The sequence below is a fragment of the Lepisma saccharinum genome, chromosome 20 (assembly GCF_977018435.1).
Source record: "Lepisma saccharinum chromosome 20, izLepSacc3.1, whole genome shotgun sequence".
NCBI lineage: Eukaryota > Metazoa > Arthropoda > Insecta > Zygentoma > Lepismatidae > Lepisma > Lepisma saccharinum.
This window is the reverse complement of record NC_139248.1, coordinates 69416261-69488349: the sequence shown is the minus strand read 5'-3', so window position 1 is coordinate 69488349 and position 72089 is coordinate 69416261. Positions and strand designations below refer to the sequence as shown.

At 39.7% G+C, this 72089-nt stretch overlaps 1 protein-coding gene across 2 annotated transcripts; it reads right to left on the bottom strand.

The window, feature by feature from the left end:
• Nucleotides 1–23239: 23239 nt before the first annotated feature.
• Nucleotides 23240–57519, bottom strand: LOC146003321 (uncharacterized). 2 transcript variants are annotated; one of them, XM_083141586.1, is made up of 5 exons: nt 57388–57519; nt 50791–51016; nt 43269–48262; nt 41216–41359; nt 23240–24264 (listed from the first exon to the last, which is right to left on the bottom strand). In XM_083141586.1, the coding sequence occupies exons 1-5, from the start codon at nt 57427–57429 to the stop codon at nt 24025–24027; spliced, it is 5646 nt and encodes a 1881-aa protein (XP_082997712.1). In that variant the 5' UTR covers nt 57430–57519; the 3' UTR covers nt 23240–24024. The 2 variants fall into 2 exon arrangements, with proteins under 2 accessions (XP_082997712.1, XP_082997713.1); XM_083141587.1 differs by lacking the exon at nt 57388–57519 and adding an exon at nt 57193–57304.
• Nucleotides 57520–72089: the final 14570 nt, after the last annotated feature.

The window sequence follows — 72089 nt, the reverse complement described above, 5'->3', positions numbered from 1 at the left end:
TGATAGTTGTAGATGATGAGAAAACATCTGCAAAGGATATCCGCGGGATATTCGTAGAGATGCATGCGAGTTACATAACGAACGTAATTGTTGTTGTCCATGACACAGAGACGGGGTCAAATGATAGCAAGGGCGCTTCTGTGTACACTTATTTCCCATATTCCAATGACAACTGCAGATACGTGGTAGAGGAGAAGCTTGTTGATGTATGGAAAAACAGGCAGTTTATACCAGGGGAGAATCTATTCCAGAGCAAAGTAAAGAATTTACATGGCTGTACTCTCCGCTTCGCAACTCGTCCAATCCCTAACCTTTTTATCTACAAACCTGTTCCTGGAAGTAAACCAAAACTGACTGGAGCTTATGGAGAAATGCTTACGGCGTTCTCGGAGCGCCTGAATTTTACTCTGTGGACAAGCGGTATTTACTATAAATCAAATTTTGGAGTATTATACCCTAATGGCAGTGGCAGGGGAGATGCAAAAAAGATATATGATGGCACATACACTGGAACAATAAATGCTGTAGATACCTCCTTTTTCACACATTTTGTTTTCGATGAAATATTTTTGAGGCAGTTTACGCACGATATATTCGTACTTCCTCTGCCTTCTCCTTATCCTTCGTGGATGAATATATACTTTCCATATGAGCTAATGCCCTGGATACTTATTGTAATATCTTACTCTCTAATAGCTCTTTTTGTGTTTTCCATATTGCCTGTTTTCCACAAGAGCGAAGATTCAAAATACAATTCTGCACTCCTATATATTCTGTCCATTGTGCTAGGAATTTCATTGACGCAGACGCCTAAGACAGTACCCTTTAGATGTAGTTTTGCATTATGGGTACTTTCTTCCATTGTGCTCAACACAGGATATCAAAGTTCTTTGTTCTGTTTCACGACCAATCCTAAACTACACAAACTGATCGACACAGTAGAAGACCTCGTCGAATCGAATTTGCCGATATACGGCTTCAAAAGTGCGAAGGATGATGTGCTGTCCTTTTTTACAGATAAAAATTGGAAGATCTTGCTTGGAAGATGGGTTTCAATAAATCCCAGAAATTCTAACTTATTTCAGCAAGGGAAAACTGGTGCAATATTTTTCCTTGATACTTATCTAGAGACGGCGGTCCGACGCTTCAATCTTACAGATAGCTACGGCAGTCCACGGTACCACGTTTTGTCAGAGAATGTTAACACTTGGCCGTCGGTGTTTGTCACGAGGCGCGGTTCGCCTTTTACAGAACCGTTTCAACATGTTGTGGACACATGTGTGGAAACTGGTTTGTTCCAGTTCTGGAAACAAGAGCATCAGCATGCTTACGATGCCAAGTACAGGAAACGATTCAAGTTCAAGGAGAAGGAAGAGAATATTGTCTTTGGACTGGAAAACTTGCTTGGTGCCTTCGTGCTGTTCCCTATAGGGCTTGTCTGTAGTTGTGTTACATTTCTACTAGAGCTTCTAGTAACATATCTCAAACATGCAAAACAGGCAAGAAAGACGTGTTGTAAATAGGTGTTCATTTTGTAAGGCACCTGAACCCAAAATGGCCTATTTGCTGTCTCCAAGAAGTTACAAGGTTAATTCAACAGTTGACGTTAGTAGATCATTTAAACTGTCCGAATGACGTGATGGAACCTGATGGTTGTACTTATGGTGCTCTAACACGAGGACAAAGAAGCGAAATAGCTGAACCTCGCGATTGTGTTCTACGTCATCTAATATTGCATATGAAAGTTCTTACTTACTGCATCTTCCAAGTTATATGTGTATGTTTATATCTCTAGTCCAAATTATGATAGCTCATAGTTTGTACTTTACAACAATGTACTTCGTTTAGACTTTAATTTACAACAATGGAAAAAAGAACACTATGTAAGTAGACTCAATATGGCCTACATAGGAATATATCTTGAAGGGCATGCGCAAATGTAACATTTCTTACCGTTAAGGTCACGTAAAGATGATGAAGGACCTTTCATGTGCCCAGACTGTGATGTGTAATCCATGGTCTTCTGATAACAAATTATGGCATGTCACTTCCTCGTTTATTGGTTTGTAAACGATGTTATTTCTTTGTGTAATCTCATAATGTCGTTATAAATAAAACGTAAGCGTATCTATCTATAAAATTACACTGTGGTGCTTTCTTTACAATTTCTGTTACATATTTTGATATGAAAGAAAAATATATTACTAGGTCATATTGGGTACATATGTACCCAATATGTCCTAAATGTTACATTTTAACAAAATCTTCACTGCACCCATGTTAATATTTGGAACTGACTCTAATTTTCAGTAAACGTCGAGAAATGTTCTCTCTTTTGAATCTTGTGATTAGTTTTATCTTTCTGACTTTCTACACCACTAGAAACAATGACAAACCAGGTAGGTCATATTGGGTTCAGGTAGCTTTATTCAATACAGAAACTGTCATTAGGTAAACACAGTCTTGCTCAATGGTGGACCGAAAACTACTTTTCTGAGGGCACAACGGCATGTTGTTAATATCACGCCATGCGATGCATTGCAGCCTAGTCTTGCTTGTGCAAATGAATAGAATGTAAATATTGTAAATATAGGGAAGACCAGGGCAAAACGATCCCCCTAAGATACATCAAACCGTCTTTCGAATAAATATCGCAGTACCATGAAGACCAGTGCACATATGCTTTAGTGCATATCCTGTTATTTAGAATTCGTTTGATAATTTTAAATCCGAAATGTAACACAGAGTAAAGGCAAACATAAGATGATACAAATTATCATTTTGCCCCGGATGTACGGAATTGTGCGGAATTTAATATAGGTGGTTATCGATTATTTTTAAATGTCACCCCTTTCAACCCACCCCTAGGGGTTCCGGGGGTGTCTTACCCCTCACAGTAGCCTATTTATTTCCAGATTGCAAGTGATACGTGTACCAAGTTTGGTTGAAATTGCTCCAGTCGTTCGAGAGTTATGCCTGAACAAACATATACATCCCCCCCACACACATACATACATCCATATATATATATATATATATATATATATATATATATATATATATATATATATATAAGGTAGATAAATATTCAATTCTTTATCTATATCAATTTCCTTGCTAGGGCAGTTGATTTTTTTTTTTTAACTATAACACCATTAAGCCTTGTTTCCATGATATGAAAAACTCAATATGCTGACCAAGGCAGAAATTTATTTTATTATAAAACATAAACTAAACGTAACGTTTCAACCTTCTAGCAAGGTCTTCTTTAGACTCTGTACCAAGTACAAATGTAACAAGGTACACAACAGGACGATATATATACACAAAAATACTCCCCTCCAGACTATTAGAAAGCAGATCTGGAACAATCTAGCAGGTGGCTTTCCCATTGTCAACTGTACTTTCACATTTGTACTTGGTACAGAGACTGAAGAAGACCTTGCTAGAAGGTTGAAACGTTACGTTTAGTTTATGTTTTATAATAAAATAAATTTCTGCCTTAATTTTTTTTACAAATTTTGCCGACCTTAACTACGCATACGCTGGCTAGATAATGAATACGTAGCTACTGTTATATCACTATTCTTATATCGTCCTTTTACCTATTCATGAAATAGAAATATATTAATTAATTTGAATATTTTAATTAATAGTTATTTTAGTTTCAATATTATTATTATTATTTTGAGACAATACGTTCGGACGCCCCCCTCCCGAAACGTATTTCTACACACGCGCTTGGTTCCGGAGGATCATTTGGCACTGGTCTTCTCTAGTATGTAACTATATTCATCAACATATCAATTCCAGTATGATAGGTGCTGGTGGGGTGGTAATTGAAATCACTGATTCTCATACTTCCTGCTAATAGTTAGCATGTTACAGACGAGTGCTCCACTACTACATGTGAAAATAATTCTAAGCTAAAAACCTGGGTTGTGAACGGTCGGTATGACACGGCAAGGCCTAGCTCATCATATGTGCTACACAGATCAAATTGATTGTATTAAGGAAGTTTAAATTGAAAGTAACCCATTACGAATGCCTCACTCAATTTCGTCACGTTTCCGCCAGACCGTAATATAAGTGGAAAAATGGAATGCCTCCCAGAAAATTAAAACAGATCGAGGGCATTCGTCCCAAAAGGACAGCTTTTTATCTTGAACAGCCAGGACAACCTAGGCTACACGCTGGAACCACCACCATAAACTCCTCTTCTGATGGGCTTTTTACGTTGCAATTCTGATATTTTTTCTGTTGCCGATCATCGTTCGGACAAATTGTCATTTGTATTGTCTTGTTGCCATGTCAGTCTGCACATGCGCAGTGTGGGTGCGTGAGCCGAGTCGAGAACGGACCTGTAACGGGGTTGCACACGTAATAATTACACGTGTATTTGTGTGGAACTTTGCATTATTTTTAGTGTATTTTACATTCTTTGTGACATTAAAGTGTAAGTAATTCTCCATGTTTCATTTGAGCCAGAGAGTAATTGAAACACACGAAACCACGCACCCAGAAACTAGGAGCAGCAGGGATCACGTGCGGTACTCCGCCATGCTTCAAACGTTTACAAACACTGGCTGTTTCAGGATTCGTGAACAAGGGATACGATAATCAAAACAGCGCCCCCCCCCCCTTGTACTTATACAGAATGAGAATCGATTACACAGTTTCACACCGTCTTTTATATATTACTATACCTTTACCAATTGACGTTACTAATGTACGTACAATTTACTGCAAAAGCGAAGCAAGTGCAAAAGCAAACCTATTGCGTAAGTGCGTAACGTATTTTTGTTCACATTTAATTTCAATAAATTCCTGCTTTTCCGTTGATTCATTGATAATTTTGTACAAGAAAATTTGCTCGTGGATTTCTCTTCTAGTAGAATGTATTATACTATTTTTTTCTAGCAATTTTATATGTAGTATCTGTATGACGATTTTTTTATAAGTTTAATAATACAGTATGATTAACGTTAGAACTTTTTGGTTATACAGCACTAGTAAAAAGGATCCCATATTATACAGACATATTTCTACATGCTTCTAACGGAACTATTAACAATGAATTATTAATATTTAATAATTAAATAATATAATTAATGCCTTTGAATTGTAAGTGTCTTTTGTATTTGTTATAATAAAACCTAGTACATGATACGAGAATGGGCATTTCACTTACTCGCTTCAACAATAATATAAGAAAATCAGACATTTAAATGCTAAATTCCAAGTCAAGGTCGCGAGTCTCAATTTTTCTCACATAACACATACTATCACAGATCATTTGTGTCTGGTTAAACAAAATGCGCATATAATGTCATTTATTAAACCTTAAGTTATTGAGAGACAATCAAAACACGTAACCTGTTGCCCCCAAGAAGAAAAGTTCAACATAGAAAAAACAGAAGCCACAAAGAAGAAATCGGGAACTTCAGAGTTCCGAATAGTATAATTATATGTCTAATCCTAATATTTGATTTTCTTTTGGGGACGATAAAAGAGAATTTGTTTCTTGCTTTTAGAATCATTAAGACGACCGGATGTATGAGAAATGGGTGAAACTATAGAATTAGGTACGACTACTTCACTCAAATACTCGCCCAAAACGTATGATTTGGTTGACTTCTTTTTTTTTCTCAGGGGCGAAATGTTACGTGTTTTCATTGTCTCTCAATAACTTAACTTCACGGACGAAAGGTTGGTTAAATAACTCACGTTTCGTTTTGTTGTTGTTGTTAGCCGTACCTAATACTATACGTAGTTTTACCAAGAAATGTCCAATTCTTGCAGCAATATTTTATTGTGATTTCAAAAGAAAAACCCAGGAGAGAAGCGAAGACAAGAAAAAAACACTAAACCTGACATACCCGGAACTTTGGCAAAATGCCTCTTTTTATCTACTGCATATATTGATAAAATGTTTCCGGATATACGTTTTTTATGTTGTTTCGAATGTTTTAGAAGCCTTTTCATTTTGCGCATTTTGCCTATTTGGGACTCCACTGCCTATTTTTAATTATAATTCCTTTTTTCGCCTTTTTCAATTAAATTTGACCATTTTTTAAAATAAAATGCCTATATAAATGATTTTTTCCCCAAAACACGTTGTTGGCATTTATTTTTCTTCCGTTTATTATGTGAATAATTTTCCTCTTATTTAAGTAATATTGAACTCACGCATGTTTCAACATTGCTGAAGGAGAAAAGTGTGAGAAAGAAGAATTGCATGCTGAGTTAGGATATTAGCTTTTGGTTAACATTTCCTTGTGCATGATTGACTGCTGAAAACCTGTTGCAGTACACCTGCACAATTACGTCATTACGTCCAGCGTCCGTGTCAGGAGGTTATTGACAAGAAACAGCACTATACGACGCACGTTTTTAGAAGCGATATCGGGCGGAGCTACTGAGAGCGTGTCCTTGGCGACCAGCCAGTGGCAGGAGTGCAACGTTGTACAGTTAGGAGACTGCGGCGCGCAAGTTAAACGCCGTGTTCTGTATTTTTTCTTGCACGCAAGAAGTTTGCATAAAACTCGCCACTTTAAGGTTAATCATAAGATGGGAGACGACATTTTGAACATGACCGTCCAAGTCTCATGAATTTCCGTCGCCTACAGCCGGAGTTATAGCTTCTCGAAGAAATACGGGAACAACACGCCTCTACACACAAACACAATGACCCTTTCGTTTTCCATCCGTTTTCAGTCTGTTTCTTTTTTCGTTGCCACCTTGTTGACCCCGCTGAGTTGTTGTGTCTTGGTAAAGCTATGGGTGTCAAATTCGGCTGAATATACACAATAACCCTTCATTGTTGTGGGCGTTCACAAACATTGCGAGTCAGTTAAGTCAGTTTGAGTTCAGCGTTTTCGTACGCCACGAAGAACAGTTGTGAGAGGATTCAATACAGCCCTTCTTGATTGATTGATTCGATTTATTTTACTTCGCTTTTCTGCCACTTTTGGCTAATCGCGAAGATGAGGATGGTTGGTGATATGATGAAATTGATTAAGGGAAACTTACAAACACCTATACCCGAGCCGGGATTCGAACCCGAGAACCCTGGCGTCCAAGCGCGCTGTGTAATACAGACATTATGTTCGATAGTTGTGCAATAGTTTGTGTTCCGTGAGTGTTATTAAATAATGTCGCGCCGGCTCCTATGGTGCAGTAGTTAGCATATCGCGATACGACGCGATGGGTCCCGGGTTCGAATGTTTATGAATGTCCATTCATCTATTTCATTATATAATCACTCACTCCCATCTTCACAATTAGCCAAAAGTGACAGAAAAGCAAAGTAAAACAAATCAAATCAAATTAATAACGTTGCTCTCGAAACGTAGTACCAGTAGTACAGGCACCGAGGGTAAAATATTACGTTCACAAGACAGAAATCTTACTTCAATGAATTGGCGTCGGAAAAAGTGCGTGATGAAACAGTGTTTTCTCAGAGTCGAGAACTTACGGCTAAAGCGTGTGGTGTATTTGTTTTTACTGTGTTTCGTAATATAAAACAAGGTAAAGTATCTACCACAGAAATCGGTGATCCCCTATTCAAATCTCCTGGGAAACATGCCAGAAAACAGAAACGAGAGCGATGATGATGGCCTTGCAGTTCCTCTATCATAAATTCCTTCAAACTTTTTTCAGGTACGAGTTTCTCTTATATGCTGCAGTGATATGATATAATCCTGTGTACAATTCTTCACTATATATTTAATTGTACTCAAATATCACGTGCATGCATTATATATAAAAAGTTGAATATTGGACACAACGAATTCTCTGTGTTCCCCTTCCGCTAGCAGTTGGTTTGACAACAGCGCAAGAGCGCTGGCAGCGTATTGGCTAAACTCATGTTCCTTCTAAAAGCGTACGTCGTTTTCTTATAATGCTCAAGGGCCTTTGCATAGATTCCAAAATCAAGTTCTCTATCTTTAGTTTAGTTCTGCACTTCGGAGGGAAAGGATCGTGCAAATATCATCATGCCGAAATTTAGTGTGCTATTAAGTGGTAAGTTACATGGTTACGTGCGTGAATTTGGTGAAAGCACATTTTCGACAGACGGTACTATTCTTCTCTGCAAGATATGTGAAAAAACAATCAACCATGAGAAAAAATACTTTATATCTCAGCATGTGTCAACAGCAAAACATAAATCTGCAGCTGCTAAATGATCCGAGAGAAGAAGATATCCCTAATTTCAACAGTGGGCACTTCATCCAACAGGCAATCTCAGTTTTCTCTTTAACGGTGCAAAGCTTTCATGGAAGCAGGAATACCTTTCTGGAAAGTGGAAAACAACTCACTGAGGAAATTCCTGGAGAAATACACTAAAGAAACGGTGCCGTCGGAATCTACGCTGCGGAAAACATATTTAAGCGTCTGCTACGAAGAAGCTCTGCAAAGAATTCGTGCTGAAGTTGGTGGAAAGAAGATCTGGATTTCAATAGATGAAAGTACTGACGCTATGTGACGTTACATAGCCAACGTCATCATAGGAACTATGGAACCAACATGCGGAGAATCCTCGTCATTTCTTCTCACGTCAGAACAACTAGAGAGAGAGAGAGCCAATGGTTCGTCAATAGCTCAGTTATTCTCAAATTCCCTACTTCTGCTCTGGGCAGATGGTGTACATCATGATGACGTGTTACTTTTTATCAGTGATGCAGCTCCCTATATGAAGAAGGCTGCCACAGCATTAAAAATGCTCTTCCCGAACATGCTTCATATCACATGTGTAGCCCACGCAATGCACAGAATCGCCGAAGAAGTTAGAGTGTTGCACCCAGAAGTAGACAAGTTGATTTCGAACACAAAGAAGATATTTCTGAAATCTCTCTCTCGAACCCGAAAATTTCAGGAAGTTGCGCCTGAGCTTGGTTTACCTCCGCAACCAGTCTTGACGAGATGGGGAACCTGGATATCAGCAGCTATATAGCTAACAACCTTGAAAAAATCAGTGAGGTGATCGATGCTCTTCCAGAAAATGAAGCGGCTTCAATTCGTAAAGTGAAAAAACTTCTGTGCTATTCAGAACTGAAGAATGAACTGTCGTTTATTTTTGCACATTATGGTGCATTGCCAGAAACAATTACAAAACTAGAAAAAAGAGGTGAGACACTTATAGCACCCATGAAAATCTTCGAGGAAGCTATGCAGCAGATGATGGAAATGCCAGGAGAAAAGGGGTCAGCTGTTGCGGAAAAGTGCAAACGGGTAGTGAGTGCAAATGAGGACTTGAAACAACTGAAAACAATTTGTGATATTCTAAAAGGTGAAAATGCAGTTACCGAAATGAGTCCAGCTACATTAGCTTGTTTTATATGCTCCAATAACTACTGTCGAAGTAGAAAGATAATTTTCTATTATGAAAAACATTCTCTCTGACAGACGACTATCAATGAATGTTGAGAACTTAAAAAAACACCTTGTAGTTATGTGCAAGCAAGACGGAGAAAACTGAAATGCTCTTCCCAATGTAGATTTTTAACATTTTGCCAGAAATTATAGATAAAAGTAAGTTACTTCCAAATGTGCCTTTTTTCGCTTTATTTTGCCTTTTTTTCATTTTTAGTGCCTATTTTCCACATTATAAATGCCTTTTTGCCTGCCTATTTTCACGAAAATAAATGCCTGAACTTCCGGGCTCTATATGTCTAATGTTATCCAAAATTCAAGTGTCAATATCCCTGGTTTCGAAACTTGAATCGCAAAAATTTTTTCACTATGATCCTGTTCGGGAAAAGTGTACAAAAATGATTCGCTAGAAGTAGGCCGTTTTTCAATTATTTCAATAACTTACTAGTGGCGGCGATTGGGTTCCAAAACCAAGGGGGGGGGAAGGTGCCAAAACTAGGGGAGAGGCAAAGACAGTATATTTTTCTTTGTAGATAAGGTTTAGCATAGTGCCGGGCCAAAAGTGAAGAAAAGTAGGGGGGCGCCCTCGTCCCCGCCAATCGCCGCCACTGACCCCTGATTTCGAACGTTTCAGAAAATTATTCATGAAAGTAGACTGACCCAAGGTAGCCTTTTTCCGTTCTCTCTGCCTTTTCCTATTTTCTGCCCCTGACAGTTCTTTCTTTGCTGTACTCATTTTCATTGGATGCGAAAACGAAAAACCTGTTAAACCCGTACTCTTCTATTGCAAGCGATTCACTCACTACGAGACCACAACTGAGTATCCGAAGGGAAGCAATACTACGAACAATCTTTAAAAAATGTTGATCGTGCCGCTTATTCTTGCGGATTATTAAAATATTCAAAAACGTCCAATTCCAGTAGCCCTTCCGAACAGCCGCCTGCCGTGTTCTGAAGCAGTGAACGGAAAAAGAAACACCGACTATTTAATTCGTAAAAGTGAGAATGGATCTTATAAGGGATTGTTGACCTTAGAGGACAGGTTCCGCGCGAATCTTGATAGTTGATTGAAGCAGCAAACAAAAGGAACGATGTTTTGGCATTTTTTCCTCCTACATATCTCCAAAGTGTTTCAGTCGGAACTTCGCAACATGGAAGTTGCATAGCAACAAATATGCACAAGATCAAGTTTACCGAAAAGGATGCATTCGGTAAATAAAATCCGGCTACGTTCTGCCTTCATGTCGCCCTGGTGTCCGTGAAACAACAGGGGGTACGGCCTTGGACGTCCGCAGGATATTTTCCAGGGAGGGGCAAGGAAGGTATTTTTTTCCAGGTGGGGGCAAAGATGTCACATTTTCCTCCAAAAGAGTGTATTTCCCTAAAAAACATTGCTTAAATTTGAATTTATGGTATTAATGCAATAATTAACACATATTATTGTGGCTAAAATGAAATTATGTGTGTGAAGTACATAATTTTTGGTTGCCTTTCATTTTCCAGGGGAAGGGGGGGGGGGTCCGGCCCCCCTTGCCCTCAACTTCCGGACGCCCATGGGTACGGCCATACCATCGTACCCCCCTGGAGCCGCCGGTGGTTTATAATGATTATTTTCAATAACATCCCAGATTTACAGCACTAATTTTTCATCTATCGTGTTCCGACATAATATTTCAGGTTAAAATCAAATCAAACGTGCAATTTAACACTAGATTACCCGTGCGGGGGAGGGAGTCCCACTACGTGTTCTTTTTCGATTTTTCAACGTTAAAATGTTTATAAAAAATTGAAAATAATGTACATTGTTCCCTGTGGTGTTCCGAATGTTTCTGTATTACTTTGATTATAAAATCATAAAAGTAACGTACATAAGAGGGAAAATTCACATGGTGGGCCTATCAGGGTTTCTTACTTAGGATGCAGTGGCGTCTCGTGGCCTCAAATTTGGCCGGGGCTTATTTTTTAAAGAATTTAAAATAATGACAATTCACATGAATTACAAAAAATAGGTATTTTTTCTTCTAGACTACAAAACTGGACTTACTTTTTTGAAAGAATTTAAAATGTAATGATAAATTACATGAATTACAAAAAAAACGGGTATTTATCTTCTAAACTACAAAACTGGACTTATTTTTTTAAAGAATTTAAAATATAATGACAATTCACATGATTACAAAAGAAACAGGTATTGTTGTGAAACATACCTTTCTACGAACGTTGACTCCTGTTCTTCTGCTCAGCAAATTTTGTTATTACTTTTTTCGTTGAAGCCCTCTATGTTTGAAATGTATTCTATCTCTGTTGTAAGCAAGTGCCAAGGCATTTGGTCTGTCTTGTCCCATTGCATTTCTTAAGCAGGTTTTAATACGCTTCAATGTGCTGAAACATCGTTCAGATTCAGCTGTTGCCACTGGAGTTATTAAAACTATAAGTATGTTTGTTATTTTTACTGTTTTTGAAAAGGTACCCTCTAAATAATTTTAAATAAAAAATGAATGCAATCTACTGATAGAGTTTATGTTTTTCAACTCTTCACTACAATAAAGAACACGAAGTTACCTCTTCTATGAAGGGATAATAAATCTGGGAAGATGCTTCTGCTTAAAGATTGTTCTCTTTCATTATGTCCTCGTAGAGCAAGTTCATGTTGACCACAGAATTTTAAGCAATCGATAATTCTATCTAATATATGCCTTTTTTTCCCGGACAAATTCATTGTGCCTTGTAATTGACAGCCTATGTCCATTGTTACGGGCTAAAAATTAAAATTAACTAACTCAACAGAACTGAACTGAGCAACGCAACAACGCAGATTCTCTCCCGTGACACCTGTCACGCGGATTAAACATTACATGAATTATAATACGGTCAGGATAAGTGCCTACAGTCGGAGTTACCGAGAATAAACCTAGGAGGATTTGATTTTAAGTACCTGAAATGACGTTACATAATACTACGGTGGTTCTGAATATACACATATATTAAAGCACAGATAAATACACAGTACATCTCACATTCATACACTCATTCCATGGCATATTGCGACAATATGATAATTACAAAGGCTAGATTTATTAATACTTTGACTGTACTCATGCTATTTCTTGGCTACATTGCCGTTTACAATTTACCGTTTAGGATTTTAAGTATAAAGTGAATAATTGTTCCTTGTGTGAACCCCTTTTATCTTTTCTCAAGGTATAAATATATTTCAATGAACTTTTGTTTGCTGTTAACATAAACTCTGATCTACAACATTGATTGTCCGCCGGAATACCGATGCCTAGTTATGCCCCAGCACTGATTTAAGTTATGCAATGATTTGATTTACGCAGATTCGCGGTAGATTGGCGTCATCTCTCTCACACACGCACATGGTTGGATCTTACCTTCGCTGCATTCCCTCTGACCTGGGTAGGGTGAAAGTGGTCCTCCAGTATTGGAAGACGTCTGCACTCCATTGTTGCACTTCGCGGTCATCCTGGTTGGCGAAAATGGATCTCCCGGCAGTTCCGTATGGCATCATCGGATCCTGGCTTCACTCATTCACTTCTCGCGGTTTCCCATGGACACACGTGGATATTAAATGTTATTAACTTCTGCAAACTTAGGACGTTGTTTCGGACGATTGACACAGGTGGACGTGTCTGGCGTTATTCTCACATACCACACGTATGTGCACGAATGCGTTGACGGCGAGGGGGAAACGATCCCCCTGGGTCTACTCTGTTCTACTCCATGGCTCTAAAACACTCACGCGAGTCAAAAAACAAATCCAGACCACGGGTCTGATCGCGACTCTGAGCTAGGTGGCGCGTAGCTCACACTCCGGTGGCGATTGTAGGGAAACTGTTTTCTCGCTATTCCGAATCATCCCTTTTATTCCAGATTTGAACGAGGTAACGCTCTAGCCTCAGTGTTTAGGTATTTATTTATTGTTTCTGGTGCTTTGACCGTTGTCCTCCTATCCTGGTCAACGCTCACTCCGGTCCTTAACCTCTGGTAGCAGCCCCTCGTGCAGAGATTAGATTAAATCCTCGGCTATTGTATTCGACACGTTCTGTAAGGGCCAACTCAGTAGGGTAGCGTCTCCCATTGAATCCAGCGATGAATCTTTAATAATTCATAACTCCCTTATTTCTGTTCTGATTAGGCTCAAATCTTGGAATCAGTACTTTCATGATGTGATCTTCCGCTGGTTAAAATCTCATCCAATTCGGTCCATTGGTTTTGAAGTTGCTCTTTTCCTGCTATTCCCATAAGAATGCATGTAAATCCGAATTCGGCCGAAAAACGGTGGTTGAGCAAGCTAGTGCTGGCTAAGACAATCGCTAGACACCTGTATTCGCGACGGATTTTAATATTACTAATTGTAATTAATTCTTAATAACGGGCAATTAGGTTAATTACTTGTTACTCAATATTTGACCGTTATAACATCATCAATTTGTGTTCGAACATCAACCCTGCCAAACTCACTCAAACATAGCGAATGAAAGCCACCAAAACACTACAGAACAACAAGCGAGATCGAATGCGACGCAACGGAAGTAGCCCAGAATCAGCACTCAAATCCATTGCACTCTCCCCTCTTCTCTCTGCTAGCATGTGACCTTCACTGTAGCGTAGGTGGGTGTAGGCCACGCCTTCCTTTGCGACGTGCCCCGGAAAGCGATAATTGACATCAATGCCGCTAGGAGCGCTGTCGTATCCATTGCAACAGACGATGAATTTACGTGCGTAAAAATCGCCTTTTAAAAGACTGTGTGATAGTTACGCGTTATGGTGATTGATAATTACGTGAATACGTCCGTTTTTCTTTAGGGGCTAAGCCCCGGAAGCCCCAAGGGACGAGACGCCACTGTTAGGATGTGTGTTCAGACACTACACTCATGCCTGTAATAGTGTACAATTGGTAATTATGGTAATTTTTGTAATTACTATATACCTGCACGTATATAAACGAAAAATGCATTGATACTCTTTAAATACACAATTGCGATATTGTGTTGCAAGTTTAGTAAATGATAAAATATTCGTGTGATACTCGTGCAAAAATTGTTGTTAATTTTTTATTAATAATGGTAATTTTTGAAATTATACAACTGCACCTATATAAATGACAAATGAAACAGAAGTGGATTCTTGAAATTTGTGATAGAGAAAAAGGTGGGCCTCTCCCCCCACCCCCTTAGGTAAGTAAGTTTCTTCGGCACGGACGCCCAGCGTCGAATTCCTCATGCATTTAAATGGGAGAACAATTGCCTGTGGAACACAACTATCGTGCTGCCACCTACAATTATCTCAGCTTGACCAGAGAAACAAGCTGCTCAGGAAGGCACACAACTTAGCAAAGAGAATCTCTTTGCAACTTAGGGGGAGGGAGGTGCGTTGTTCAGTGGGGATAGTAGTGTTGGTGTTATCAGTGACGCGATAGTGAATTCGTTAGAGTGTGCAATCGGATTTTCGTGCAGATTATTCCTGTGAAGAAACATAACAGACGCGTCCTTCGGGCAAAGGTAAGTTCGAATGCCGTAGAATCTTATCAGTAGGTAGCGGATTTCTTTATGTTGCTTCGGAAGTTGGCTATACTTGGTAGAAATGCCCACCATACAGCTGCAATGTTATCTGCGAAATCTTATTTCACATAAAAATGCATAATTTTAACTTTATTACATAATACGCACATTTTTTAAAGGCAAGAACATAAAATGTACATATTTTAGACATTCCAGACAAAATAAAGTTTCAAAATTATTTGTGTAAATACATATTATGGAGTTAATGCATAAAAAGACAAAATACGCGGTAAATTATTATCATATTCGGAACTGTACAACACACCGGCCACTACTGCGTTCTGCCGGAGTGCTAGTGTAAGCTTTGTTCGGTTTCTGGATTGCATATTTTGGAGTGCATGCATAAATAAGACTAGGCTAAATGTGCGGTAAATTATAATCATATTCGGGACTTCACAACATACCAGTCACTATAGCCGGTGTTGTTTTGTCAATCATGTGGCAAGACAATTCACGGAGAACAGTGTTCTGAAGTCACCAAGCATATCTCAGGAAACAGACATTGCGATGCAGCTTTTTACAACTGCGTCACGACAAGTGCTAATAGGAGTCTTGATATGTTCAAATGAAGAATGTTCGAAATATTATTTAGATTTTAGTAGAACATTTGTTACAATGGCCATTCTACGGTTCTGAAAAACTTCCTGTCACAAAACTTCCTGCGCCAACCGTAAACACTACCTCTCGCAGTGTTACGAAGAAACTGCAAAAAATGACACCTCTGTGTAGCATGAGAAAGTGTGCGTCAGTCGGTCAATTTGAATGGAAATGTTCTTGACTTTTAGACGCATATTTCCACTGCTTTTAGAAAATGAAAAATATATATATTTTCAGTTTCTTAGCACCTAAAAATCTGCTCCCTACTTATCAGAATAAATTGTCTCGCTCAGAATAACGTAGCGCAGTTGAATGTTGAAACGATTTCTCACGAAGGACTGCACAATTTTCACCTACGTCACAAACAGTTGCATTGTGGCTTCGAGCAGCCACGATTGAGGCCAGTTATCGTAAGCTAAATAATTCAAGCGGGGGTGGAGATACTAACATAGCCATTCTGTTCAGTTGGTGCAGATGTAGCGAACGATACGTGGTGGATATTTCCTTGCAAGCGACAAATAAAATTTGCCTCAAACATGGCCCATCCTGACGTCACATGAAACCCACCTATTCATTAAGTATGGATAGTACCCCTTGCGACTTGCTATCTGTGCACAAAATGGGCAGTTGGAGAAGAAACAATACGTTGGGACTGTGTTTACGATAAGATAGTTCAGATCATTATCTTGGCAACGTTTACTCTTGTAGTGGTTAGCGTAACCTGCTAATTTCTAATCGTAGAAAGGCATGGTGTATTTCATACTCATCGTGGGATTAATTTAGTCAGGTAAAAACAAACACGTAAGTTTTAAAACAATATAAATAGGAAAGACAAGCTAATATTTGACGGGGTCTCTCACATAGCACAACGCGATACCAACTTCGTGTTCTGACGTCAGACGCGGAATGCGTACGTTGTTAGGTTTGGTTCTCTTAGCAAAAATACACTGCAAAGGTATCATTTATGCCAAGCTAAATCTAGCAAGCATAACCTAACAACTTAAGCATTTACCCTAACAATGAAACCGTTCCACGCTGATGTCAGAACGCAAGGTTGCTATCGCGTTGTGCGATAAAGGACACAGAATATAACGTTGCCTGCGTATGGTTTAAGTCCTGATTTGAACGCCAGTTCGGTATCTTTTACATAGCTCGAGAGGAAGCTGACCGGATGCGTACTCGTATCTGGTTTACCTGCAGTGTTTAGACATCCAACACGAACTGCAATGACGTTACACTCCCAAGGTCTCCACACCGTATAACACCAAAATATGACAACACAATAATACAAACTAGCAAAGATAACCGCAACCTCATGTTATTAAATCGGTAAATGTTTACTATCCTTCGGACACCTATAACTTCTGAGTTTCGTCAATTTTTGACATTTATACTTACCTATCTGCTTCGCGGATCATTTTTTAACGTGTATTCACGTTTTTTTGATCTTTTTTTTTTTTTTTAAAAAAAGTGTTTTTGTAACTGAAGAACGTACGTTTCCGCAAATGGTTTGTGGGGCTATGTGTCAATGGTTCGTGGGGCTATGCGAGAATGGTGTGTGGGGCTACGCAAATTTTTTTGGAAACAAATTTTTAACTATTGTAACCTATTGTGACTCTACCTAACCTAACCTTACCGGAAATGGTTCGTGGGGCTATGCGTCAATGGTTGAATTTCCGCTATGAAACATTCCCACATCACACAAAACACCTTCCAGATGTTAGACAATACTACAGGAACTTATTACGGTAAGTAGTTTCTTCTGTAGAAATGAAGACATCTGTCCGAAGGATAGTAAACTAGTACCATTAAAATCTCTAAAGAAACTGAATTGGCAACACCTCATTTACTCCATGTGGCCTTGACAAGATCTGTCACTTCCTAAAACGGACGCTATTGGTGGGAAAGGTTTAAGGGGAGGATATACAGGGAGGTTATTGCAGCATGCCACCGCAAAAGCGTCGGCCGCTTACCGGCCTTGTCATGCATCAGGTGCCGGCAAATTGCGTAACAGATAGCCCGTTACACAAACCGCTTGTTTTGTAATGTTTCCACTTTTCACAATTATAGTTACAATTACAACTTAAATAAGCACGTACCTTGTCGTAAGGATGCTGGAAAAGGTGTCCTCTAAAATACAAATATTTCTGGCACTTTATTTTTGACATGTAATCTTTCTTAGACACCGCGAGAGCTTCGGCCGCTTACCGGCCTTGTCATGCATCAGGTGCCGCCAAATTGCGTAACAGATAGTCCGTAACAGAAACCGCTTGTTTTGTAATGTTTCCACTTTTCACAATTACAGTTACAATTACAACCTTATTTCAGACATCTAATCTTTCTTAGACATCTCTACTTTATCCTCGGTTGACAGAAAGGGAAGACAGCATCGCGGCGCATAAAGCAAACCGAAAGTGTAAAATTATATTTAAAACTAATAATAATAATGATGATCACTAACCTTCTGTGTTATAAATGATGTTGAAAATGACCTCCTTCAACACCAATACATTTCCGGCATCTGCGTATGAAATTCCTCTGAACATCCATAAGCTCCTCAGGTGTGATTCTGGCAATTTCTCTTCTTATATTTTCTTTTAAATCCTCTATTGTACGCGGGTTATTCTGATACACTTTGTTTTTTAATGTTCCCCATAAATAATAATCACAAGGAGTAAGATCGGGGCTACGAGAGGGCCACAACTCAGTACTGATAATTCTGTCCTCAAAAATCTCGGCAATAAAATTAAGTGATTCATAAGCAGTGTGAGCAGTAGCAGAGTCCTGCTGAAAAAAATGACTGCTGGCATTCAATGTCCGTTAATTGTTCAAAAAAAGGTTGTAGTATGTCTCTTCGATACCTTTCACCATTGATAGTACCTTCATAAAAAATAGGCCCTATTATTCTGTGCGCATTCAAACCACACCACACACCAATTTTTGCAGGATGGAGCGGAACTTCATGCACAAGGTCAGGTTTTTCTGCGCTCCAATAGCGATTGTTTTGTGAAATAACTCGGCCATTCAATTCGAACCAAGCTTCGTCTGAAAATATGATTAATTCTGGATTTACTCTGCCAGCAACAATATTATCCAGCATCCAGTTACAGAATCGAACTCTAGTCGCGTGATCGCGCGGTTGCAATTCATGAACCACTGTAATTTTGTAGGGTTTTAATCTAAGTAATTTAGTGGCATTTCGTGCTGAGGATTTTGAAATGCCTGTTTCCTGAGCAAGCCGACGGAGGGATTTTTTTGGAGTATGTTCAAGTCGTTCACCAATTTCGTCTAGCTTTTCTTCCGTAAGAACACGTCGTCTGGAAACACGTTTCTTAGGTTCAAGAGATCCTGTCTCTCGTAATCTTTTAACGAGGTTGTAAACAGTATGTCTGTCCGGAACAGGATTGCCAGGAAATTTTCTTGCGAATCGCCTGACTACTTTTCTGCAAGAGTTCGTTTTCACGTAAGTATCGTACATAAAAACTCTTTGTTCAAGACTATATTTGTTTGGCGGCATAACTAATAACTCAATAACACAGTATAAACAACACGAGTACTGATAAACGCAAACCGAAGTGAACACGTCTAAACAACTGGTAGCCGACAGCTGTCGCATTCGCGTAGTATCGAGAGGCTTCTCGCGGCTTACCACTACTCCGATAAGCCGCTGACGCTCTTGCGACATCTGAGGAATTTCGCTTCTAGCGTCGGCTCTATAGACACTGGATGGACCAAATTTTGAGGGAAGCACAACAAAAGACTACTCTATGAGGATATGTAATGCTCCTGCCGCAACTTTGAAAAAAAAAAAAAATATGGAAATTACGACGTTCAGAAATTTTGCGTAATTACGGGGAAAATAGAACTTTGGGATTTGGCCCCCGTTTCCCCCTGGACTCACAATTGTCGGAATTTACATAAAATGTTGCTTTTTGTTCATTCTTACATTTAGAATTTAAATTTCTTAAAAAGATGCAGTTGTTGAGCAGTTATAGCCTTTTATATTCAGTTTATCCCATAGTAGCAAAAGGGGAAAAGTGCTTATTTCAAATGGCGCTCTCAGAAAGAAAAACGCACACAGTGTATGATCGCTACTTTACTTCAAAAATATTCACACGTTAAAATTAAGTGACACTGTTAAATAATTCGTTTATCTGCGCTTTCGTTTTGCATAATAATGTATACGTAACCTCCCCCCTCGAAAATCTTGGGCACGCCACTGACTCTAGTGTTCAAAAGGATTAATCTTGTGTTATCTGCAAAATAAGAGTCACGGTTTTGTTTATTCGAAGGCAAGACAAGAATGAAAAATTGAATCCTTTATGTTGGATGAGTCATTGCTGTCAGAAGCGATATGGGCAGAAATAAAGTGCCAGAAATATTTGTATTTTAGAGGACACCTTTTCCAGCATCCTTGCGGCAAGGTACGTGCTTATTTAAGTTGTAATTGTAACTATAATTGTGAAAAGTGGAAACATTACAAAACAAGCGGTTTGTGTAACGGGCTATCTGTTACGCAATTTGCCGGCACCTGATGCATGACAAGGCCGGTAAGCGGCCGACGCTTTTGCGGTGGCATGCTGCAATAACCTCCCTATGTACTGGCTGCACGTGGACTTGACATATGGTTGTGAAAGTGAAATCTTTCGGAACTTTCTTTGAAGTAAAGTGGCGTTCCAAAGAGGACTGGGACTTTACTAAAAGCTCAGGTCTTGTACTCTAAATGGCGGGACCTTTATGTAGTAGTCATATTGGATCCGGTTTCGGCTCGGCTCTTCCGCACTCTAATCTAATACGTACGCAAATTGTCAAGAACCTTGACCCCTCCCCCCGCTAAATATTTGCTGGTGAATACACTGTGCGTCTCCATAAAAAGTTAATTTTATACATCATTTGGTTTATGTTATGAATTTAATTGTAATGCAAAATAACACTATTTTGGGAAGGTGGCAAAACTGGGGGGCAAAGACAGTATATTTCCCTTTGTCGATAAGGTTTAGCATAGTGCGGGGGCAAAAATGGCAAAAAGTGGGGGGCAACTGCTGCAACTGGGTCTCAGGTTTGAACCCCGGCCTGAGCATGGGTGTTCTTTGTGAGTGTTCCAATTTCATCATATCATGATCATCACTTCATCCTCACCTTGGCGATTAGCAGAAGTGTCAGAAAAGTGAAGTAAAATAAAAAATATAAATTTTTACAGATAAAAAGATGTCATAGAGAGAGTATATCAGCACACATTCATTATCTACCTTACAGGTAGTTAAGATAGCCAAAATTTGTATAACAACAGCTGCCCTGGCTAGGAAATTAATGTCAAATAGATAAAGAATTAAAAATGTTATCGACTAACAAAATAACATGATAGATCCAGTTGACGAAAAGTAAAGTTCCTGATTAATATTTTATGCATAATTGTTCATAAATCTTCCTTCCTGTATGATCCAAATATATTCCTTGCCTTCCAATAAGTTCGGTAGTAATAAATAACTATTATACAACAAATTCTAAAGAAGAATATTTTCATTATTTAATTTTTGTACTTAAAGTCACTCTGGGAGTCCTGATCCCCTGGACACCCCCCCCCCCTAAATACGTCCTTGACAGTGTATGCTTTTCATCAGACTGGAAGCGACCTTGTCGCTCGTCGCGTGTCTGAAATCTGACTTATCCCAACAAGTACACTTCTGCTCACAAAAAGTGGCACACTCGTTTGAGTTGGTCCAGCTTCGTGGCCGGAAGTACAGTCGAAGTAAGTGTTCGGAAAGCAGCAGTGTTGCTTACTATCAATCATTTTAACCATATGGAGGGAATTTTGTGTCTCTCAGACTCAAAGAAAAGGGCTAACGGAAAGATTGAAGCGTAAATAATATCAAACTGGAATTTCCACGTCTACAATCAAAGTAATGTAAATGTGAAATATTCCTGAAATTTATTTTAAAAAGAAACGCGTTTTTGACGTTCGTGACGAAGTAGTTATCAAAATTCGTTAGAATGTGAGGGCCCCGGGTTCGAATTTGGCCTGAGCAAGGGTGTTCTTTTTGAGTCTCTCTTCATCGTCGCGAGTAGCTGCCGAAAATGGAAGAAAAGCAACACTAAATAACGAAAAGGGGAAAAAAACGCAATAAGAATAAGCGAGACAGAAATAGTGCTGTTGCAATTCCTGAAAATGATGCAAAAGAATATTTCGGAAATAGTGTTATCCTAGTCCAGGAGAAGGCTTGAAGAATAAATAAACTCCTTCACTATACAATTTGACAAACAGAATCGCAAAGTTGGCACTGAATATGCGATGGGAAAAATAATAGAAATCCTAAAGGAAGAAGACTTTATGTCACAGCCAGGGGGGAAGGGGGCACATGAGAGGAGGTTACCCCCCATATCAGTCATCCAGGTTATTAAAAATAAGTCAATCGTTGTCCTCTGATTTAACTTGAACAGTAAATGGAATTTTTGAAAAACGTGCACGTTGGTTTCGTAATGGAGCACAAAAATAGAATTGCGACTCTCGTAAAATTCTTGCCGAATGAATGAATGAATCTCCGTAGATTCCAGAATAATGACTCTTCACTTTGAAATAAATAGTTTAAAATAATATAATTTTGTGCCGTTGGTTAATGAGATTCGTCGTCACATAGCAGAATCCACTATATTGACGGGAACTAGAGAACTGTAATCATTTAGGTTTGGAAACACTAACCTTCCACAAAGCACGACTTGCCAACGTCTTCATTAATTTTCATGCACAAGCTTCACTTGTATTTTGTCAGCAATGTGTACAGCATATGAACCCTATCTGATAAAGCGTATTGCTTTCAAATTAATGTAATTAGCGAGAAGCGACGTCAAAAGTTTCGAGCTGGACAGGAAGAGATGTAATCTTATGGATAAATTACTCGAATAGCTTGGTTTCTTCACCGTGGCTTGTGGCCATGTCGGTTAAAGGCCAGCTTTAAGCTGAAATCCTAGGTTCGAATCCCCGTGCCTCTAAAATATTTTTTCTTACCAAGTGGGTGCTACATAATGTATTTTATTCTCGTCACACCAATTGCAGCCTGAAACTTTGTTATTGTTTGCGTGCCAATAAGAAAATATGTATTGAAACTATTACTCGTTCAGGGAATGTGACTGTTACTCGAGACTACTTGAAATTGAGATTTTTTAGTTGCTGCTAAGCCTCGATATTTACAACAAGTGCTAAAATTGAAAATTGTTGTGTGAACACACCGTTAATATTCTCAAGAAGAAATCCACTGAAATTAAATGAGTAAGTTGTGAGGAACATCAGCAGATGTATTTTAAGATGTTACGTCATTCACGTGTCACTCTCCTCGTTTTATACATAGATATTTACAAGTGACCCACTCGATGAATGCTCGCACCTTAAGAGTAATTTTCAGATGGAAAAGAAAAAAGCGTTACCACTACGCCATCGGGGAGGCCGACACTGATTGTGGTTTGCACGCAAAGTTACTTAAAATATATTTTGGCGTTTTTAAAAATTCCTAAAGTAAAATTTATTCCAAGCCAAGTAACATGGGGAGGGGGGATTAAAATAAGTCTTTACTTACCTGAAATTACAACAATACTCTTTCCCTGCAGAACGCAGCTTACTCAAAAATAAATGCTAGAGCGTTTTCATTAGAATTATTTTAATTCACAACACAGTAATATTATAATAATACGTGAGTACTCACTGATATACAAATGGTTGGAACAGCACAGCAGGCGAATAATGCTTGCGACATTAACAGCAAGGAAAATAATGAGCCCTCGATACATATTGACATTTACTGGTAAACAGACATGACTTTACGATTCATTACAAGAAATTGTACAGCAAAATACCATTTCTTTGCAATATATACAGATTGCTTTTAAGTTATATAATTTTTCTACTAGCACTCTGTTCATAGGAAGAAATTGAAGTTATTTTAGCCATTATTGTTCAGCTCTTATTCAAATGTCAACAAACATTTCGCTTTTTTTCATTTCAGTTGAAAAAATACATCATTTTTGTTTCATGCAGTAAAACCATTGTAATTGTACCCCATCGGAGTTAACCAGTAAGCAAGGAAAAACATGAATAAGTAACATAACTGCAATGCACCCAAACTTATTCAGGCATTAATTTCGTATCTTAAATCTCGTGCCAACACTAACACTGTAGAGACAATTAAAACTGTGAGATTGTAGGATAATTGTCCAAAATTGTACAGTTAAGGGATTGGTGAAATGTTTAAACGCACATTTGCCACTTAAACTGAAGTGTTTTCATGCAACAATAACAACATAGCTTTAATATAAAAATTTAACGAAGTTTGCTTATTTTATCGCAGTAAATTCTCTTTTTTCACACAGTATGGTGTAATATGAAATAATTGTTGTGTTCGTATACATTTATTACTTCTGAAACGTGGCAGAAAACAAACAAATATTTTGCGAATGAGTTCCACAAGCTGCTTGTTTCTCTTCAGTCATTTTGTTGCTCGTCAGCGCCACCTACCTTCGAATCTACTGCCTTGTCAGATTTCTGACGCCGTGACCTGCCAACCGTTGTTTGAAACGCCATGTACCGAAGGGCAGGGTTGCCATTACACTCGGCAGGGTTGCCAGTGATGTCTGGGAACGGCGAGGCCCCGAACTGTTCCTCCAACAATTTCTGGAACTCCTTCTCCATGGTGCTCGCATATTTCAGCCAAATCGTCCCCTCCTGCAAAATATAATTGTGTGAGCATGCACGCTTGTACCAAAACTTAATGTGAGATAGGTACGCTCTGTTCCGGGAATATGTGGAGCAAGGGCACGCACAACGGAAGAGAAGAGGAGAAAGCGAGTGGGCGGAGCGAAGCAGTACACTCTCCTGCTAACGGCTTGTACATGCAGCCGCATTTCCACCTCCATGCACTCACTTTCATACATTGGTCATGCCCTCTCGATTCACTACTTGCGCAGAGACTTGTTTTCGTTCACTTGCTCCAGAGATTACCGGGATAGAGTATAGTAGAAACGGTCAAATCCTGATAATTTTCTATTCGGATTTCAAATATCTGGATATCGGATATTTTTATATGTGGATATACGAATGATGTGGATTATCTGGATAGCTGAATTATCCGAAAGACCGAAATACCCGAATGTGTACACTTATTATTTTTTCCTTTTTATTTACCGAGTACGAAGTGTTCTAATAACGTAATATAATATTATATGATATTACTGTCAATATTTATGCGATGCATGCTCAGTGGCGGCGATTGGGTTTCAAAACTGATGGGGCAAGGTGGGAGGGAGGGGGGAGGGCAAGGACAGTTTCTTTCCCTTGGAGATAATGTCTAGCATAGTGCTGGGTCATCTGCCCCTCCACACTCCATAATCGTCGCCACTGTGCATGCCTCAAGTAATGCTTCTACTAATGTTTTTAATCTTTCAGTGATTGGCAGGATTTTAGGAAATACTTTTCCTTTCATTCAGCTGTTATAAGTTAACACATATTAAGAACTTACATGTCAACTTTCTGCATCCGGAAATGCTGGACATAAATCGCATAAATATCAACGGAAATATCCAAGAAACGTAGATAAGCATTCTCGTCCAAAGCCGTTTACTTCCCGAAAAAGATTTTGCAAAGAATTAGGTTTGAACCCATGACCTTCCATTCCATAAGCAAACGACCCCCCTACACCACACGGTTCACGTTATTTTATGCACTCGGTTCGGATCCCACTTTAAACTGTAGGTCCAGTCCCGATTAGCCTTACTATGCATAAAGTTGACTTAAAACACCAAATCAACCAATTCATCTCCTTTCAGAGTGGGCCCTCTATGATACTGTAGTCGGCCAGCATCCGAAAATACAGTTCTGCTTCGCGTACACCAGAGTGTAATTGCATTTAATATTGTGACTAATTTTACTTTAAAACTACAGATTAAAGCGATAATAGTGTCCAGAAAAAGAACCTCAAAGTAGATCTTCACACAAAGTATTTTAATCCATTGCCAAACATTTCAGTTAAGAATAATATTATGCTTTTCCATTGACCGTATTTTCGAATCATGGTGAATTTGCTAAAAGGACCATGTCAAGAAATCTAAGAATGTAAGTTTTACTAGTAAATGCATTTAAAATTCACGAAACAACAGGGGAGGGTAAAAATAAACCTCAAAAAATAAGTAAAAATGCAACAAAAACTGTTAAAAATACTGACAAATAAACTAAAAGCCAAAAAAGGCCGAAAAATGAAAAAAAATGTAAAATAGAAAGTGTTTTCTGGCTCTAACTGAAGGGAAACGGACATGATATCAGGTTTAGCATTGTTTTTAATGGTCAGAAAAAAAGTTGATTTTTCATCAACTTCCGGACCCTAATTAGTAATTATGACCATTGAAAAAGTTGGAGGTAGCTTACTTAAATTTTTTCTTGCTGAGGGCTCGTATAGTCCCATATCTCCACTTCATAATAAAGAAAAACATCAAGTTCATATTTCGAAAATGACTTGGAGTTTTCCACCACGAAAATATGTTTTTCATAGTTTGAAGTTCGTTAGTATTATATTTCAAGGTTTCCATTGTTTTAATTTCACACATATTTTATATTTCATACGTTCCTCTCTCTTTTCATACAGTCTTTGGAAAAGAGCTGAAGTTTCTTGTCAAACGGGGTCTGGTTCAAATGACTCCTTTTCGCTCTCCTGTTCCTACTTTAAACAAACAACAAAATACTTCGTAACTATACTTCGTGCTTGTTCAAAACACGGAATTTTTACACAATTTACAAAATATGACAAAACGCCAATAGACATGTTCATCATTTTTCCCTTTCAGCGTTTCTTGATTTTATCTGAATTTGTTTCCTCATGAAAATTGCCATGAGGAAATTTTGATATGACATTATGTGTGAATTGGTTTCTTCAAACTGATAGCAAATTTTAACATGAGCTACCTGGAGAAGAGGCAGTCTGCCTGCAGCTCGTGCAGGTATCAGTTCGTACCGAGCTCCGCTCTTCGCGTGAGAAGGCTTAGTGATCGAACTGTCCGAGTTAGCTAGGGCCGTATACGGTTTGCTAGTGTTGTGTTAGTTCTTTTTTCCTTTGGAGTGCAAGCGAGGTTTTGACTACAATTACCGTGAGCCAGTGAAGATACGATGAAATAGTTCACGATGAATACACAAAGAGAAAACACCTTGAAATTTGTTTTCCGTGAGGTCAAAACGCGACCTACGTCATTGGATTTTCATCGATGGTTTCATGATGTCTACCAAGTGACTACGAACCAAGTGCTCAGTTTTGAAATAGATTACTTTCGTAAGTGTTTGTACGTGAAATTTGCGACAAAAGTGGTAGGAGAACGGTTACTAAATGATTTTGGTGCTGAGGTAATCTACAGCGACGTAGATGGTGATCATAAAGTTGAAGTAGAATGGGCCCACCAGCGGCATGTAATCGTCAGAATCCATGTAGTCCCAATTGAATTAAGTGCAGAAGTGATAAGTCGTGTCATGAGGTCTTATGGGGAAGTGTTAAAAATTGAAGACGAGACATACTCTGCAGCAGGGTTTCGGAGCGGAGCGGATCGACGCTCCGACTGTTGCCAACGCTCCGGAGCGAGGAGCGAGATTCGAAGAAATGGTTCGCTCCGCTCCGGAGCGGAGCGATGTCTTATCCCGCTCCGCTCCGGAGCGGAGCAGCGGGAATCGGAAAATTTCTCGCTCCGCTCCGGAGCGAGGAGCGAAATTTTAGAAAATGGTTCACTCCGCTCCGGAGCGGAGCGCTACCTTGACACGCTCCGCTCCGGATCGGAGCAGAGGAAGTTGGAAAATTTCTCGCTCCGCTCCGGAGCGAGGAGCGAAATTTTAGGAAACGGTTCACTCCGCTCCGGAGCGGAGCGATACCTTGTGACGCTCCGCTCCGGAGCGAGGAGCGATGTTCTAAGAACTTGCCCACTCCGCTCCGGAGCGACTCCGGAGCGCTCCGAGGTTGGATAATACGAGTGTATACAGAAAACTAACGATCAAAGGTTCCGAGTACATTAGTAATTTTGCTTGTGAAATTTGTACGGCATTTGAAAATCGCCCGTTATTGTTGTTATAAAATTGATTATTACTAAAACTAACGCCACGGAAACAGTCCAGAAAAGATTATATCACTCACCTACAGTGTTGCCAATAAGCAAGGAATAATCCTTACACAATACACCAGGAAAGGCACAATCAACCGCATACGTACTGTCCGTGACTGTACAACGCGCAATGTGTCAACTGTGAAGCGTAGAAGAAGTGTGGCAAACCTGGAGGGCCAGGGGTGTGGAGGAGGCAAGGGGAAGCTTCGATCTTCACTGGACTGTTTTCGTGAAGAGAGCGATATTATTATTATTATTATTACATTTTCATTATCACTTTTACTACTCTACTACTACTTCTGGGGACAAAATATTTCAATAGCAGGTGTGCCACCTGTGGTTTTATAAGTTGAGAGAATGGAACCACTCTCATTTCCTGCCACCAGGGATCGCGACTGAAACTCATTTCGGTTCAACTTCTGGTTCGGGCTAAGCACTTCGGCATATCGGCCCGACGTTACAGTCCACGCCGCGGGAGAACTGAGTTATTCCGGAATATTGGTTCGAGTAACACTGGCGAAATTACTGCAGAGAATCCATTCGACCTTCTAAAAGGCCAGAGGAAAGGCGAAGCAACTTGTACGGAGGAAGATAAAGGCAGACAGGTGTTCATGCAAAACACTCGCTGGTGCATGATTGTCATATCTAACTTTCTTTTACGCTGGTTATGTATGATACTTTGAATGTAGCGAAAGGGAAATGTTTAAAGTAATTGGAAATTCAGGTTGCTAATTTTAACTTTTCGATTTTTGAATGTATGAAGTTGAAAATCGGAATCATGCTTATTAATGTTACCGTCGGCCAATAAGGAAACGTTTTAATTTGAAATACAGAGTTTTCATATCTAACTTTTTAAAAATTCTGACACTAGAAAGTTGAAAACCGGCTTAACCAAAAATGTAAGTTGCCACATTTGGTTTACTTTTATGAAGGTATAAAGTCGAAAATCGGAATGCTGTTTGTATACAGCCGAACAGGGGAATTTAAATAGTATGAAATACAGGGTTGTCATATCGATTATTTTTCCCAATTTTAAAGGCAGGAAGTTGAAATAGGTATTTAATGGTTACATACGTATACTACTGCAAAAATTACAAAATGTCTGGTTGCCATATCTAACATTTCAAGTTTGTAAGCAGTAACCTGGAAATAGGCATGGTCGTTATAAGAAAATTGAAAAAATTTTGGAAAGACGACGAATGGAATGTTGCTATATTTAACTTTCTGAGTCTAGAAAGCCAGAAAACGTATACGTATAAAATTAATATTTTTTGTATTGAGTACGTTGTACACAGCAAACTGAAAGCAAGTTTTCAGTAATGAACAATGTGTAGTCAGCAGATAAGTCGAAACAAGATGTATAAACCTTAATAACCGTGATAAACACAAAATGTAATATTATCTACTTGGATAGGGTCATGTCCTGAATTTTATGGTTTCATTTTGAAAAACAGGGCTGCGAGCAATACGTGCCTTCCTCACTGATGGCATTTCATTTGATTTTTGTAACTTAGCTTTGAATTGTAGCTAATCACGACGATGATAATGAGAGAATTGATAAATGTGTACTGAAAAAAAAAAGTAGCGCCCTGTACCCCGATAACATAGTGGTAACAACGTCTCCTTGTAATGAAGGGGCACTGGGATCGATACCCGGTGGAGGGACATTGTGGCTCGAATCCCACTTTATGTAGGATTTAAACTGTAGGTCTATTCTCGATAGCGTATTGTTGAGTCTTAAATCCACCAAAAGTCCATAACAAAAGGCATTGTTTCAACGTATGTTGAATGTATAATTGCAATGTATATTGTGATAAATTAATCCTTAAACAAATATACATTTGTAATTCTATTTAACAATAAGAGATGTCACTTTCCTTTAAATCTATTCACAAAATCATAAAAATACAACTCGGAAATTCATTTCCAAATGAACAACCTCTTATGCATATCTTTTACGTATGTGTGTGTGTGTGTGTTTTTTTTTTCTGAAATTTGGCAAAGTTCTAATAATGTATTCACTTCATAAATGTCTATTACATAACAGAAAGCATCATTGGGTATTCAATATCAGACGAATAATGAATTCCATGGGAATATTTCAGCGAGTTCGTGGATTTGAGTTCAGCTCTCAACTACAAATGGTGTTGGTTTGACCCGCGTTAATGTCATTGGTGTTTCCTTTGTGTTTGTTTCTCTATCACAGTACATTTCTTTTCCATAGTTTCGGTGTCCTATTTTTTACCGACTTATCTAGGATTTGTTTAAAATTACGGATCATGATAAATGTACGATTAAAGGCAAGGCAAAGTCCGGAAAAAACAAATTGAAACTTATACTGAGTTGAAAGGACAATTGGTTATTGTTGATTACAATTATAGAAATAACTTTATCGAAATACTTGGTTTTCTTTTACATACATATTTGTAATTCCTTTTGTGCACCATTCCATTCCTACTTGAATATGTAGACTATAAATAAAAACTCGGCATGGTTTCCTTCAATTCATTATTACAGTATAGATCTTCCATGATTCTCTTGGCTTATGATGCATAGAATTAACAATTACGGATTTTTTTCGTTCTTTTTTGTTCCTTTATATTGATTTAACAAATCTAGTCACCTTATTATTCTATTAAACGATACTGGTTGGAATGATTTCTCCATTCGCATGGACGTCCGGAAATGGAGGGGGCCACGCCACCCGGAAATTAAAGGTAATCAAGAAGTACATATTTCACGCATATAATTTCATTTCAGTCACAGTTATGTTAATTATTGCAAGGGCGTTGCAGGAACATGATAACTTCAAACTGTAGAATATTTTTAATGGGAGTAATACTATTTTGGGGAAATTCTGCCTCATTCTGCCCCCCTCCCTTGGACAAATATCTTGCTTGTCCCTTCCTGGAAAAAATCCTGAAGACGTCCATGTATCAGCGGCGTTAAAAATTTCATTAAATGTCCATACATCACCGTTGACAAGCACACATAATATGCATGTAATGATACAAGAGAACACAGCTTTTAAAGGCTTCTTTTTATGACAGTGAAGAGAAGAATAACACGCGCAAGTAATACTTTTAAAAGAGAACAATCTAGCCAGAATTGGTGTAGCATAATTCTAATACAGCTGGCAACACTTGATCTGTCTGGCAAAGGCGATGTCTCTACCATGTACGGATAAGTCGAACGCAACGTATAGCGCAGCGAACGAAGTTCTCAACCCCGAAAGCACACACAAACAAGCTATGTACCAGTTTCACCCTCCTCCCCTCTTGAAACGGGCACAAGACCAATGAGCTAGCCGATTGCACTGAGTCACCTGCAAGGAACACGGAATACGGCACAAAACGAAGCTGTCTGTTGTATGGGGGAGGTGGGTCGGACAAATCTGCAAAAAGAAAAACTGATTGCTTGAAATTATTCGTAACCCATTCAACACATAACATTCAAACCCTTATATCTAAGAGTCACAATACAAAATTTGAAATACCCCACGGATCCCTGACGTCATAGGGTGCTGTGCTGTAGAGCGACCACAAACAAAAAAGCTTCGGTCAAAAGTCCCAGTGCACCTCCTCCTTCACCCGTTCGACTAGGGCCATAAGGAAGCATGATTCACTCTGTCCCTCCCCTCCAAGCGGGGGCGATCATACAGACAAACAACTAGAGTACGTGGAAACAGGACTGCAGGCTCTTTTCCATGTGGTCCCATTATAACCACTCCGTCACGGAAGTCGGCTTTAACGCGCCCATTCCATTATTCATAGTTGCATTACAGCATTCGTGTAAAAAAAACTCCTAAACGGATCGGAGCGTGCTGTCAAAGCACCACGCTCCGGAGCGGAGTGCTGTTGCCTCACGCTCCGCTCCGGATCGGAGCGTGCGTCTAAAAAATCTGAACCACTCCGCTCCGGAGCGGAGTACTGCTGTATCACGCTCCGCTCCGGATCGGAGCGTACGTCTCAAAAAGCTGAACCACTCCGCTCCGGAGCGGAGTGCTGTTGTATCACGCTCCGCTCCGGATCGGAGCGTGCGACTCAAAAAGTCGAACCACTCCGCTCCGGAGCGGAGCGTGTCTCTCAAGAAGTCGAACCACTCCGCTCCGGATCGGAGTGCTGTCGTACCACGCTCCGCTCCGGAGCGAGGAGCGGAGTAGAAATGACGCTTCGAAGTCGCTCCGGAGCGCTCCTTTAGTACGCTCCGCACTCCGCTCCGAAACCCTGCTCTGCAGATCACATTTACCCTACTCGAACTGGACGTGTCTTGATTAAAATGATACTACGTAAACCCATACCCTCATATGTAACAATGGAGACTCTTATTGGGTAACATACCCTGGGCAGGTGCGTACGTGCCTCGCGTGTTCGGGGGAGGATCATGTATTTGCTCAGTGCCCTAAGCGTCGATCCTCAGGGAACCAGCCCCGCAGGGATCCGGTTAATATACCCGCTGACAATGTACCGATGGTATATGAACCAACTGTGCTACCCGTACGGACTAAACCAAGAGATTCAGCTCCGTTAGTTGCAGAAGTCCCAGCGTCAGGAGATAGCAATGGAGGGAACACGGATAGCCCCAGAATCACCGACGAGGAGACAGGTACCAGACAGGAAGTTAGTGAGAAGAATGCACCAACAGGAAGGGAAGAGATGGAGCAGCCAACATTGACCACTGCAGAGGAGATGCATCACATACCCCCGCCCCCACCCCCAAGTGCTTTGTTCGCGGAGGCAGAATTCCCCGTAGTTACCTCTCCTAGGAAATCACGGTCAAGATCTGTATCAAGGTTACGGTCAGTGGCGGAAGAGTCCATGGTGCTACGTAGAAAGAAGAAGAAAAATAATGAATGCGTAAGTTCCACAATAGTTCATAACGAATTTAGAGTAGAACCTGGTACCCCAAAACAAGATGTTTCAAAGGCTAGTTTAACAAGTCATTCAGCAAATGTAACTAAAGAGAAACCTTCGATGAGTAACAAACTTACCCCAGATTTATTTAGTGGAAAGCATAGTTAATGCATTATAGGCAGAAATTAGAGATCAGTAATGTTGAATAATGTAAGTAAGTTTAGTTTTCTTTTGTGGACAGTTATAATCATGCAAACATTTACCTTGGCATCTATAAATTTGAATCAAATGCAAAGTAAGACCAAAATAATTGCTCTCAATGACTTTCTCATTAAATCGTCTATTGATGTGGCCCTCTTACAAGAGGTAGCCATAGACGATTTTTCTGTACTGAGCATGTTTAAAGTTTACAACAATTTTACTCCCTTTGCACAAGGGACTGCCATAGCATGTAGGCGACACTTGGATTTACGTAATGTAGTGCCCCATCCCACGGGCAGACAAATAAGTGCCAAATTAGGCTCAGTGTTTCTCTGTAATGTGTATGCTCCGTCAGGAAGTAAAAAAAGACGGGAAAGAGAAGATTTTTTTTCAACAGTTGTAGGGCCCGAGTTGACATCCCACACACTAGACACTATACTAGTGGGAGATTTTAACTGCGTATTTCGTTCACAAGATCAAAATCCAGGATACAACTTCTCACGTGCGCTCTATGAATTAACGCAGGGGGTACAACTGCGTGACGCTTGGATACACACCAATGGCGAAAGTCAAGGTTACACACATATCACCTCCAATAGTGCGTCAAGGATCGATAGGTTTTATGTCGCACCAAGATTTCAGGAATATATCATTAGTGTTCAAAATTTTCCAGTATGCTTTAGTGATCATAGTGTCCCAATTCTCAAAATAAATTTAGATTTGATCAAACCCCGACAAGGTAGCGGATACTGGCTTTTAAATAGCACATTATTACGCAATGGTAGTTATGTCCAGCTAATCAGGGAAACGTGGAATGAACTCAAGGCCTCTCGGCCAGTGCACAAGACCCTAATCGAGTGGTGGGAAACTCGAGTTAAGCCTAAATTTCGCCAGGTCAGTAAATTCTTCAGTGCAGAGGTTAGTCGAGATCAAAGAAACAAATATAATTTTTTGTATGCAGTCTTGAATGATCTCCATCGTTTAGCATTGCAAGGTAATTTCGATCGTCCTTATGCAAATGAAATAAAAGCGCAATTACTTGCTATACATAGGAAACGAAAATCTGCAGCAATAATAAAGAGCAAGATTCTTCCTATAGACCCAGACGAGCAAGCCACACTAAGTCACATTCTTCAAGAACATAAACACGCCAGAAGTCACGTTATTCATAAATTAACTTTAGATTCCGGTGAAGTTGTCACCAGCCCTCATAGTATACACGACAGGTTTTTGCAATACTATAAAAATCTTCTTGGTCAAGCCTTTAATCCAACAGAAACGCAATGCAATTTTTTGAACTACCTCCCTCCGTCACTGACAGAAAATGAAAGAACTGAGCTCACACAACCGTTTAGTAAAAAGGAGGTTCATGATGCAGTATTCAAAGCTCCGAGGAATAAAACTACAGCCGAAGATGGATTACCATCAGAATTCTATCAATGTTTCTGGGATCTAATAGGAGACGAATTAACGGAATGGGTCAACGAAGTGTTGACAACAGGGACCATAGGGAAGACCAGTAGCACGGGAGTTATAGTGTTAGTTCCCAAAAAGGCAAATCCAAAGTTCGTCACAGATTTTAGGCCAATTTCCATATTGAGCAGTGACATCAAACTTATAAGTAGGTGCATAAATCAGCGTTTAAAAAAATATATGGTTAAACTTATTGGCAATTTACAGTTCGCTTGTAATATGTCCCAAAGTATACATCACTTGCTACAAACGATAAGAGACGTAATTATTACCAAACAAAATAAGAATGCATCAGAGGCAATTCTATCTTTAGATTTTTCTCAAGCATATGACAGAGTGAGCCACGAATATCTGTACAAAGTCTTAGAAGCATATGGCTTCGGAGACACTTTTCTTAATTGGATAAAACATTATATAATCATATGCTGCTAAAACTCAAAATAAATGGTTTCTTGACAACAAGTTTTAAAATGCGACGAGGTGTACTACAAGGTAGTCCCTTGAGTAGCACATTGTACGTCCTCACAATAGCCCCCTTTTTGTTTAGTATCCAGCATCATTTACAGGGCATTTCTATGGCTTCCACCACAATACAAGTTGGCAGTTTCATGGACGACGTCACGATTTTTCTCAAGGATGAAAGAGATCTGTACAGTGTTAAAAGCCAAATACATACTTTTGAGCTCACATCAGGAGCAAAACTAAACAATCGAAAGTCATTCCTGATGCCCCTTGGCAAGGAGAATCCTTTCACAAACAATACGGAGATCCCTGTAGACAAGAAAATAAAAGTTTTAGGTATAAACTTCTATGCAAATATCGATGAAACGATCGAAGCCAATAGTAATCTCACGTGCGAGAGGGCAATCTACGTCCTCAGAGTGAACAAGATGCGCTCTCTGAGTTTAAAAACACGAGTAAGATTTATCAACGTTTTTGCTCTCTCTAAACTTTGGTATGTAGCAAAAATCCTGCTCTTCAAAACACAGCACTTAGCCAAGGTCAACAAAGCTGTTGGCTGCTTTTTGTGGCACGATACAATTTTCCGGGTGGCAATAAATGAGGTCACGTTATCAGAGAAGACAGGTGGTTTGGCACTAATACACGTGAACACACAGGCAAGAGCATTGTTTGTACAGACTGGCCTTAAAACAGCTTTCTCACTGCACGAGTCAACGACCCAAACATGTATACAGACGATAATACAGGACATTCCATTAGAAGCTCCCATCGATATCCAAAGTATCCCCAAAAGATTTTCGTTTTATAAGGACATCGCTTTACAGGTATGCTACCAGTTATTACGACATGAGACAATTACACCATCTGTTAAAAACTTATATAGTGAAATCAATAGTTTCAAGCACAAAGTACCACGAATAGTCCGGGATTTCAATACACATAATTGGCCACAAATATGGGAAAATGTCTCCGCCAAACACCTTTCAAAAGCTGCCCAATCAATATGGTACAAAGTGGTTCATCGTGTTATAGTGACAAGAGATAGGACATACCAATATGGAATCAGTGACTCTCCTAACTATATCATGCAACGTGCCTGACTCTTTAGCCCACAGGATAACCAAGTGTCGCAACTCCTCCACGGCGTGGAACAAATTGCGAACAATGCTCAGTCGATTATGCCGCACCTCATTAACAAAGTTTACGGATACAGATATAGTTTTTCCTGCTTTCAATTTTTATCCACCAACAAAACAACGAGCAGTACAATGGTTGATAACAGAATACTTATTATATATATTTCACAATGACGAGAGCAGTTTTAAGAAACAATTCAGTATCTTCTTGCAAGAACAATATGAAAAAATTCCTCTCCAAGCAAGGAAGAAATGGTATGCAAATTTCTTATTAGTGCTTTATACTTAATTTAGGTCAAACAAAAATGTAAAGGTTAACCAGATAGAAATACGAATTGTAATAGCAGTACTACACTTATGTCAAAAACAATGTAATTCCATAACTTGTATATCAGAATGAGACAATAAAAAAAAAAAAGAGGTAGCGTGCTTGATTCTTACGAGAGAAGTCGTAGGTTCGATTCTCCACCTAGGCAGGATTTTTTTCAGGAGTATATCGTGTAAAGTTTATCCACCGTGCTAAGAAGTTAACATTGGTCTATGTATTTCACGAGAGGAAAGGAAATAGTAAGAGAAAGTTATTTCGATGATAGGAGGGAGTCACATGCCACGTGGAATGCGCAGAATCAAGTTACGTAGAGCTAAGTCTGTAATGGTGGTTTCGAATATTGCAAAGTTAGTGCGGAAAGTTTGTTATATCTGATACTCGTACTTTCTGTTCAAAGAAGACAAACATTTTAGATACAAAGCAGTGATGAATTAACGATCATTATGAGGTTTTGAATTTTTTGTTTGTCACTCACTATATAAATACTTATTAGTAGTTTCTTATCGAATCGGCCTTCGTCGCAATAACAATTTACTTACATTAATTAGCGATTTACTATTAGTTTTAGACGCATGGTAAGATGGTGGTGAGGGGATTGAAAACAGTCATTACGAAGGAACGGACATAAAATTACCAATCTTAGCAATTTGAACTCATTAAACGCTCTCCTTCGTTACAGTACTGCACTACATCACTACTTAACATAACTGTATATCTTTTTTTAGTATATCGAAATCAAATCATCAATATTTTAGGTGTCAGTGAAGAACAAACACATTTTTGCATCCTGAATACATATATGTGATTTGTGAATTAATCATGATGTGTATGTTAACACAACATATGAACAATAACTAAAAAGAAAAGTTTTAACTTTAAATCTTGTAAATCTCCAACTTCTGAGGGGAAATATGCGCAGAAGGGACGTCCCTCAAGTGTGCATCGGATTCATTTTTTAAATATTCTAATATCAACGGTATCTGTTCAGCAAACAAAAAAAAAGAAAAAAGAAAGAGGAGAGGGTGGGATTTGAACCCGCGACCTTTCGCGCTTGATGAAAAATAAGGATATCAGCGCCTAACCAACTGCTCTACGTTAAATTACTGACGTTATTCCCTTAAAAACATGTTGTTTATGAAGACTCCCACCTTCCTGTGTTTCAAGCACATTTTCTCGACAAGTCGTGTAAAATATATGTTTTTGAGAACTGTTTGATATTATGCAAGGTATTGTCAATAAAATGTCGCATAAACTCCTCACAAATTTGCTTCTTTCTGCACAAACTTGATGGCAATTTCCTCCAGGTGGAGAAAACTCTATTCTGTGTTTCAAACCCCCCAAATTTCAAGTCGAGCAAGCAGAATCGTAAATATCCTTCAAGGTTCTTTTTCCAATTTATTATTTCTGTTTGATTGTGTATTATAATAGCTGTTTATAGTTTCTAAGTTCATGGAAAGTGTTAAATTGAAAACCTATCACCGCAGCGATTCTCGTCTAGTGGAAGGACCTACTCAAAGTTGGCTACTCTCAGCTGGAGGTGAAGTGCAATGTTGCTAAGTTTACGATTTCGGGACTTAGAATTCTTTCGGGGCGGTCAAATAAGATGTTGCGAAGTGTACATAATCCAGACAGTTTTATCATTTATCAGTTTGACCGTTGGTATTTTCGCTGTATGGATTCTCTACAAATCCTTTTATCCAATCTGTCTGTTTATCCGTTTTGCAGATTCTCAGCATATTTTTTAAATGTTTACCTTTCTTTGCCCAAAACAGATCTCTGCATTAAGTTCAGTATACACCGATGAGCCATTACATTATGAACACCTACCTAATGAGCTATCACATTATGTCCGCAGTCCCATGCAGAACAGTGTTCGATGAACCATATGCTGTGAAACATTGTCCTGGTCCCCACTGTTGTACCTGCGGGCGATTTCTCGCACTGTGGCCCTTCAGTCTCTCCGAACAATGCGCGACAACCTCCGCTGACCCCTGGCATCAATGAGCCACTGTCGACACACGGTTGGACGACGTGTCGTTGTTTGCCATCGTCGCACCACTTTCGATACATGCTCACAACAGTGGCACGAGAGCAGCTAAAAGTCGCGCTGTTTCAGAGATGCTGGTACCAAGGTGCCGTATCATCACAATTTGACCTTTGTCAAACTGGAAGAGATCAACCGCTTTTCCCATTCTGATGCCAGAGACACTACTAACAGCGAGCCTGTAGACCTGTCCAATATACAGTGAGTGTAAAAAGTGTTTGGACACTGCTGTAGTTACGTTAATAATGGATCCTCTTGGCGTTGTGGATGATGGTAGGTGAGTGGGATAAAAGTGAAATGGTTCTACCACAAATTCTTTCTTTCTTGACACAACAACGAAATAAAAATATCAAAACATAAAACATAAACAATCCATGAACAATTATAACAAAAATGCCACAAATTATGGGCACAAAGTCTTTGGACACTTAGTAAAAAACATTAAGAAGGACCTCTGTGAAACAAGGTCAATAAACCTGGACTGCCATACACGTACCACTGACCCATTCAACCTGTGGGCTCCCAGGTGTCAGTTCGGAAGTTACAGTACTGGCAGTAGCTCCGCCTCATTGAACACGATAGTGCAACTTGGGTCCCGGAAGGAGAGAGTTCACCGTTTGTGAACGTCGGCAAGTTATCCGGCTACACAACCAGTGCATGTCGTTAAGGGAAATATCACGCTTGTCCGGAATTCCTAAATCAACAGTGCACGTGATCATAGATCGCTTTGGCGAAAGAGAAACAGTAGAAAAGAAGCCGAGGTGTGGACGACCAAGAGTGCTATCTGTGTAAGACGAACGGTTTATTTTGCGAACTATCAAAAAGGACCCCAAAACTAGTGCTCCGACGTTGGCTGCAAGCCTTCAAGACCGAGGTAAGCAAGTTTCCTCCAGTACAGCTCGTAACGTATGCCGACGAAATGCCTGCCATGGACGTGTGGCAAGGAATAAATTTTGGGTTAGTGTAATAAACCGAAAGAAGCGCCTCGAATTTGCCCTATACCACCGCAATTACGATGCAGACTTCTGGAACAAGGAATCCCAACTGTCAAACACGGTGGCGGTTCACTCTTAGTACGAGGTTGTATGAGTGCTGCTGGTGTCGGCAAGTTACATTTCATAGAGGGGACGATGGACCATGTACATATTGAAGAATAATTTTAGCGCTAGTGCGGCTCAAATGAACTTGGGTAATGATTACTTATTTCAACAGGACAACGATCTTAAGCATACCGCCCTTAATATAAAATTGTGACTGTTATTTAACACCCCAAAACAACTTCACCTCCCCCCTCAATCCCCAGATCTGAACCCCATAGAAAATTTATGGAGTGTATAGAGAAACAGATAAGAAAAAGAAACATATCCAACAAATCCGACCTAAAATTAGTATTGCATGAAGAATGGAACGCCATTTCACCTCAGATTACTGCAGATGTGGTAAAATCTGTACCAGACAGGCTTCAGGCAGTGATTCGTGCCAAAGGAAATCCAACAAAATATTAAATGTTTGCGTTTTTTGCAGAAATATGGACAAGAATGGCAAGTGTCCAAAGACTTTTTGTGTTCAAAATATGTGATATTTTCGTTAGTATTGTTTATAGATGGTTTCTTTTTTATATTTTGCATTTTCCTGTTGTATCAGATAAACAAGTATGTGAGGTAGAATAATGTGGTTTTCATTCCATTCGCCTACCTGCACCCACAACCCTGAGCGGATCCCTTGTTTACGTTCCATCAATGGTGTCCAAACACTTTTTACATTCACTGTATACCATGCTGCCAACGTGACACATGTTACTCTCCACGCTCCAGGTGAGCGAAATATTCCCGGGTCGGGGTGGTCATAATGTAATGGGCTCATCAATGTAAATGCACAAAATCTTCCGCCGTAACCAAAAACGTAAAACAGATACAGTTTAGAATATAACATTCGCAGTTTGTTGTCCCGATCATTTATTTAGTAATTCTTTTCCCTTTAATTTCGGACACCATTCTTACCAGAATAACTAACTTACTGAACTGAAAAATCGTAAATAGCGATCTGAATACACGGATTATCTTAATACTCGGATTATCAGGAATAACCGTATTATTGATTGATTGATTGATTTGGTGTTTTAAGTCCACTTTATGCACAGAAAGGCTAATCGGGACTGGACCTACAGTTTAAAGTGGGATCTGAAGAACCACTATGTGCCTCCAACGGGTATCGAAACCGGGACCCCTTGATTACAAGGCGACGACGGAATAACCGTATTAGTCTGATATACTGATTATCCGGATTATCCGTTGCATCCGAAACGGATATCGGATAATTTGAAATCGGGATATCTGTTATTCGGATTTTGTGGCAATACGTAGTAGGTTTAGGAGACTTTCAACAAGCGTTCTTCAACAGGTGGCTTTTGATTTGACTTGATTTTTGCTATTTGGCATCGCTTTCCTGCCAAATACGGACCTCTGGCGTCGTGGAGCTCCTAACCACTTCGCCACAGAGATCTCTTTCAAACGTTGGCGTCATCTGTAAACCTTTCTTGTTTGGTTCCCGTAATAATAGGGTAACCAAGCTGCCCTAGGTACGATACCCGGTGGAGGGACACCGCACAGTGGTCCGGATCCCACTTACCCACTTATCGGGACTGGACCTACAATTTTAAAGTAGGGTCCGAACCACTATGTTCCTCCACCAGGTATCGAACCCTTGAATACAAGGCGGCGACGTTACCACTACGCCATCGGTGAGACCTTAAATACAAAATACAAACACAAATTGTAAGAAAGAGAGATATTTCTTTTCACTGCAACAGAAAATTAAACAAAACAATTATTTGTTTTAACCATAAACTTAGCATAATACGACATGATACATTATAGATAAATGCACTAACATATATTATTATACGCCTCTAAACAGTACACGAAATGCCTAGACGAAATAGTCAAATTTGCAAGCAAATACTTCTAGTTTCTATGAACTATACTTATTACAGATCCTGCCTTGTATTTACGTGCATGTAAAAACCTACAAGAGATATAATGTGACCTTGCCTTGTTATACACTTTACAATTGTAAAATATGCGTCGAAAATCGTGGACATACTGCTCAATAGTTTCGTAAATCCTGTTTTTAAGTTTGTATGCGATGGTATCAAGGAACATAGGGTGCTTCACAATTTTATAATAATCCTGAACCTGAAAATAAACGACGAGATAAATGATAATTGCAATTATAAGCTTACAAACTGAGATGTTAAAATGTTCAGGTACAGTCAGCGGCAATAAAAATGGCATCCTGAAATACCCGCTTTCCTGCATGGAGTTATGTGTGTTGCCTGACTCCGCGGTGGCAGCAGAATTTCTTATTGAAGTTGGCTTGTAGCCGTAGAGTTAGGCAACACACGCAACACGTTGCACGGAAGTGGCTATTTCAGGATATAGGTTTCTCATTTTTATTGGCGGTGACTGTACATGAGTTATTAGCAAGGATTTCCATACTTTCTTGACGTAAGGAACTTGATTTAAGATATGCATAGGTAATAATCATTCTAAACACAATTTTTAAACATGTTTATATAGTTCCAAACCCAGACTGGGATTTGAACCAAGAATTTTCTGTGCGAGTCCATGACTCAACATGTCCGGCCACCGACGAGGCTATATCTTTCTTAGGAATTGCCTCGTGAAACCACGGGGGAAAGCATTGAATTGACATCACTCGACTGAACATTTCCAAGTGTAAACAAGATCCAAGTGAAGATGTGTATGGGGGAGATGGCGAAACGCTGAGTGATAGAACGAAGCCTTCCACACTCAAAACTCAATTTTACGTATACGTAAGAACTATAGTAAGGTAGACATTTGTAAAGAATGTTTATTACAGTAGTTTACGCAATTAGCATATTTAAAACCTTTATTTATAAAAGAAAACAAACACTTGTTTGTTACCTAAAGTATTAGGTAAGGACCGGATTCATATGAACTAAAAAGCACTAAGGGATGTAAGGTATGCCCCTTCCACGTAGTACACCCAATTGTCAATCTCACTTCCATGTAGTACACCGTGGAACGTGTTTTGCAGACTAGCGAGGCTCTGGCGTCTGGACTCACAGCCAGTATAATCCTCTCTAGGACTGTATGTGTTGTCCTGTATTTTGTTATTAGGTATATTGAGTGTCCCTTTACAGTCTCAGATTTTAACCCAGTTAAGAATATTTTGGTCCTAAGACATTACAGTTATGCTATAATACTTACTTTTTAGTTCTGGCCATGTATAATGTGACGGGTGTAAAACAGCCTAAGTGCTGACGCACCCAAAATTTAAAAGATCAACCAATCAGTTAAAAATAAATAAATGCACACACGTACAAATAACACACACACAAATGTCATTACAAATTAAGGCTCTGAAGATAAATTTATTCGGTCATATTTGTGCATTTTTGTTCAAGGCATTATTTGGAATTTTAGGTCATTTTTGGGTCGTTTTCTTACTTATGGATCTTAAATACATTTATCTATAACGATTTATTAAAAAGAATGATTTTTTTCTGTACTTAGCCTAATGGGCCGACCTTCGTGAAAATGAAAGTGTATTGTTCATTATCATTCCACACTGTCATTTGTTTCTGAAAACTCGCAGAAAATGATTGCAACTGATTATATCTGGAGTGGTAACAAAAGAACCATTTTGATTTGAGAATTGTTATACATTTGAGTTTGCTGGTTCATATTCTTAATTTGTAGCATATTTGAAGAGGTCTGAAGTAAAACATGGTGACATTTTGGTCATTTTTGAGTTACGAAGTAAAACGTTCGCGTATAATTGCCATGTCATGTAATTTGCATTGGACTCATTGAATACTACTGAAACTGGTAAACACAAAACGTAAACAATGCATCTATAGTATAGCTTCTAACAACATTTTTCCCTAATAAACTCAATAATGACCAATATGTCCCCATGTTTTATTCCAGAGCCCTTCATTTAATATAAGAAGAAACATTGTTTTGAGGTCATTTTTTTTTGGTAATTTGTTGGTCAACAAAATCCTAACCCTATTCCTTAGAAAGCCAAGGAAACACTTTGTAAGTTGCTGCTTACCTCGTGTGAATCCACAGATGTCTTGATGAAATCCGAATGTTCGGAATTCCACATCTCGTTGAGTATCTCCTCCAGCTTCACAACGGCCAGGTGGCTGAGCCCTCGACGCCTCCGCGTGCTGTACCAGATCGTCCACGAACCTTTATTTTTAAGGTCGGCCTTCCGTTCTTGGGGGCGAGCATCGGCGGAGGGTGGTGTCGTCGGTCGTCCGTCTGTCGACGTGCCTTCGTTCGGTGATCTCTCGTGCAGCTTCCTCTTCCTGGATGAAGATCGGCTCCTTGCGGCCTCTCCTCCTTTGTCGTGGCGCTGCTGTCGATTGCTGCTGGTACTAGACACCTCCTGTGCTGACGTGGCATCTTGTCTCTGTGGACGTTCCCCGTTAGGTTTCTGACCAGACGCTGTCTTCTTGCTTGCTTTGGCAGCGGCCGGAGTGCACTTCTGTCGAATCGACGAGCTGTCTGGAGAATCGTGTATTGTAATTACCAGAGGACCTTTTTCTTCTGCAGCATCTTCGTTCCCGGTTGTGTCTTTTCCGGCTGCATCACATTTACCCTCGTTTTGCTGCTTTGCAACTTTATTAAGAGTGTGAATCAACCAGCGATCAGTTTTGAACGACCTGTTATGTCTTTCGGACGATGCTCTCTTACTATCTCGACTTTCGCGTGAATTCTTATCGTCCTTGTATCTCGTCTGTTCTTTTACAATGCTGCTATTCTCACCCACTTTCTCTGTATCTAGCTCTAATTGTGTTGTGCTCATCGATACGCGACGAACTAAGGAGCTAGACTTCGAACGAGCAAGTTTCCATGCTCTGTCTGAATCTGAAAGTTGTTTCGACTCATCACGTAAAATATCTTCTAACCGTACGTTCTGTGAACCAGTGTCAGTCTCTTCCATAGGGGGTCCTTCCTGAATTTGAACGTCCCTTTTTAATATTTGTGGACTGCTATCGTGAATTTGAAGCACTGTGGTAAGATCGCTGGTAGACGGAGTAACGTTAACTGAGGTGACAGGCAAATGAACTGGAGGACCTTGTCTCTTTGGCACTTCGTAACTTCCAGGTTTCATATACACTGTATCCTGATGATCGTCAATGCTGTCAGAATCATCTCTTTCTACGCATGTTTGACAGCGAGGAAAACCATTGAGATCACTACTATAGTATGAGGCAGATGTATACTGATGAGGCTGATTTGTGTTTGCTTTGGGATAATAAGTTCGCCTAGGCCAGCTCTTCACATCTCTAAATTTACCTTGATTTCGACTTTCTTGATAGCTATGCCGTCGCGTAGATGCTGGCCTCCCTGAATCTTGTCTGACGTTATCTGAAGCCTGCTTCCATGAAGGAACCTGGTCATTATAGTTCAAGCTATCTCCTGTGTTGTTGGTTGAGAAGTTAATAGTTTCTGGTGCAGGAATAGTGCGACTTGAAAAGGAAATGTCTGCTTCTTCATTATACTGCGCTGGAAAGCTTTGGTACTCTAGTGTAGAACCACGATCTTGTGAAGGTTTTTTTATGCCAAGTTGTTCCATTAACGCGGCAGTTTTCTCATCACACTTGGTATCGCTACTTAGGACGTGCACCTGAGTATGTTTTGGAACTCTTTGCCTGTTCACATCCTCGCCACACATCAAGTAATCTGTCTGATTTTCATTCCTCTCGCCAATGCTTTCAAGAGACACCTTAGAGGAAGGATATTGATGTTGCCGCCTGTTAACCATTCTCCCATCGCAACTTCTTTCCCTTTGAGACATTCCATAACTACTTCCTCCTCCACTGGAATACTTGTTGAGGTAACTTGGAGAACTTCTTGAACGCTGACTTCCTTCGTAACCATAGGTAGACGAGAATTTATTTCTTTGCGGACGAATAGAAGTCCCGCTGTAGGTGTTATGTGCGAAGTTCTGGTCGTCAGCATGCGACTTGTATGTATGATATGTCGACGAGTTGCCAGGCTGTAGAGTCCACTTGCTCCTCTGGTTATCCTTTTGATAGTAATTTCGAGATCTCCTTGGCGCGGCTGATTGGGATCTGTAGGTGGTGTCTTGGTTATCCGAAAACCTTCGCTGGTTCCAGTGAATGTAAGGATTTCCAGCATTGGCAGCTAAACTGTCCCCGGTTGTATTATTCCTCGCTCCTCCAACAGAAGACGGCATTTCATACGTTGGAACTTGATACGAACTAGAATCTCTTCTGTACCTGCCACTGTCGCTGTTAGTTGAGCTATGGGCAGGAGACCTAGATCTGTACCTGTAAGGATTTTCCCTGATAGTCTGCTCTTTAACTTCGCCTGCTTGATGAGGATAAACAGTGGGTTTGGATGACACTTCTCTCGAAATTTGTTTCCCAAGAACTTGTGTCTGCGCGCTGCTGAATTGGTAGCTTGTACCTTCCTGCACACGAGACGCAAGAATCACTTTATCTTCATGTTCAATTCCGTTCTGTTGGTCAACTAAATTATATCTCTCCTCCGATATTTTTTCGTCCATTGTTCTACAAATTTGTAATGCGGCTTTTACAGCTTTCCCCGATGCATTCTCCCAATCATGGCCCGCTGAAAAGAATGAAGAAATGTCGGAATCACTGAAATGTGCCTGCATGCTTTTCAACATGTCAAAACAAACATCTAATGACTTCCACCCTTGAGCAACAAATAAGAAGAATGTTACCAACTCTCTTATTACAAAATCCTTCGGACTGCTGACTTCAAACAAGGCATGCATAGAATAAGGTTTAGAAAAGTACTGCATCAATTTCCCGAACAAAGCCATAATTTCATCAGTGCCTCCTATACCATGCTTGGTAAGTATACTCTGAAATTCTGTGCTACATTGTTTAATGAGATGCGCAAAAGATCTAGGATCATCTTCATCCCTATCAACAGACACGTCTTTTGTTCTATCCATAAGTTCTGCTATTTTGGCGACAAGTTCAGAAGATAAATTTTCAAATTTTGTGCGAGAATTATAAGGGGTGTTTTCCTCCATGTCCACCTGCGTGGAAGTACTCTTCAAGTTTCTGTGAGGTTCATTCTTTGGCTTATTTAAAAAAGATCCATTACTTCTACCACGCATGGGAGTGACGTCATAATCCTCATCCGATTCGCTCTCTTGTTTGTTGCTTCCATCGGATATTTCCTTGGGTCTTTCGTCAGAACTATCGCTGGAATCTGAAAGTTTTAATGGGGGTACAAATGTTTCATTTTCCGAAGGCACTTCGCCGTTTTCAGAGTTCAAGGGACGATCAGGTGAAGGAGTTGAGATTATCGAGTTAGTAGACACGACGCCTTCCGGGGATAGGGAGTTGAATGAAGAGTCTTTCTTTCCTCGTCTGAGAATTTCGATTTTGCTAGACCACTCCTGAGGCTTAATTTCTTGTAAAGGATTCTCATCTTGAGTTGTGATTTCAAAAACTACACTTTTAGATTTGTCAGGAGCAGCTTGTTGCTTTATTTCGAATAGTACTTCGTCAGTGGACGATTTAGAAGTATCTCGACTTTCTATTTGTTTATTTTTATACATTCCGTTTCTTGAAGTTAAACTTTCTTGCATATGCGTCGGATTTGCATTTAGCAGATTTGTTTCAGGCGAATTCCACTCATCTTTTGTTGTGATTGAGCTGCATAGATTCGACACCATTTTTTCTCCTTCAGCTGTGAAATCAAAACTAGTTTGAGAATCTGAATTTGACTGGTCATTCGCCTTGTCTGTCGATTGTGATTCACTTGGGGAACCTTGTGACTTTTCTGAGCTTTCGAAGCACTTAATAGTAGAGTATTTATTTGTGATATTCCCAGCAGCTAACCCCATGACAAGATGAACATTTCCCAAGGGTTGTTCTGCAATCCAGTCAGACTGAACAGGGGTAAACGTCTTTATCGGAGCTTTGGATGACTTTCTTAAATTGGGCTTTGAGGCAACGGAACGTCTCTGTGAGTTTCCTTTCCTCTTTTCCCTGCAATACTGAGTCATCGAGTAGGATGGTTTGGAGAAACTATTGCTGTTACGCGGGGTAGAAAACGACGCAGGTCTTAAGGTCGAATCTCTAGTTTCACTGCTCATATCACGATGAACTATGCTTGGTTCGACTACATTAATATACTGCGCTGTTGTGTTGTTAGATTTACTGGCACAATTCATCTGAGGAACAGTCGGATCAAGGTCCTCATTATTTTGAGCAGCCACGGTTTGTAACAAAGCTTGAACCACCTCGTTTCCACTCGAGTCCTGATGGTTTTCTCCTGTTTCCTTATGCTCTGCGGGCATCATAACTGATTGATTACTTATGGTCTGAACGGCGTTTATTCCAGGGACTGCTGTGTTTATGATACACGCTCCATCACTTGTCACAGTATGAGTAACTCCAGAGTTCCTCTCAGGATTTAACATCACCAATTGCGGGGACTGCTGATATCTTTGGTGTCTCATTGCTTGCGGCTGAGCTTGCTGTTGAGAGTATCTAGAATTATAATGCTGCGAAGGTTGGCCGTACTGCTGCGTATGTTGAGGCTTAGCTTGAAGATTTGTTAGAACGGGATACGTTTGATGTTGTGGGAATGTGTTAGGAGCGGTTGACACAACGCAAGGCACTGCTGGAGGAGGCGGATTCTCGAACATGCAGTATGTTACTTGCCCATTGGCAGAATCCATGCAAGGATTTACTACAACTGGGAACACGGACTGCTGAGACCGGCTCATGAAGGTCATATTACCCGGAGGGAGATTTCTGAAGGCAGTTTGCTCCTGTCGAAAAGTAGCTTGAGGAGCAGACTGAGTAAGCACAATGGTTGGAGAAGGTGAAGCTATGAGAGTGCCAGGATTTGCACCTGTGAACACTTGAGCTGCACAATTTGGATCTATTACAACCACGTTTGCAGCCAAAGACGTAGTAGACGGTGGGCCAATAGGCGTGAGTGATATTTGACCTTGATGGAAACTCTTATCTGTTGAAGCGGGTTTCGGGTGAGCTTGCCATTTACTCGCTGTGCTTTTGCCTGCAAGAAATAGAGGTGTGAGAGTTTTCACGAATTGCATCAAACTACGTTTTATATACAAGTGCTCAATGTGTGTAAGTTTTTAATAAGAAACAGGTGATAAATATGTTTCAGACTGCTAGTATAAAGCGATTCTTCACTTTCATTCATGGTTCATTATTATGTATGCTGCAACACAAATTTAGCATAATTTGAAATCCTATGTTGCTGTATTAAATTCCAAGAAAAATGCGACAACTTTCCTTCTGAAAATTGTGCAAACGCGAATTCTTTTAGCAATATTCCTAAAATATTGATGTGACATCAACTATTAGAAGACTGTGCACAGCCATCATTCTGCATATTATCCCGGGGCAGGTGATTTGGACCAGGAATTTTTCAGTCATTTCTCTGTTTCTGCGCGGCTATGAGGCCCACCCAGCCTCGTATCAATGGGTACCTGGGGCAACCCTTGGGGATAAAGGCGGCCGGGAATGATTCTGATCACATCATCCCAATTATGGCCAAGATCAAGGATATGTGGAGCTCTAACCTCCACATCACCCCCATATGCCTCATGGCATGTGTGCACACAAACAGGGGTACCTTTACCTTTTTACCAATCTCCGCTCTTGTCTGAATTGCAGTATTAATGCCTGCAAGGCCATCGGGTCAGGTGGTGTTATCTTTGCAATATATTTGCTTTGCAATTTCTCTTAATGTAGGTTATTTGTTGTGTGGTGCAATTCAATTAGGAAATTTTTGAATTTAGTTAACTGAGATAATTGTCTGTAGTCAGTAGCGGCGACTGAGTGCCAAAACAGTGGGGTGGCAGGCAAGGGCAGTTTTCTTATTCTTGGTAGACACGGCTTAGCATTATGAGGTCACAGAGCGGGGGCAAAAAGTGATGAGGGGCTGATAAGATATCAATTCATCAACTTCTTCGATTGTCCAGATATTAAGAAATCGATGGAGCTTCCACACCAAAGCGGGAACGACATCGCTGCAGAAGCACCATCGCAGGATGCCGAATAATATTTTTCACAACCCCATCCTAGTTTAATGCGTATTTGAGTAAATTCTTTTTTGTTCCAGCATTTCCAGCACACAATTTCCCTTGAGGTTCCAAAGGCACGCTGCATTCTGTTCGTGCTCTACATCTTTCGTATGCTGGGATGAAGCCACCCTCTTGTGTCCATCCCCTTCCTACCCATTGATTAAAGTGGAAATTCTTAGGTGGGGGATGATTGATCGAGTTTAAAGTGGGAAATATTTGTTTGATTCGACATGGAGATACTGAAGCAGGTAGAGTATGCTTGTACAAATTACCGTAGCTGCATTAGATGACCGATAGGTCTTGTGGTGAACTCGCTGGCTGGAAGCAGGGTTGCCCTGTCCAGAGAAGTTAAAATTACAAAGTTTTCAGAGTAAAATCAATCAATTATTTTTTCACAAATACGACGGTTGGGGCATGTCATGACAACTATTTTTTCAGCGAGAATGTGGCACCAGCACGAAAATAAAATGGAAGGGGGTAGTGTATGGTACTGTGGAATGTATGAACAATGCAGAACATTGTATAATAGTTGTAGGATAGAGAAGTGAAAAACAGTGCTCCCCTGTGCTTAGCACTACGCCATGAAGGCGTATATGGGGTGTGGGGGTAACGCCCCACACTTTCTTGATCCGGTCGTGAGTGGGGATGATGTGATCAGCATCACGCCCTGACCGCCTTTACCCCCCAGGGTTTCCCCCAGGTACCCATGTTATTCGACGCTGGGTGGGCGCCAGAGCTGCTTCCAACGTTAGAAAAGTTCCCGGATTTGAACCGGCCGGGGATCGAACCCGGGACCTTAAGCATGGTAGTCAGACGCGTTACCGACTGAGCCACCGCAAACAAAACATCTTTAAATATAGCATCGTGTCACACGTGGTTGCAAGTCTGAAAGCATAGGAGCATTACAAGAACAAGAGAGGCGCACACCACGGTAGTACACTATTCCCCACAGTTTTCCACCAGCTCCCTGTGGCATTTCTTCCCCGAAAAAACGGCTATTCTGATGCACGAACGCTGTTCACACCGTCGCACGATGGTTCACTCAACAATGAATTACCACCACTGCACTCTGTACAATAACCGTTCATCACACTGCCATCTAGTGATGTGTCCACATACTACGGGTGTCATGTTCTCAGAGACATTGTGGCACCACCGTTTTACTTTGAGATAAATATAGTTGCCATGACTTATGCCCCAGCCCTCGTATAACGCAGATATGAAAATATCAAACAATAGTTTTCTAGAAACTTCCTTTCTCATTGCTCAGGCGAAATCTAATAACAATCTATCGATTGGTTCTCTTGACAACCGTGATCCAAAATCATCCCTTTCACTTATACGGTCTTGAGGAGGGAAATGCTCACATCTTAACTAGAGTAAATGCCCTTAAGAAACTAATGCAACCTTTCACACCGAAACGCTGCATATGCCTCAGTGTGGAATCTCCCTAACAGCTAGTAGATAAATTCTCGAAGCTACACATACTTGCCTGCATTTCGTTGGCTGTGGTAAGCAGGCACGGTCGGGCAGACCAAATGCGTGCTGTGACTCGCAATGAACGAAGATCGAGGGCTCACAGGGTGCGAGAAGGTGGTTCTGACGGTGGTGAAGGTCTGGCAAGGGGTAGCAACAGGAGCCACCCCCGCGGCTCGGTACTGAATACTGCTGTCAGGGTAAGCCAGCATGGTTGGCGTCCCCACCAATGTTGGAATTTCCTGCACCAATCAGATGCGTTAATAAAAGATTAGACTGTTTACAACGAGCTTTTCGCAGTCTGGTCGAAACTGGTGCCATGGTGTTATAAGGTACCTCTAGAAAGTCTCACGGTTTCAGTGATATTCTGAATTGTTTACTTCATCAATTTTGAAAACCCACTGTATACTTTGTGCCTAGTAAAAATATGTTCAAAATGCTTATACTGAGCAAAACGAGTGGCATTACCACAAAAAGAGGAAGAAGAAAAACATGTCTCACACAGTCCACGGAATATCTTGTTTATAAATCAAGAGGAAAGATAACGTATTTAAATTAATTGCTACCATCTTATGGAAATATTATCCTGTAATATTTAGTTATGATGTCTGTATGAACAAGTTTTACTTACACTAGTAGACACGTTTTTCAACATTTGAAAACACTAAGTACTGGATGAACATTGGTGTTCACCATAACTAGAAGAAAATAACTGTTTTGATTTTTGCGCACATATTTAACCGCTGAAACATACCATGTCAAAGACGTTCAGGCGATAACATAGATATAACTAATTTTTTCATTTGATAATATCTGTATACGTGTGTGTGTGTGTGTGTGAAAGAGAGAGAGAGAGAGAGAGAGAGACCGACAGACATGCAGACAGACATAAGAAAAATAAGTGGCAGTTATAGCTCCGTACGATTTATAAATAGTGACAGTTCTCATGAAAAATGCGTGAAAAAATTAACATTAAAACACACATAGATCAAGTAAAACTGGTGATTTAAAAAAATAAAATATTTTCATTGCACCATAATTTTGAAAATGCACAATATTTACACAGGATGATAGAAAAAAACAAAATGCAACTTCACAAACCTTGAAGTGAGAAAGAGAACATCATGCACTATACCATGCCAACACCAAAAAAATTTACTGCTAACACTTTTTAAAGTAAAAAATCATTACATGTATGGGCATCACTGTCGATTAACAATTGGAAATTGTGTGGATATATTTTACCACAAGACTGTTTTTTTACACGTTTCTTATTTTGAATATTGGAAATATATCATGATTCCATTTCTCTCAGTTCACGAGCACCACAGCGACTATAATTAACTAATAGCAATAGTTTTCGACGTCCACTGCGAAAAACTCGTGATTTCTTAGACGTTAAATTACTTATCAATACAAACAAAATTATCTAACTTTAATCTAACATAAAAACTAGTTAACTAGCAATAATTTTGATTTATTCTCTTAGATGGCAGTACTACTGAAATCGTGTATTTATATCACCATACGAATTTGTCGTATTCATGGCTTGAAATGTAATTAGTTAAACTATTTTCTCCACTTCCGTATGTGTGACGTTGAATTGCTGGATTTATGGACTTACATTACAATAATATTATTTATAATGGGACTCTAAATCTACTTGAGATATGTTAATCGGCAGTTTTAATGAATAACTTCAGTTGTAAAATGTCATGCTTAATTGAAACGAATGGTATTTAGAAATTGACAAAGTAACTTTTAAGGTTTGAAGTTTAGCAATATATCAGAGAAGTGAGAAAATATCTACAAATAAATTAATATAATTTTAATAGATTCCAACTGTAGAAAGAAGATTTCAGTGGTGAATAAAGAATTTAGGAATTTCATTGGAGCTTCGATACTGATGTAGCAAGTAAAGGTAAAGTTTTTCTGTATGACATTCAATTTCAGAGCAGAAAATAGGCAAATAATTGCTAATATCAGCGTAAATAATAAAGTTAATAAAGTGTGATGATTTGTGGAACCAGAATAATATTTGTCGTAAAGGATGAAAAGTTAAAAAGAAAGAAAAAAGCACATGGTTCTCCCAAATCACTGGCAAAATTTTCAACATTGGCATATAGGCACCCTTGATACACATATAATAATTAAATAATTTATGTATTCTGGTAATGTGCAGATGTTCTCTTTCTCACTTGGAAACCACAAAACCCAATGGCGATTACTAAAGAAGGAAATCTTAAGTTTTGTATAGGTTTAATTATCACTAAACTCGTGTATTTGTTAATTTCCCTTCATTCATTTCATCTTATTATCATTCATCCTCATCTTCCAATCCGGCTCACCATGGCTTTTTATGTGGCCCACCTTAGTAGTTGGAAAAAATCTCTATATTTATTTTGAGGCACTGCAGTTGGTGTTAATGTAATATAGCCCGAGACCAATTGTTTCAAGAAGTTACTTGTCCTGTCCAGTTACAGTTTCGACACCCCTGGTTTTAGACACCTCATAGAGGTGGTCGCTTAATTTTAGGCATGATGGATGTGATCGTCCTTTTGGACGTGAAAGATCAATTACTTCTATGGTTAATGGTAATTTATATCGATTTAGACATCTAAACAGAATGTTCTCTTTATATTAGCTGGCAAGTAGGGTCGGGGGTGATTACCATTTATTCTTGCTTTAATTGACAATTTTTTTTTGCTAGTTTTGTGTTCGGGGTAAGAAATCACCCTCTCGGTGTTTCCCGTGAATTCACCCATGTGTGTCCCCATCCTAGCCTAGCGGAACATATTGACGTCAGGATGGGGGGGCGGAGAGGGAGAAAAGAGAACGAAAGAAAAAATAAAAAAATAGAAAGGACGAAAAGATAAGAAATAAAGAAACAAGAGAGACAGACAGTGAAAGAGAAGGATGAGATGCGAAAGAAATCATAAAGAAAGAGAGAGGCAGAGAAGCATGAGATAAGGAAGAAGTTTATGAGAGAGAGAGAGAGAGAGAGAGAGAGAGAGTGAGATATGAGATACACTAGATGTTCGGGAAAGAATGAATAGACATAAGATAAGTTTGAGAGACAAAGATGAGATGCAACAGAAGTTTGGGAAGAGAGAGAGAGAGAGAGAGAGAGAGAGAGAGAGAGAGAGAGAGAGAGAGAGATCAGATTTAAAAGAAGTTCACGCACGCGTTAGAGAGAAGAGATATATATGGAAAAGTTAGAGATAGAGAGAGAAGGATGAGATGTTTAAAAAAAATCGAGAGAAAAGGATGAGATAAAAAATAAGTTCGCGCGAGAGAGAGAGAGTTGAGATATGCAGAAAGTTTGAGAGATAAGGATAAGAGATAAAATAAATTTACGCACGCGAGAGAGATATGAGATATTGTGGAAGTATGAGGGAGAGACGGAAGGATGAGAAATAAGTGAAGTTTAAAGGATTACATGTACACACAGTCACCGGCAATAGAAATGGGACACCTAGACCCTGACATACTTGCTATGCTGCAAGGCGTTATAAAATATATAGTCGACGCGCTAGCTACGTTAACGACCGGCTGGCTTTGAAGTGGACGGAGCGCGCCCACCAGCTGCAACAATCACATTCAATGCACAGTGTTGCCACACGTCTACTCTACGCCACCTTGTCCCTCCGCGCACAACCACCTTCCCACGGTCTCCACACTGAAGTTGCAAAGAACGGCAACAGCGTATCCGCAGTCATGTGACTGAGACTCCACGTGGAGTAGACGAGCAGACTGACAGCTGCGCCAATTGGCTGAAGGTTGAGTGTCATTGGACGAAAACAACTCGCCCCCTATTTATCCCCACCCACGTTCGTGGCGGCGGCTTTCTTTAGTTCTTCGACGTTAACGAAGTAAACGCGTGGAGTATACGTGTGTTGCCTAACTCAACGGCGGTGGTAGAAGTTACCATTGAAAATTTGCTATTACAATCAACTTATCTCCGTTGAGTTAGGCAAAACACACAATGCCTTGCAGGGTAGCGATCATTTCAGGATCTAGATGTCCCATCTTTATTGCTGGTGAGTGTACGAACATTTCGAGGGGGATGGCTGGAATACAAAATAAGTTAGAGTTAATCCGAATAAGGGCGCAATGTGTCTCCAGCGGGTGTTGACCCCGGAACCCCTTGCTTACCCCGTGGTGAAGTTACCACCACGCTAACAGGAAGAGGAACCAGGAACAGGAACAACCAATCTTAACTCTCGTGTATTTGTAAATTTCCCTTCAACCATTTCATCTTATCATCATTCATCTTCATCTTCCAATCCGCTGTGCCACGAAGACACATAGGCGATCTAGATGCAATACTCCACACATTCTCGGTCTCTGCTATGATGGAGATGATGTGATCAGCACTACGCTCCACTTTGACCAATGCACTCTTTAAAAATTCACGTTCCAAACGTCGATAATGTAGATAGGTTTTACCACGGAAGGAATCCTGCATTTATATGCAAACCCGAAGTTCACAAAATGAACAGGTTGGAAACGTGGACAATTGCAAATGGTGTAATTTTTGTTAGTAATGTTTGATTAACGACTTTCTATTGGGAGGTGAGAGCGGGCGATCATGTTCTTTCAGCTGTCTCTAACTGTATATTAATTGTGAAACATTTATCATTTTTACCTTATCAGTAGTCATTCTTTCTTCTTCCCAATTATGTATATTTCAGACCAGTAGTGTTTGATTGTTGTCTTAAATCTTATCTCCGTTTTATATCCACCATTTCAAGTTTCCACATGAGAATGTTTTATCAAATCACTTTCTTACACTGAACGTCCTAGTTAAAAATGCAGTTTGACAACTCATGATTGATGTGTGAGCATTACAGCGTTTACGTGTGTGACATTTTACACACATAATTTAAGGTTCTAGACATGAGATTGGATTAAAATATTCATAGAATGAAGTACTTTGTGGTGTCTGTTAACAAGTGAAAAAAACTTGCACATTATGGCATTGGCTGAATGCGTGAAAAGCATTAACAAAAGTGCGTTACTTTAAAAATGTAGCAAATTTTGACTTCATTTGTCTGTGAAGCATATAGGCTGCAGATGCTAGTAAAGTCTCTTGGCGAAATGTGCAAATTATATGCATTCGCCAATATCTAACCTTAATGCAATTAAAAATGATAATAATTTCCACATTAATTCATTTTGTTATTTACATAGAGTAGGACCACTTTTCGTGGAATCCCCCATATATGTAATTGCATGATAGTTTACAATAACAAGCTTTAATAAGACATATCACTCCTGTGTACAAAACATTTTTTGTGCACTCTTGCAGTATTCGCACAGTTCAGTTTTTTGAACCACTCAATAGTGGATTTTCTCATTCTTGAATATAGCAATTTTCTACGAATAAATACTGTTTTTCCAAGAAAACAAAGATGATTTCCCCTTCTGGTTAGATTTCGGCAAATTAGAACAATGGGCTTGTTGGACAGTCCTTTAGATACCTACTTAAAAATAATCATCAGAATATTGCACAAGTAGCATAACTAATTTAGAAGCTAGTTCAATTTGCAAGAACAAGAACGTTAAAAAAAACTCCACTAAACTATCTTAAAACAAGCAAATCTTCTTGATGCAGCAGCTTTAAATTAATTCTTTGGTTTGCATAAGAACCAACCTTTTTACACTGCGTTTTACATAATTAATAGTTATCAGATCAGCATACAACTATAAATTAGTGTAAATTATTCTTACTTGAGTTCGAAATTCTTCTAAACTTTCATTAATTACAGTGTATTGTACGTTTAAAACTTCTTTGCTACAATGAAACAAACAGCTGGTAACTATCGACATAACATTATTAATCTTGACTACACATCCAGTGCATATTTATATAAGATATAATTAGGTTTTATTTGTTGCTGCAAATGCTTGAATATCCCACAGGCAACTTAGAAGTTCTTCATGATCATAACTAACTCAATTAAAAAGAAAATCAAATAGGGAATTGCAATGCTTGGTTCATTGTAGTTTTAAAATTAGATGCAGTGTTTTGTTTCCACCTCTGCTATAATGTGTATATAATTGTGAAAATTAATGTGCATGTAATTCGACCATGTTAATATTAATACATTGCAGAATTTCTTCTGCAGCGTGGAATGTATAAATTTACCAAATTTTGACTCCATTGTTTTCTGAACTACAACATGAAAACGATGAAACAATTGACTACATAACTAAATAAATTCCCTCTAAATACATTGTTTTAGTTGGATTGGATTTTTAAGAGAATAAAGATTGAGAGATTAAATCTTCAAAAATGCAAATTAATGTTCCAAACCTGAAATAAAACTGATAATAAATCATAAATTATCAACGGTTACGTTTTCAAACTTAATGAGTACGAGACAAAATAATTTAAATCTAGACAAGTGATTACCTTAATAAACTCCACATTTGAACAAAAATTCAAAATAGACTAGAATTAGATTTCCTTTAAATATAACCTATTCATTGACATTTTGGGTTATGATAAATGTATTCCCTCTCGCTAATCTACTGCACGATTCAATACACATTCAAGTACAATATGTTGCTTTTTGTAGCTTTTAAAAAGTTTTTCCAATTTACACACCTGAAATTGAACGTCCTTCTTCACCTGCGAAATTACACTCATAACAATAATATCAATTCTTCTAGATTGGTTTTTGTATAATTCTCATTGAAACATTTGTCTTGCTCCCCGAGTCGAGAATCAGCTGACATTCATAGTCATTTATTTTATACCGTTAATCAGGGGGTGCTCGTTGCTATGTGAAGTACGTATGCATTACGTCATCTGGGAGGATCGGGTTTGACGGTGCTCATTGCTATGTGCAGTAAGTTTGGTGCGGGGTACATTTAGCTACTAACACGTCGCAAAAATCGGAACAAGCAGGTTGTTGATTTTGTAGCGTTCCATTTATTTTTATTTTATTTTTGTACTTGTAGACTGCAATCATGTCTAATTGTGCTGTAGCAAGCTATGAAAACTATAACCAGAAAACTAAAGGAACTGACATAAAATATCATAATTTCCAGTCGATAATTGCGTAAGTAAACAGTGGATTCATGCATGTAGACGAAATGTAAAAAATGCAAGTGTGCACTGCCAATTATTGTGAAGAAGACTATGTGCGAGATCTAAAAGCAGAATTTCTGTATTTTCCACCAAAGAACGTGCTGAAGCCAACTGCAGTGCCATCGCTAAAATTACATCCAATTACTTTAGTACCAAATAATTGAGGAAATGGTGTAGTTCTCCTAAACACTTATCTTCACAATATGCTTCGCTTGTAGGACGTGCTGATAAGGTTTGCAGAGCTGTACGCTACGAAAGATATGCAATAAGGAGACGTGCCCTAAAGAAGCTAAAGACTATGCTGCCAGAAAAGAGAAAAATATATAGACGAAGGTATATGCACAAACTGCAAGCAATGTTTCGTTGTTTGAAAACATATTCGATGGTTTACAAAGGAGAAACACACGTCTGCATAACGAAGCAAATAAATTAAAGATTACAAACAACCTCTATCAACCTGCTTTAACTGAATAAAGAAGTCCAAAATCTACAACGTAACCTAACCGACAGTAGCACAAGAAAAGTCATCAATATCTTGAAAATGTGTTCAACTAGTGCGAAGTACGTAGTGAGCCTAACTGATTTGTTATGTACATTTTATGTAAGTAGGATTTATAATTATTAACAAATTCATTTAACACAGACCGATGTTGATTGTGATTTGTATGTTCACATTATCGTGAAGAACGTTGTCGGAAATGTGCATTTCGAAGATCGCGTATTGACTTCCAAGCTATTGGAAATTAAATTCACTTAGTACATCTTCAATTCGAGTTACATAGAGTTGTATGCACGATGGTAAATATTGCATGAGTGAATATTACACCCATCATTAAAATGTTTCAACTTTGTTCAATTTTGGTATTTCACAAATATATTGTGAATAATTTTGTACCCTTGTACTCAATATAAACCAATGGATGTTACATAATTTCTTTGTAGTACATTTCTGTCAAAAAGAGCAAGATATAAGATTAGTGTAATGCAAGTTACTTCGTTAATGTACAAATGTGTGTCGCATATCAGCCTTGGAGTATATTTTCGGGTTATACAACTCAGACATACATGGGAATGGAAATGGAAAATCTGCGGACAAAGTCCTTTAACGAATAATAATTCGTACACTTGCACGGTCAATCATTGTGAGTTCATGTAACTTTTCTCCTATATTGTTTAATTAAACTAAGATATTTTCATCGATATTCTCAAAGCGTTTCATTTACCGTGTGATCAAAAATCTATTTCTATAGGCTTGAATTAGTAGGTTAAGACATTTAAGTTTGATGTTCTTAGTACTCATCAAGTATTTCGAGTAGGTTAACTTAGTTAAATTAGTACTTGTACACTTTGACTCATCTTCAGCACGCGTTTGTATGTAAAGTTCTTAATACGAAAAAAATACTTTTTAGAACTATGACAACGATAACTTGCAGCCAAATCTGAACCAGAGAAATTACAAATATCTGGAAATTACAAACTGGAATTGCGTTTTCAAAGTCTGAAACTACTATCTTACAAACTATTTCATCATTCTTCCTCCACATAAAACTTTTCAAAAAATTTTTGCATGTGGAACTTTGATCCGTACGTAAATTATTGTACAGTAAATAAATATATGAAGAAGGTTGGGAATTCTTTCGAATTTAGAGTAAGTATCAAATGCAGAGTAAAAATTTATCTAGATTGTATATTGCTTCTTTCACTTCATAACTTCAAAAATAAAGTTGCATTATGGTGAATGGTAAAGATTGGATTTTAAGTATATCAGTATAATTTTAATACTTTCTGATGTTATGTAAAATTTGAAATGTTCCTGGAAATGATTGCAACGTTCTGAATGAATAAGAAGGAACTATTCAGTCAGAAAACTAAATATTAGGCATTTGTACTGCGTTGTGTTAAATGTTGTAAATAGATTATACCGGGCTACTATCGCATTAGAAATTACGGTTATTCAAGTTTGGACTCCAATTAAAAGTTAATCAGTAGAACCACATAAAAACGAGTTACATCAAAATTCAGCTTATTCAATTCTGTGTCAATCTATAGTTACCAATTTATTTTTTATTATGCCTTCTATTTTTATTATCGTGAGAACAAAATAGGATTATTTTTTAGTTTGGCAAACTATCGCTCTCTTTGAGATTCTATAAATAAAGAACGGGTGTTTTTTTATTTATAGATTATATATTATATAATTTATTTATTTATTATCCAAACTCTAATATCCATAATTTATAATCCGATAGTACTCCTGTGACTTTCTGTGAGCCCGTAGTACCTCGGAGGCCTCTGTCGATCTCCTTGGCGTAGTGCTTAGAACATCGCGCTTCGATGCCAGGGGTCCCGGATTCGAATCCAATCGGGCAAGATATTGATTTGTCCTTAATGGGAAAAATTAGAATTTAGTAAATGTGATAGTATATGTGAAAACAAATATTGATTGATTGATTTGCTTCATTTTACTTCGCTTCTTGTGCCACTTTTGGCTAATTGCGAAGATAGGGATGAGTGATGAAATGATGAATGAACACTCACAAACATCCATGCCCAAGCCAGGATTCGAACCCAAACCTCTGGCGTTGAAGTGCGATGTGCTAACCACTACGCCAAGGAGGCCGGTTTGTGGAAACAAAGAAAGAGATAGAAAGGGGGGGGGGAATATCTCTTATGGGTTTTCCTTTCTTGTTTTGAAAAAAGACAGAAAAGCAAAAATAAACCAAATCTGTGAATCAATTCTTTCTTTGTAACTCTTTCACTATGCAATTCTTCTTTAGCATGGAACGTTTCTTATTAAAATCATAATACGATTTATGAAATGATGAAATCTGAAATTATAATTAGAACACGGACAACCTTCTTTGTAATATATCGATGATGTTTCAGAAAAATGAATTTTTACAATACTTTTGCATGTGCAATTTTCCCCTCTTTTAAAAATAGCATGTTTTAATTATGTTACTAATCATTAAAGGAATACCTCAATACCATCCCGAAGTATGATAATTAATATTTACCCCTCAAAGTAATGAAACACTTTCCCTATCTGAAACTCGCATAGAAATGATAGCGGCCGTTTGCTTCTGCCAAGCCCCGAACGAACATAACCGAAGGGGCACCGAGCATAACCGATCCTCCCACATGACGTCACGCGTTCGTGCATGATCGGCAATTTTCGGATGGCGCTACCTTATAGTATATTAAGTTACCTTGACCGTTAATGTGCAAAATCAGAGTTGCAAGATCATGTAAATGTTCTTCCCCGAAAACAATGTAGTATCTTCTCCTTCTAAAGTGCAGTTATAATAATGAAGTTAAGAACTGATAAATATCAGCTGCATATTGCTTGATTGATTCCTTATCAATAAATGTGAGCGTCATACATGAGTTTATTTTTCATGTCTGTTTTACTTCAAGACTGATACGTAAAGGTGGTTTAATGAGGTATGTCCGTGTATGGTATGTAACGTAATTCGAAAGTACTTTTTCTCGATGAGTAGCAAGAAATGAATTGAGAGAATATTCATATTTCTGGCTTGTAAGGGGTGCATGGGAAATATATTATAAATATGTTAATATATTATTTTAATTAAACATTATTTATTTCATTTGGTTTTTGCCTCCACAATAGTAAACCCTGAAATACTTGAATTGATTGATAGGATTGGACCTACAGTTTAAGGTGGAATCCAACCACTGTGCATGTGCCTCCACCGGGTATCGAACCCGGGACCCCTTGATTAGAAGGCGACGATATTACCAGTACTCCATCGGGAAGGCCCATACTGAAATACTGTAACTCACCATAGAAGATCGCAGGATTGTTTTCCCAATGTGCCTTAATGATATTCCTTCTTTCTCATTGTTGATGAGCTGCCCCCTGTGGTGGAATGGTTAGCACATCGCGCTACAACGCCAGGGGTCCCGGGTTCGAATCCCGGCCTGGACATGGATGTTTGTGAGTGTCCATTCATCATATCGTCATTCATCTCCATTTTCGCAAATTAGCCAAAAGTGGCACAAAAAGCGAAGTAAAATAAAGCAAATCAATCAATCAATCAATCATTGTTGATGAGATCCTTGTTTTGCAATGAAGAACCACGGTACTGGATTCATGGGAGGATTAATAGGGGGCGGAGATGACGACAGCCACCTTCTAGACGACGAAAAACTATAAGTTGCAGTGGCGAAGCGTGACATTATTACGTAGTCATTGCAAGACTTGCCAAACGTCAGGGTCAATCTCTCAACCGTGGAGGGGAAGGGGTGGGATTTCTACATTGATTATGATAAGTGTTCGTACAGACGTGTGAAGTAGAGATGGCCAAATTCATTTTCTTCTACGTTGTATATGATCGTGAAATAAGGAAGACTCAATTCTACCCGAAAAATGGAAATATTATTAAACCTCTCTCTCCGAAATCCGGGTAGTAAAATTTCCTAATCGAGATTTTAAATTTTCCGGAATCCTGATGTTGTTGGTGTGAAAGTAAGATATGTTAGGGAAAAGGTTCTGTCTAAGTAAGTATGTCTGTCACCTCGAGAACAAAAATCTTGAACAGTCTTGTCATTCGTAAGCATAGTAAACACAAAAGAACATTGAAGTACTTCGTGTTTTGTAAAGTAAGAACATTATTTTCAGAAAACTATATTTGAACCGCACTAGCCGTGGGGAAATTTATGCTTTTGCTTACTTATGACGTCACTGAAAGCCTGCCTTGTTTGTAAACAAGGGGGCTGAAAAAAAGGCCCCTTATGACCAGACCTTCAAGAGCGGGGGAAAAGCGGTCGAAGGACCTTGGATTCGCAGACCTGCTGCGGTGTGTTGGCCCGCTTGACACCATTGCAGTCAACAGGAAACGTAGCAGGACGGTTGGGCACGGGGAGTAGAACTGGGCTCTCCTTTCGATTCACTAGAATCTCTTGCATATTTCTAGCTGTTTCATGGCGTCGAGTGACTAATTTCGCTCAAATATGCGAGTATTCTGACTTATTTTTACTTCTTCTCTAAAATATTTAAAAACCATTTTTGTATTATTATTTCGCTTTGTCATCGCCGCATCTCCCGATGACCGGACGCTTCGCCTCTGTTAAGTTGTCAATCATGACGTATAGAAGGTGATTGCTCGCCGCCCCTCCCTGGAGTCTACAATTAATCACTCCTTTCTTTAAAATTATGAATAAATCGCAATAAATCTATTAATTCTAAAATTAAGTGTCCAGACTGAAGTTTGAAACTTGCGATTGTGGGTGACGCGAGAAATTCTTGTCGAGAGTCTCCGACCGTTGACAAAACTGAATGGTTCGACATGGGAATTTCAAACAGTTGCAGACGTAAGCGACACATGACTGACCGAAGAGGTAAGCGACAAGCGACATGGCCCCTGCAATCTCAAGAAAGACATTCATCGAAGAATAGACCGAGGCGACATGATGCACGGTATTGAGAAAGGGCCTAGCTTATTACACACCGTATTGAACACCGTCGTCTACTGACGTCAGCGCGTAATGCCTTCGTTATGCTACGTTTAGTTCTCTTAGCATAAACATACCGCAGTTTTTCGGGGCTTGAAAAAGAAAGCATTATTTATGCTAAGAGCACTGAACCTAATATGCCTAACATACAACGAGAATATTAATAGTGACGTCAACAGACTACGGTGTTTAATACAGTGTCCAATAAGTGAGACTCATTGAGGAAAATGCACAGTCCAAGCGACAACTGACAGTGAAGTTTGTCGTGTCGTTTTGGTTCGAAAGATTGAATTTATTTCTGAAGGTTGGTTTCCAAGAAACGTGTCGCTTGGGTCTGAAACCTCCTCAAGGTTCTCTCTCCCCATTTCTCTCACTCATTCCCCCTCCGTCTCGCTTTTTATCATTCTCCCGCTGTTCCTGTATCTTTTTTATATCTTTCATTGTTTGCATCTCTTTCCTTTTCTGTTTCACACACACACTCTCACTTTTGTATCTATCTTCTTCTTTCTTTCTCTTTATTTTCTGCTTTTCTTTCTCTTCCTTTATTCATCTCCTCCTCTCTCTTTTGTTCCTATGTTAATCTTTCACTTTTTGCATCTTTTTCTTCGTTTTCATTCTCTATTTCTAAAGTCGTTTTTACCTTCAGAAGACACAATGGGCTCTTATGGACAATGCTTTTCTTATGGGAAATACGAGCGCGCTGTTGTGAAATTTCTCGATTTACAAATTTAGCTTTAGTAAAATCGGTACCTGCAGTTTTGCAGGAAATTTTGTAGAGAATACGATGGTGAACACAAATAACTGGTAACTTGCTTAAATATTTTTAGATAAATTAAAAACTCAAATTTTCTGTGAAAACAAACTTTTTACATTGTTTTCATTCCTAACGTTGAAACATGCCGTAAAATTGAAGCATTCATTATGAAAAAAATTGACACTGTTTTTTAATTGTCATAGGTGATGGTGGTGCTCAGAATTGATCAATACTTTAAAGCATATTCGCATTAAAAAATATTCAAATAAAGTATGTGGAGATTTTTTATATTCCTGCAGTATAAAATGTCGTCGCTGGCCATTTTTTGTTCTGTAATTCCAAGTAAAAACTTCAAGCGACAAAGTTGTGGAGAAAATAATGAAATTATTTTTTATAATCACTCAAAGGTTCCCAGAAATATTACTTCCATGCATTTTGAGTTTCTTTTTAACCCGAACCGCGCGCGAAGTAAGGAGACGTTGTCTGGCCATCTTGAGCTGACTCACCGCATCATTCACCACCAAGTTTTCGAGTTGTTATTTTATTTGCATTCAGTAAAAATATTAATTTCATGCAGTTTCTTATAATAGAATTGCAATTACTTAAATTTAATAATTGACAATTATTTCCAATGCTGATGTTGTGAACAACATTAGTGCTGTCGCAAATACAATAATCTCAATGTTATTCTATGAAATAATTACAGAGAAAGGCGAATGGATATTAAATGTGCCTGTGTATTAAATTAAATCTAATGGGAAAATGACATGCTAATGAACTGTAACATTCACAGTATAATATTAATATTAATAATTACATATAATTATCATTATATAAATATGTAACACCTTCATTGTGAAGGAAGCTCATCATTTCCCGGCGACATGAGCTAGCTCTGTATTGGCAACACTGTGCGGTTTCTCCATAAGCGCCGTTGTGTCTTCTGAACGTGAAAACGACTATAGTATGTTCCTCTCTTTCCCTAATGGAGAATTCGCACCGAAGAGACACGCGACATGCGACATGAGACACGTGTCACTTGGTAATGAATGCAACCTTTCGAACCGAAGAGACACGGCAAGCTGCACGTGTCTCTCGGACTGTACCGTTTTCTCAATACCGTGCATCGTGTCGCCTCAGTTTGTTGTTCGCGTATGCGTAGCGAATGCTTCACTCCAACGAGCTATTTTTAGATGCTAGAAGTGAGCTCAACCGGAGTATCCATATATACAATATTTTAACAATGTTTTAAGATTTAAACACAACGTTCTTTTCGCTTTATCAAGTTTCAATTCTTTTGATGCAGTTATTGGCTGTAATTTGCCTTCAACATCGTGTGAAGAGGCAGTGTTTTGGCCATTTACGACGTGACTGCTTTTACTTGAAAAAGCCGGCATATGGAGGCACTTTAGTCCAAAATAGATCAGTCAACATGGTAAAATACTCTAGTGTATTGTTTCTTAACTGCCGAGCCGCGACCCGATACCGTGCCCTCGTATTAACTATACTGAGCTGCGAAAGGTTGTGCTGAAAGTGGTTGACAACTATCATAATCCCAATATCATATTTGAGTTGTGAGTTTTCGTTTTTTAAGTACATTTTATGAACAAATATACTTATCAGGACTCAAAGTGGGACCCGCGCAAATATGTGCCTCCACCGGTTATCGAACCCGGGATCACTTAATTACAAGGAAACGACGTTACCACTTTGTCATCCATATTTTTATATTTGTCAACAGTCCTACACATGTAATCAAACTATTATTACTCTTTATGATTATGCTAGAACTTATTCATCAAAATTTAATTTTATAGGTACATGTTAATTCATGCATAAAATCTTAAATACTGTAAAGGTATTTACGAGGAAAATTCTTGGGCTAAGGGCATTGATTTAAAAAAAAAAATACTGGGACATGATTTCACGAAGGTTGATTTTGATTGATAGATTGAGATACTGTTTTAAGTCCACTTTATGCACAGAAAGGCTAATCGGAACTATCACGAAGGTTGAGAACCATTTCTCTAGTGTTTAGGTAGTCGCTTTAAAGCTTGAAAGTCTAGCGTGTACAGTTTGAGGTCAGTGCATATTATTTCTCAGTTTTCTCATGCACCTCCCGAGTTTCAAAAACTTGCATAAATTCTACAACGCGATTTACATGTAACAATGTCTCTTGTTACGTTTTTTTCGGCGTCGTCGCCCTGTAATGAAGGGGTCCCGGTATGGATACCCGGTGGAGGCACATAGTGGTTCGGATCCCACTTTAAACTGTAGGTCCAGTCCCGATTAGCTATACTGTGCATAAAGTGGACTTAAAACACCAAATCAACAACAAAATCAACAACGTTTTTTTTCGAGTGACTAATAAACTGATAAATGTAATTATATCGCTACCATCATGCAAAAGAAACAAGTGTCGCTTGCCGCGTGTTGCGTACATCTCGTCTCTTCGGTGTGAAACTCTCGTGTCGCGTGTCTCTTCGGTGTAAATTCTCCCTAATTCTTTCACTGATTCTTCTATGCCGACCTCGATGGCGGACTGGTTTAATTTATCCTCACCGTCGCAGTTAGCCAAAAGTGGAACAAAAGCTACGCTAAATAATAAAAATCAAATCCAGTTTCCATGATTCTTATATATTCTCTCTAACGTTTTTCTCTGTCTTTCTTCATTATAAATGATTTTGTTGTGAAGGATATATTTGGATATTAGGAGTGACACCCAGCCCCTGACACATTTTAAGAGATAAATGCGAACTTTTGTAGTGCAATATTTATGGCAGTGGCGTGCTATGAGTTCGAGACCCGCACTATCTTTCTATGACACTTGGTCCTAGACCCGCGGCCCGGTAAATTAGTTTCTTAAACGAATCCCAACAATTTTACTAATAAATAGCTTACTATTTTTTTAAACTTTGTAGCTATGTTAATTGATATGTATCCTTGAAACTTAATATTAATAAACAAATTATGGCATAGTAATAAAGAGTGTTAGTTTGATTAGGTCTAGGTTTGTTGACGAAAACATAAAATTTCGTTTAAATTAGTTGATAACAACTACATCTAATGGAATATTTACTTTCCTCTGGGCAATAACATTAAATTAATTTGCAAGTGCTGATTCATTGGCATGTTCCATTTCGGACACCGAAACTTCAAATTAATCAAAATATCTACAAGTAGTATAGATGGCCTGGTTCACCAACATCAAATGGTGCATTTTTCATCAATTGGTGCACGGCTCTGATTGGTCGAGATAAGTCACGTGACTCAGTGTTGCCAACTCACTCCATAAAAAAATCACCATACAATGTTTTACGAGTTAAACTAACCTACAACTAGTGAGTTGGCAACACTTATTCGATCATGCACAATCTATTACGAACTAAACTAACCTCATCCACCCACCTACACATAGCCTTACAGAGTATGGTAGAGTAGTGGAAGTGCTCGAGTTCAACATAATCAAAGGGTGCATTTTCATCAAGTGGTTCACGGCTCTGATTGGTCGAGACAGGTCACGTAACTCAGTGTTGCCAACTCACCCCATGAAAATTTCCCCATCCAATTTTTCACAAGTTAAACTAAACCTACAACTAGTGAGTTGACAACACTGTCTGAGTTATGTGATCACGTTATATTGTGCAACACTTTGCTCTACAAGTTTATATAAGTCAGAGCATAGTACAGATCTGTCACTTCTGTTAGATTGGTGAAAGAATGAGGACAGTCTGTCGCAACGCTCTTCGTAGAATAACTTACAAGAGTAAGCTATTGCACAACACTTTACAACTAGTTGCACAACAGGCCCAGTGATGTGCCGTAGACTATTAGTTTACGTCTACATACGTTGTCTACGCGTAATCTACACGAAGATTACATTGGCGTATAGTTTACATTGTCTACTGTAGTAGACAATGCAAATAACAGGGAAGAAAGAAATCCCAGTGGTCTTTGAAAGTGAAAGTATTTTATCTTCAAAGATGTCGATAATCTGGGCCTATAACCAACTTAAAACCATCCGACGTAATCAAAGTTATTGAATTTTCCCTAACGAGTGGAAAAGGGACTACCGGAAGAAAAACAAATGACATCTATAGTGAGAACTGACATTTTTTTTTGTACTGACAAAAGGGAAGGCTATAAATATTTTTTTGTCTTATTACTGCATAGGAAGGTGCATGTGTCTTTAAAGCAGATTTTTCCACGTTTGAAATGGTGGAAATAGAAGTAAAACAAATATTGTTATTCTACAGACATCGCATTTTTTTGGGTATGTCACGACAAGTTTATTTTGCAGTTCAATTAATACGTAGTGAATTGGTTGAACGTAAATAAAAACTTAAAACACTTAATTATTTACAAGAGTAAGTTTGTGCACTTTTTTGTACTGCTCGCTGCATATAAAATAACATACCCTCAAAAATCTCTCTACTATGCAAACTGTAAAAATTTGCCCTATGTGCGAGACAGGCGTTTCGAGCGCCAATTACGCTAGTCATCTTCGAACGTGTGCACCGGGTATGTTGGCGGCCAAAGCGTGCCCTAAGTGTGGGAAAAACATCACTGTTGGCAACCTGAAAAGGCATCACACAGCGTGTAAGGCTACCGCATCAATGCTACAACTGTCGACCAGCTGCCAAGCCTCGACCAAGAGGAAGGTGCAAGCGACGCCGCTCGACGCACAACCATCTGCCAAACGTGTTAAACCAACCAAGAAAGCAATGCGAACTGCTTTCGGGAGTATTTTACAGGATTTTGTCCTAACGTCGGACAGGCCCTGCAATGTGCGTAGCTTTTGATGGATGGATGTGCGGGCAAGGAAACTTTTGATCCTGCAGCAAGAACTAGTCGAGGACCCCATCAAATTTTATGCCACGCTATGTTGCGAGTATAAGAAGCCAACCGGCGAGAAATACCTGATTCACCACACCACCAAGGCAAAGGACAGATCTTTAGCGGATATCGACAACCTCGAGGGGACCTACAACCAGCTTGTCGACAAAATTGCGCAGAACTAGGATGAGCACCAGACCAAGTGCTCTGGAGGTTCACTGTGCGGCACTCCACATGAACTCCAGGTCAAACTCAGCAAGATTCTTCCCTGGTCTGGGTCTAGTTATGTACTCCTACCAGCCAGCATCGCGGCCAAGGCGGTGCTGAATATCCAAAATAGCGACAAGTGCTTCTTGTGGTCGGTGTTGGCAGCATTGCACCCGGTCCACTGGAGAGAACAACCGCACCGTGTTGCCCACTATGTGCCGTACGAGTCGGAGCTGTAGGATGCGATGGCTGGGATCGACTCCCCTGTGGCGATCTCGGATATTTGGAAGTTCGAGGCTTGGATGCGCGATATGTTGGACCTACAGCTGTCTATTAATGCTTATGGCTGGAACAAGAAAAATAAGGTTTATACCATCCGAGTGAGCGACGTGGAAGGCAATAGTGTGCAGGAGGTGGATCTCCTGCTCATCATGGGTGAAACGTGTCAACACTACACCCTTATTCGCTCCCTCTCCCGGCTTGTTTCTAACCAAAGCCGGCATTATGGTCATGTCAAGGTATGCCGCAGGTGTCTAACTGTATTCGACAACCGAAAACAGCGTGACTACCAACTCTTTCGAGGTCCTAACATCGCCGCCGAGAAGCTCGCCAGCCACAAGCTCTTCTGTGGTGCCAACAAGCTGGCAGTACCGGATATGCCGGAGCCTGGTGCGGTGGAGCGTTTCCACATGCACAGCGCCATGGTAGAGCAGCCGGCTGTGATATTCGCGGACTTCGAGTCGTTCCTCAAGCCCATGTCTGCTTGCTACTCCGATCCCGACGTTTCCTCCACTACCTCTTACCAGCTCCCTCGAGTTGGTGTGACGAGACCAACGAACTGACCCTGAGCCCTATGTGTACCGCGGTCCCGACGCAGCCAAGCACTTCCTCGAGAGGATGGTTGTTGAGGCTAAAAAAATAGGGAAGATGCTATTAGAACCGCCTTTTAGAAAGAACATGCTACCGATGTCTTGTGACGATAAGCGTAGGCACGAGGAGGCTATTGCTTGCCCTGTTTGTGCCAAGAGCTTCACCACCACCAACACTGAAGTTCTCCACCATGACCATTTCAGTGGCAACTACGTTGACTCTTGGTGCTACAGGTGGAACTTGATGGCTCGGGACCCACAGTTTATACCTGTCATCTTCCACAATGGTTCGGGGTACGACTTCCACCAGGTGGTTACACGTGTGGGCCAGAACGAGGAGCGCTACATTAGCTTGAGCAAGTGGGTGCCAATTCTTGTGGAAGCATTGAGCTTCGGTTCCTTGATTCCCTGAGGTTCCTCCCGCCGAGCCTTGATGCCTTCGCGGGGAAGCTTAGCGATGAGCAACTGCTCATCACCTCTGCTAGTTTCCCAAACGTGGACGTGGGTCTCTTAAGACGTAAGGGGGTCTACCCCTACGAATACGTCACCGATCCTGTCAAATTCAAAGAAGAATCGCTGCGTCCCCAATCGGTTGCGGAGCTCGGGCATCGAGCACAAGGAGTACCAGCATGCCCAGACTATGTGGCGCGAGCTAAATTGCCAGACGTTAGGTGACTACCACGACGCCTATCTTAAGCTCGACATGACGCTCCTCGCCGACGTGTTCCAGACGTTCCGCGCGACCTCCACAGGCATCTGCAACCTGGACCCCGCGTACTTTTACAGTCTCCCTAGACTGGTGTGGTCGGCCATGTTTTTGTTGACAAAAATCGAGCCCAAGTTGCTTTCCGACTATGAAACGATGCTGTTTGTGGAACGTGCTGTCCGGGATGGTATAGTCCAGGTTTCGCAACGGTACACACACACCAACAACAACCACATGGCGACCGGGTCCACATGGCGACCGGGTACGACCCCTCCCAACCATCGAGCTATATTATGCACACAGATGTGAACAATCTGTATTGACATTCCATGATGCAGCGACTCCCCTCCGGAGGATTCGAGTGGGCTGATCCTTCTGGTTTCGACGTCAAAGCTTCCGACGATTCGGAACGCAGGTTCTTCGCCAAGGTGGACCTCGAATTCTCCAAGGAACTGCAAGATGTGTTATGCGAACTGCCTCCTGCTCCGGAGTTCAAGTGTCCACCAGGCTCGGATCAGCCCAAGCTCATCATGGATTTTGTGCCCAAGAAGCATTACGTCCTGCACTATCCGAATCTCCGGTGGTTGATGCAGCGAGGAGTCACGGTCAGAACAATTCACCGCGTCCTCGCGTTCATCCATTGGAACGTCCTCCCCACTACACTAACAACACAGCGCAGGAGTACTGGCACGGGCTGCGTTCAACACACTAAACCGTGCAATTAGGTGGACGGCAAAAGTCTACCCATATGCGCTAACCTTTTGTCAGCCGTAGAACATGGACTCAGAATTATCTCAGGGTTTGCTGGGTGTAAGGAAAGATTATATCAGCTTTATATATACCTTGTGTTAAGATTATAATAAACATATATATATATATAGCAAGTGCGTGGTAGTAAGTGCAAGCGGGTGGTAAGGGTTTCAGGTAAAGACACATGTGTACACATGTGCTTTTACCTGTACCACGCACGTTCTTTTACCTGTATCGCCTTTGGTCTTGAAGAGATATGGGGAGGGGGCAGGGAACATCCAATTTATTCCTCGCTGTGAGGCGCCAGGGGGAGTATGGGGGCCTAATTTTATTTAGGGCTTTGGTCGCCGCTGACGTCATGGGTTCTCCTGTAAAAGAGAGTAGGTTGTGCGTAGTACCCCAACCACAGCCGGGAATTGGCCGAAACCAATCGGTACTCCGAATAACGGGTGCAGGGTAAAAGGATTAAAGGATGCCGCAACACCCCCGGCGTTAGCTGGGAATTGGCAACCCAACCGCTGTCTCCTATGCAGGGACGGCAGTTTAGAAAGGAAGGTCCGGGTGCTCCCAGACAAGCCAGGCAGGTAGAACCTGGGCACCTATCAGCTGAAGCGGGCGG

Coding starts and splice junctions, on each gene's coding strand:
- LOC146003321 (XM_083141586.1), bottom strand. CDS start 57,429: ATGAGTGTAATTTCGCAGGTGAAGAAGGACGTTCAATTTCAG. Junction 48,263..50,790: donor CCACAGCCAACGAAATGCAG/GCAAGTATGTGT, acceptor TATTTCTTGCAG/GCAAAAGCACAGCGAGTAAA. Junction 24,265..41,215: donor ATTGTAAAGTGTATAACAAG/GCAAGGTCACAT, acceptor TATATTTTGCAG/GAGGGGACGATTTGGCTGAA.